Here is a 72,089-nt window from a genome sequence, read left to right on the forward strand (position 1 = left end):
CAGGCCAGACCGCATATCAAATATAAGGGTTGGGGGTCACTTGGGTAATAGTGATCACAAAATAATACGTTTTCATGTATCCTTTAATAAGATGTGTAGTAGAGGGGTTACAAGGACACTAAACTTCAGGAAAGCAAATTTCCAACGGATGCGAGATGATCTTGGTGCAATTAATTGGGACGATATCCTGAGACATAAAAATACACAAAGAAAATGGGAGACATTTATTAGCATCCTGAATAGGACCTGTACACAATATATACCGTATGGGAATAAACATGCTAGAAATAGGAGGAGACCACTATGGTTAAATAGAGCTGTAAGGGGAGCAATAAGTGACAAAAATAAAGCATTTAGAGAATTAAAGCAAGTAGGTAGTGATGAGGCATTAAATAAATATAGAAAATTAAATAAATTCTGTAAAAAGCAAATCAAAATAGCAAAGATTGAGACAGAGAGACTCATTGCCAGAGAAAGTAAAAATAATCCTAAAATATTTTTTAACTACATAAATAGTAAGAAGCTAAAAAAATGGTAGTGTTGGTCCCCTTAAAAATAGTCTGGGTGAAATGGTGGATGAGGATGAGGAAAAAGCCAATATGCTAAATGACTTTTTTTCAACAGTATTTACACGAGAAAATCCCATGACGGATAACATGATCAGGGATAAAAATTCTCCATCAAATGTCACCTGCTTAACCCAGCAGGAAGTACGGTGGCGTCTAAAAATCACTAAAATTGACAAATCCCCAGGCCCGGATGGGATACACCCCCGAGTACTGCAGGAATTAAGCACAGTCATAGATAGACCATTATTTTTAATCTTTAAAGATTCCATAATAACAGGGTCTGTACCACAGGACTGGCGTATGGGAAATGTGGCGCCAATATTCAAAAAGGGGACAAAAACTGAACTTGGAAATTATAGGCCAGTAAGTTTAACCTCAACTGTGGGTAAAATCCTGGAGAGTTTTCTAAGAGATACTATACTAGAGTATCTGGAGACGAATAACCTCATCACCCAATATCAACATGGGTTTACAAGGGACTGTTCCTGTCAGACTAATCTGATAAGCTTTTATGAAGAGGTAAGTTCCGGACTGGACCAAGGGAATGCAGTGGACGTGGTGTACATGGACTTTTCAAAAGCTTTTGATACGGTGCCACACAAAAGGTTGATACATAAAATGAGAACAATGGAGTGGAGGAACGCACATGGACCCGTTCCTCCCACGTCACCACCGTGACGTAACTACACAGGCACAGCTCTCCAGCACCCCCTTTGTCTCTCAGGTCAGTAAGGGAACTGCACCTAGAGCAAATGGTCGCCGGGGAGGAGGTCCTGTTACCCGCTGGGGGTTCTAAGATTCGTGATCAGAGTAAAAGCATCAGCCCAAGATTAAGTTTATAGTTTAATTGCCTTATGGGCGCACTAGATAATTACAGAAATATACAGTAAATTTGCAGTCAGAGAAAAGATATAACAATAAGGGTACAAGACTTAAGATATTAAGCTGGAGGTCAATTTACCAGATTGTAGGGTCATGTGGGTGCTGGGGAGCTCTGTAGTCCACAGGTACAAGAATCTTAGTTGCTGGGCAGACCCCCAAAGCATGGGCCGCTGCTCCCCTCAGCAGGTCTGTCCGTAGGTCCTTCTTAGATAGTCATCGTCTGGATCTTCTGTGTGAAGGATTGAATATCTGCCAGGGGCTGCTAGTCCTTAAACACGCTAGGTTCCTCCCCCTGTGTCAGAGGGTGGGCTAATAATCCAAGCCTCTACGATGGAGCCAAAGCGTCTGGGACACACAAAGGATGTATATTCCTGCGTCTGATAGCAGGTACATTCTAATTGAAGCCCTAGGCTTTTTTCCGGCCCCCTGCTGACACGGCTCCGTACCTGAGCTTTGAAGCTCTGTTTTGGGCCTATCCTCATTATCACACCAATGGCCCTGGCTATTTAGCATTGGAACACTACATCCTGCTTGTATTTACTAAGTACACAGCACCTGGGGGTATAGAAGCCGTTAAATGCCTGTAATTCCTGAACTTAGACCAAAATGGATGCCAAGCTCAGACATGTGGCCCCATATCTAAGATGGCGGCTGCTCCTTTATCACACCTCCCTGCTTTAGAGGGCGCTAGGGGGTATCACAATCCTGTGATCCCCCATGCGCCCTTCCGCACCCTCTCCTTGCCGGGACAGCCCATCAGCGTTACCATGGTCCCTGCCTCTTTTGTGGTGAATGGTGAAGTGATACTGTTGGAGAGAGAGAGGCTCCAGCGTAGCAACCTCCCATTCATCCCAGAGACCATGTGTAACCAGCTGAGGGGGTTGTGGTCTGTTTCCACGGTGAATTGGCGTCCGTACAAGTATGGCTGCAGACGCTGCAGGGCCCACACAATTGCCAGACATTCCTTCTCCATCGTGGAATAGGCCACTTCCCTCGGTAGGAGCTTCCGGCTCAGGTACAGAATGGTGTGATCATGGCCCATAGTGTCGACCTGGCTGAGCACAGCACCGAGGCCGAAGTCGCTGGCGTCGGTCTGCACTACGAATGGCCGCATGAAGTCGGCTGCCTGTAGTACAGGAGAACTAGAAAGGGCGGTCTTGAGTGCCTGGAAAGCTGTCTCGCAGGCGACTGTCCAGTCGACTGCGATGGGCAGCCTCTTCTTGGTGAGGTCCGTCAGGGGCTTGGCAAGGGCACTATAGTGTGGAACAAACCTCCTATAATACCTGGCTGTCCCCAAGAAGGACATCATCTGCTTCTTGGTCCTGGGGGTGGGCCAGGATGCGATGACATCCACCTTCCCGGGCTCTGGCTTCAGAGCTCCCTCACCTACCCGGTGCCCCAGGTAGTGGACCTCACTCATACTCAGCTGGCACTTTTCGGGCTTAATGGTCAAGCCTGCTCGCTGGATCCGCCCGAGCACCTGCGCCAGGTGCTCTAGGTGATCTTCCCAGGTGGAACTGAAGATGGCGATGTCATCTAGGTACGCGGTCGCATACCGTTCCAGTCCCTCGAGCAGCATGTTGACCATCCTCTGAAAAGTGGCAGGGGCATTCTTCATGCCGAATGGCATCACCGTGGACTCGTACAGTCCGAATGGGGTGATAAAGGCAGAGCGTTCCCGCGCCCCAGGTGTCAGGGGAATTTGCCAATACCCCCGGCTCAGATCCATGATGGTCAGGTACTTGGCCCCGGCCAGCCGATCGAGCAGGCCATCGATGCGCGGCATTGGGTACGCATCGGTGACCATCACAGCGTTGAGCCCCCGGTAGTCCAAGCAGAACAGCGTAGTTCGGTCCTTTTTAGGGACGAGGACTACAGGCGAAGCTCACGCACTATTGGACACTTGGATCACCCCCAGCTTCAGTATCTCGTCTATCTCTTGGCGCATGTGCTGCTGCACCTCATGAGAGACCCAATATGCTGAACGCCGGATCGGGGGGTGATTGCCAGTGTCCACACCATGGACGGCTGTCTCAGTCCTTCCGGGCAGGCTGCTAAACTGCTCCCTAAAGGGGTGTAGGGTGACCCTCTACTGGGAACGTTGTTCCTCCGAGAGCTGGTGGCCAACCCCCACATCCTCGATGGATCCACCCGCCTTGGCTTTGGTGAGCAGATCCAGGAGGGTTTCTACCTCTCCTTCCTCGGGAAGGTTGCATACTGGGTGGGTACAAGCCTCCCGCTCATGATGGACCTTCATCATGTTCACGTGGAATGCCTTCCTCCTTCCACGGGCGTGGTCCGGGGTGACCAGATAGGTGACAGCGTTGAGCCGCTGGTGCACGAGGTATGGACCCTCCCAGGCCGCCTGAAGCTTGTTTTGAGGTACGGGGACCAGTACCCACACCTTTTGACCCACCTCGTAGGTCCGCTCACAAGCATTCTGGTCGTACCACAGCTTCTGGTCAGCCTGGGCTTGGGCCATATTGTCATGCACCAGCCGTGTCAAGGCCGTCATTCTGTCCCGGAAGCGCACGACATACTCAATGACCGACACTCCAAGGGTAGCCAAATCCCCTTCCCATGCTTCCTTCACCAGAGCAAGGGGCCCCCGTACACATCGCCCGTACAGGAGCTCAAAGGGGGAGAACCCTGTTGAGGCCTGTGGGACCTCTCGGTAGGCAAACAGCAGGTGTGGGAGATACCGCTCCCAGTCTCTCCCGTGGGAGTCGACCAACATCTTCAGCATCTGCTTTAAGGTGCCATTGAACTGCTCACACAGGCCATTGGTCTGTGGGTGGTACGGGCTGACTACCAGATGTTGCACCTGTACCTGCTTACAGAGAGACTCCATCAGCTGCGACATGAACTGGGTCCCTCGGTCGGTGAGCATTTCCTGGGGAAACCCCACTCTGGAGAAAATCTCCAGTAAGGCAGTGGCCACTTTGTGGGCCCGAATGGACGACAAAGCTACCGCCTCCGGGTACCGGGTGGCATAGTCCACTACCGCTAGTATGAAGCATTTCCCGGAGTGGCTGGGAGTGGACAGAGGTCCAATGAGATCCACAGGCACCCTCGAGAAAGGCTCTTCGATGATGGGCAGAGTTACCAGTGGGGCTTTGAGGCGCCGCCCCGCCTTCCCCACCCTCTGACAGGTGTCACACGAACGGCAGTAGGCAATCATCTCGGTCCTCATTCCTGGCCAGTAGAAATGCTGAGCTAGCCTGGCCCTGGTTTTAGCGATCCCTAGGTGTCCGGCCATGGGAATCTCGTGTGCGATCCGCAACAATTCTGCCCTGAACGGATAGGGTACCACTAACTGTCGGTCCCTGGGCCACGCCTCCGGTGAACCCTGCTGGACCATTACCCGGTACAGCCGTCCCTGGTCCCAGACCACTCGCTCGCGGTCGGACTCCAGGGGAGGCTGTGCCGCCTGCTCCTTGAGAGCTTTCAGGCTAGCGTCAGCTTCCAGCGCTGCCTGAAATCCCTGACTCGATGTGGCAAGAATTGACGAAACTGCCACCTCCTCTGTCAGCTCCCCGAGATCTGTGTCCTGGCCGCTGTCTGACTCGGCAGCCACTTGGTCGGATAAAGGGGAACCGTCGGACCTCCGCGAGGCTCCTTGGGCTCTGGCGCTCCTACTCCTGGTAACAGCGGCCACGACCGCTGAGACCACAGGTAGCACCTGCTTCCCCTCGGCCCCCGACCAAGTCGCCGGGTCAGGCAGACTTCCCTGGCCTCCTGACATCCCGGATGTGGGGAACTCCTGCCCTGGGGTCTTACCTGGTGGCTCCTCTCCCGGGACGCCCCCTCCCCCCATGGCCTGTTCCTCTTTCTGCAGAGGCCCTCGACTCAGCAGGCTGGATTCACTTAGGGGCCCTACACTGCCCATAGCAGCCCCTCCCTCCACCTCTGAGCTCTCCCCTGCAGGCTTCTCACCTGTCCTCACTGTGAGCCCTGTGTGTGTAGTGTCAGTGCATGGCTTACCATCAGGTTTCACTCCCTCCTCGACTGTTGGAGGCACATTCAACACATTAAAATTAGCATTCACAGTAGAGTCATGACATTCTTGGGGAGCCGGACTCGGGGGTTCAGTGGTCACCCACTGAGTCACTAGCCGCCCCAAATCGGTCCCAAGCAACACATTGGCAGGAAAATTTGGAATTACTCCCACCTCCATTGTTGGAGGCATATTCAATACATTAGCATTAGCAGTCACAATAGGGTCATGACATTCTTGGGGACCCGGACTTGGGGGTTCAGTGGTCACCCACTGAGTCACTAGCCGCCCCAAATCGGTCCCAAGCAACACATTGGCAGGAATATTTGGCGTTACTCCCACCTCCCGCATTCCCCTCCTGGCGCCCCAGTCCAAAAACACCTTGGCGACGGGCAGCACCGGTTCAACACCTCCAATTCCGGAGATGGAAAGGGTTTTCCCAGGCACCAAGTCTTGAGGGGACACCACCTCAGGACGTACGAGGGTTCGTTCAGCGCCTGTGTCCCGCAGTCCCATGACCGCTGAGCGGCCGATGGTGACGGGTTGGTAATTGTCCAGGGACCTCTGGTTACTGACACAGCTGCAACCCTGGCCTCGCACACAACTTATTATATTTGCACTCTGACCGTCTAGTGCTGGGCTGACCTTAAGACCCCAGCAGTGAAAGTTACCGCTGGTAGTCTCTAGTGTCTGGGAGTAGGGGTCCCACGCACACTATTACTCTGATCCCACCGCTGCCACCAAGTGTGGGGGAATGCACATGGACCCGTTCCTCCCACGTCACCACCGTGACGTAACTACACAGGCACAGCTCCCCGGCTCCCCCTTTGTCTCTCAGGTCAGTAAGGGAGCTGCACCTAGAGCAAATGGTCGCCGGGGAGGAGGTCCTGTTACCCCCTGGGGGTTCTAAGATTCGTGATCAGAGTAAAAGCATCAGCCCAAGATTAAGTTTATAGTTTAATTGCCTTATGGGCGCACTAGATAATTACAGAAATATACAGTAAATTTGCAGTCAGAGAAAAGATATAACAATAAGGGTACAAGACTTAAGATATTAAGCTGGAGGTCAATTTACCAGATTGTAGGGTCATGTGGGTGCTGGGGAGCTCTGCAGTCCACAGGTACAAGAATCTTAGCTGCCGGACAGACCCCCAAAGCATGGGCCGCTACTCCCCTCGGCAGGTCTGTCCCCAGGTCCTTCTTAGATCGTCATCGTCTGGATCTTCTGTGTGAAGGAATGAATATCTGCCAGGGGCTGCTAGTCCTTAAACACGCTAGGTTCCTCCCCCTGTGTCAGAGGGTGGGCTAATAATCCAAGCTCCTACGATGGAGCCAAAGCGTCTGGGACACACAAAGGATGTATATTCCTGCATCTGCTAGCAGGTACATTCTAATTGAAGCCCTAGGCTTTTTTCCGGCCCCCTGCTGGCACGGCTCCATACCTGAGCTTTGAAGCTCTGTTTTGGGCCTATCCTCATTATCACACCAATGGCTCTGGCTATTTAGCATTGGAACACTAAATTCTGCTTGTATTTACTAAGTACACAGCACCTGGGGGTATAGAAGCTGTTAACTGCCTGTAATTCCTGAACTTAGACCAAAATTGATGTCAAGCTCAGACATGTGGCCCCATATCTAAGATGGCGGCTGCTCCTTCATCAGAAATGGGGATAGGGGAAAATATATGTAAGTGGGTTAAGAGCTGGCTCAGGGATAGGAAACAAAGGGTTGTTATTAATGGCGCACACTCGGACTGGGTCACGGTTAGCAGTGGGGTACCACAGGGGTCAGTTTTGGGCCCACTTCTTTTTAACATATTTATTAATGACCTTGTATTTGCAGATGACACTAAACTCTGCAGGGTAATCAATACAGAGGAGAACAATTTTATATTACAGGAGGATTTATGTAAACTAGAAGCTTGGGCTGATAAATGGCAAATGAGCTTTAATGGGGATAAATGTAAGGTCATGCACTTGGGTAGAACAAACAAGATGTATAATTATGTGCTTAATTGTAAAACACTGGGCAAAACTGTCACTGAAAAAGACCTGGGTGTATGGGTGGACGACAAACTCACATTTAGTGGCCAGTGTCAGGCAGCTGCTGCAAAGGCAAATAAAATAATGGGATGCATTAAAAGAGGCATAGATGCTCATGAGGAGAACATAATTTTACCTCTATATAAGTCCACACTTAGAATACTGTGTACAGTTCTGGTCGCCGGTGTATAAGAAAGACATAGCTGAACTGGAGCAGGTGCAGAGAAGAGCTACCAAGGTTATTAGGGAACTGGGGGGTTTGAAATACCAAGACAGGTTATTACACTTGGGGTTATTTAGTTTGGAAAATCGAAGGCTTAGGGGTGATCTTATTACAATGTATAAATATATGCGGGGACAATACAAAGACCTTTCTAATGATCTTTTTACTCTTAGACCTGAGACAGGGACAAGGGGACATTCTCTACGTCTGGAAGAAAGAAGGTTTAAGCATACTCACAGACGTGGATTCTTTACTGTAAGAGCAGTGAGACTATGGAACTCTCTGCCATATGATGTTGTAATGAGTAGTGTTGAGTGATACCATCCGATACCCTAAAATATCGGATCGGATGGTATCGGCCCGATACAAAAAAAGTATCGGGTATCGCCGATTCCGATACCGGAAGTCCCATTCAAGTCTATGGGACTTCCGGTATCGGAATAAGAAAAACCCTTTTCTGTCCTTATACAGCCTCTCGGGGGGGTGTACGGACCTTCCGGGGGTCTGTGCGTCCTGCCGGGGGTCTGTGCCGACTGCCCGGGGGTCTGTGCGGACTGCCGGGGGTCTGTACCGGCCTGCCGGGGGGCTGTGCCGGCCTGCCGGTGGTCTGTACCGACTGTCCGGGGGTCTGTGCAGGCTGCAGGGGTCTATGCAGGCATTGTCCGATGGGACTACAAGTCCCATCGGGAGATGCCTGCTACCATGACGGTGATTGACACATTAGCCAATCATGGGACAGTAGTAGTCCCATCATCTGGTTAATGTGTTGAATGTAAAAAAATAAATAAATACATACTACATACATACTACATGCTACATACATGCAACATATATACTACATACATACTACATGATACATACATACTACATACATGCTACATACATGCAACATACATACTACATACATGCTACATACATACTAAATATATACAACATGCATGCAACATGCATACTACATATGTACTACATACATGCAACATACATACTACATACATACTACATGCTACATACATACTACATACATGCTACATACATGCAACATACATACTACATACATGCTACATACATACTAAATATATACAACATGCATGCAACATACATACTACATACATAGTACATGCTACATACATACTACATACATGCTACATACATGCAACATACAAACTACATACATGCTACATACATGCTACACACATACTACATATATACTACATGCATGCAACATACATACATACATACAACATATATACTACATGCATGCAACATGCATACTACATATATACTACATGCATGCAACATACATACATACATACTACATATATACCACATGCAACATGCATACTAAATATATACTACATGCATGCAACATACATATTTACCACATGCATGCAACATGTATACTACATATATACTACATGCATGCAACATGCATACTACATATATACCACATATATACTACATGCATGCAACATACATACAACATATATATTACATGCATGCAACATACATATATACTACATGCAACATGCATACTACATATATACTACATGCATGCAACATACTACATATATACCACATGCATGCAACATGCATACTACATACATACCACATATATACTACATGCATACTACATATATACCACATATATACTACATGCATGCAACATACATACATACAACATATATATTACATGCATGCAACATGCATACCACATATGTACCACATATATACTACATGCATGCAACATACATACTACATATATACCACATATATACTACATGCATGCAACATATATATACTGCATATATACTACATGCAACATGCATACTACATATATACTACATGCATGCAACATACATATATACTACATATTTACCACATGCATGCAACATGCATACTACATATATACCACATATATACTACATATATACCACATGCATGCAACATACATATATACAACATATATACTACATGCATGCAACATACATATATACAACATATATACTACATGCAACATACATACTACATATATACTACATGCATGCAACATACATACATACTACATACATACTACATATATACTACATGCATACTACATATATACCACATATATACTACATGCATGCAACATACATATATACTACATATATACTACATGCAACATACATACTACATATATACTACATATATACTACACGCATGCAACATATATACTACATATATACTACATGCATGCAATATACATACTACATATATACTACATGCATACTACATATATACTACATGCATGCAACATACATATATACAACATATATACTACATGCATGCAACATGCATACTACATATATACCACATATATACTACATGCATGCAACAGACATATATACCACATGCATGCAACATGCATACTACATATATACTACATGCATGCAACATGCATACTACATATATACTACATATATACTACATGCATGCAACATACATACATACTACATATATACCACATGCATGCAACATGCATACTACATATATACTACATATATACTACATGCATGCAACATACATATATACTACATACAGTACATTCATACAATACATACATATAGACATACAGTACATATGACATAGAGTACATACTCACCATCACTTGTCACTTTGTTCCCCAAAGCCATTGTCATCTGTGGAATAAATATTAAAATAAGAAACCACCAATATACTTACCCCTGATCCGCAGAAGTCCACGAGTGTCCCACAACGATCTTGCATGGAGAACAGCAGCATCAGCTGATACTACCGCTCTCTACGGGCTCCAGGAATCCAATGACAGGAGGTAGGTATCCTTCCGCACTGTATTCCTCCACCACTGTAAAAAAGTCCCTAGTCTCACTTTATGGCATTGCTGTGTGAGAAATTTCCCACGCAGCTTTTGCCATAAAGTGAGACTAGGGACTTTTTTTTTACAGTGGCGGAGGAATACAGTGCGGAAGGATACCTACCTCCCGTCATTGGATTCCCGGAGCCCGTAGAGAATGGTAGCATCTGCTGTTGCTGCTGTTCTCCACGCAAGATCGTCGTGGGACACACGTGGACTTCTGCGGATCAGGGATAAGTATAGTGGTGGTTTGTTATTTTAATATTTACAGTATTCCACAGATGACAATGGCTTCGGGGAACAAAGTGACAAGTGATGGTGAGTATGTACTCTATGTTATATGTACTGTATGTCTATATGTATGTATTGTATGAATCTATTGTATGTAGTATATATGTATGTTGCATGCATGTAGTGTATATGTAGTATATATGTATGTTGCATGCATGTAGTATATATGTGGTATCTATGTAGTATGCATGTTGCATGCATGTAGTATATATGTTGTATATACAGTATGTATGTTGCATGCATGTGGTATATATGTAATATGCATGTAGTATATATGTAGTATGTATGTATGTTGCATGCATGTAGTATATATGTAGTATGTATGTTGCATGTAGTATATATGTATGTTGCATGCATGTAGTATATATGTTGTATATATGTATGTTGCATGCATGTGGTATATATATAGTATGTATGTATGTTGCATGCATGTAGTATATATGTAGTATGAATGTTGCATGTAGTATATATGTATGTTGCATGCATGTAGTATATATGTGGTATATATGTAGTATGCATGGTGCATGCATGTGGTATATATGTTGTATGTATGTATTTTGCATGCATGTAGTATATATGTTGCATGCATGTAGTATATGTGTAGTATGCATGTTGCATGTAGTATATATGTAGTATATATGTATGTTGCATGCATGTAGTATATATGTGGTATATATGTAGTATGCATGTTGCATGCATGTGGTATATATGTAGCATGTATGTTGCATGCATGTAGTATATACGTAGTATGCATGTTGCATGCATGTAGTATATATGTTGTATGTATGTATGTTGCATGCATGTAGTATATATGTAGTTTGTATGTAGCAGGTAGCATGTATGTAGTATGTATGTTGCATGTATGTAGTATGTATGTAGCATGTAGTATGTATGTAGCATGTAGCATGCATGTAGTATGTATGTTGCATGTATGTAGCATGTATGTAGTATGTATGAAGCATGTAGTATGTATTTTTTTTTTTTACATTCAACACATTAGCCGGTTGATGGTACTACTACTGTCCCATCATTGGCAAATGTGTCAATCACCGTCATGGTAGCAGGCATCGCCCGATGGGACTTGTAGTCCCATCAGACGATGCCTGCACAGACCCCCCGCAGCCTGCACAGACCCCCGGACAGTCGGCACAGACCACCGGCAGGCCGGCACAGCCCCCCGGCAGGCCGGTACAGACCCCCGGCAGTCGGCACAGACCCCCGGGCAGTCGGCACAGACCCCCGGCAGGCTGGTACAGACCCCCCAAGTAGGCCGGTACAGACCCCCGGGCAGTCGGCACAGACCCCCCGGAAGGCCCGAACTGACGGCGCATCATGATGCGCACAGACCGCGCATCATGATGACGTCATTTCGGCAGCCAATCAGAGCCACAATAGTGGCTCATTGCATTATGGGAACTTCCGATTCCGATATCCGATATTGAAAAAAATAGCAGTACTCGGTATCGGAATTCCGATACAGCGAATATCGGCCGATACCCGATATTTGCAGTATCGGAATGCTCAACACTAGTAATGAGTGATTCCCTACTAAAATTTAAGAAGAGACTGGATGCCTTTCTTGAAAAGTATAAAATTACAGGGTATATGCACTAGTTTCCTTAATATTGCGTTGATCCACGGAGCTCGTCTGATTGCCGTATGTGGAGTCGGGAAGGAATTTTTTTCCCCAATGTGAAGCTTACTGTTTGCCACATGGGTTTTTTTTGCCTTCCTCTGGATCAACATGTTAGGGCAAGTTAGGATAGGATATGGGTTGAACTAGATGGACTTAAAGTCTTCCTTCAACCTTAATAACTATGTTACTATGTTACTATGTTACTATACCGTTCAGGGGGTTTTCCTGCTGTAGACCGCTCAGAGCATCATAGTCGGTTGGTGTGGCGGATTCGTCTGGGGTGGTGGAAGGTGGTTGGATAGCCGTGGTCGTAGGGGAATTGGGCCTGGGTGTGTCGGCCCTTGCTGTCGTGTAGTCTTCATCATCTTCATCAACTGTTGGTGTAGGAACTGGGGCCTCAAAAGGGGCCTCGGACTATTCGGGATCCGCGGATATACAGGGCCGCAGCATGTTGCGATGTACTGTTCGGATGAGTTAGTCCCCTTCTTTTTCAGACTGTATCTCATAAACAGGCCTCTCCGAACTTATTAGACATAGTACTCGGTAAGGATCTTCCTCCCACCGATGCTCCAATTTGTTTTGGCGGCGCTGCTCTAGCACGAGAATGTGATCTCCCACTTGGAATTCTGTCTGTTGGGATGGGGCTTTTCCTGGGTGTTCCAGATCTCGGAGCTTTGTCTGTACCAGTCTGTGTAGGGTGTGCAGATGATACCGGTGATCTCGGACCCATGAGGAGACCCCTGCCCACGGTCGTTCCTCCTCTAGGTCCAACTCTACCTCGGTGATCCCCTTTCCTTCTTGGCTGAAGAGTAGTGAGTATGTTGTGTAGCCGGTGACTCGGTGAACCCCAGTTGTTGTATACCCAGACCAGCTCAGGGACGTATTCGGGCCATCGGGTCTTTTGGTCAACCTCCAGGGTACACAGCTTTTGGATTAGGGTCCGATTAAATCGTTCGCAGGCCTCGTTCCCCTGCTGTTGATATGGCGTGGTCCGAGATTTGTCAATGCTGTACAGACAATGCAGCTCTTCCATTAATTTTCCCAGGAAGCAGGTGCCCTGATCCGAGTGAATACATTGAGGGCAGCCATACACTTGAATAAGGTTCTTACAAATGACATAGGCCGCAGATTCCGCCGTTTGGTCTCTGGTGGGGGTTACTATGGCAAATTTGGTAAAATGGTCCACCATAACCAAGCAGTGCTCGTACCCCTGGTGGGCTGGACCGATGGTCAGTCTATCATTAATAGCTCGAGGGGTTCCATCGTTATTATGGTCTGTATAGACGCCCTTTGCTCTGGTGGTTTGGTCAGCTCACATTGGTGGCATTTCCTGCAGATCTCCTCCACTTCGGTTTGTAATCAGGGATGGTAGGCTATCTGCTGTAGCCACTGGAAAGACATTTGCACCCCGAAATGAGCCCCCTTTTCATGAGCTTCCCAGGCAATTTCAGCCAGTTGGGCCCCCGGCACTACCACTTGTCAAGTCGCTGTTGGCTCTACGAGTAGTTCAACTTTTCGTAACAACAGTCTGTCATTGATCACCAGTCTCTCCCACTAGCATAACATTAATAACTTGTCCCGAGATAGTGTCCTTCTTTAGGCATCACTGGGCAACTGTTTTGCAGTCACCCATTGGCGCAGGGGGCCGATTTCCTCATCTTCCTGTTGCTGATGTGTCCATTGTCCCGGGACTGTTCTAGGATGCTCCTGGCGGGTCCCGCACAGCATTGTTCCCTTGTATCCACCCTTGTTTTGGCGGTGCCTGTAGAAAATGGTGTTTCTTCACCTTCCAACTCTTCGTCCCGGCTCTGTTCTGGGGCTGTGTGTCGGATTCGGGACAAGGCGTCAGCGTGGACGTTCTCTGCCCCTTGTTTGTAAATGATCTTATACTTAAATTTGGCCATCCTGGCTACCCAACGTTGCTCCAGGGCACCTAATTTGGTATTTTCAAGGTGAGCTAGTGGGTTGTTATCTGTTTGCACCAACACTTCGGAACTGCTAGGTACTCCGCGAATCGCTCCGTCATGGCCCACACCAACGCGAGGAGCTCGAGCTTAAAGGAGCTTTGGTAAAGGGATTTTGTTCGGAGTCGTGAAGTGATCGGCTGCCATAGGCGATCAACTTCTCGCGACCATCCTGCATCTGGGACAACACAGCTCCCAACCCTTGCAAGCTCTCGTCGATGTGCAGATAAACGGTTGCGAGAAATCCACATAAGCCAATACCGGGGCCTCCGAGAGTGTGGCTTTGAGGTCTCGGAAAGCTTTCTCTTGCGGTTCGCGCCATTGTATCTTCCAGCCCTTGACACTGGCCAGGGTTCCTTTTAGTAGTTCCTGCAGGGCTCGGGGGGCAAAGGTCTTCACGAAGCGACGGTAACATCCAGCCAGCCCCAGAAAGGCCCGCACATCCTTCATCGTCCCAGAGGTAGGCCACTCTTGTATCACAGCGATCTTCTCCAGAGACGGTCTCACGCCCTCGGCGGAGACGACATGCCCTAGGTACTCAATCTGTGTGCAGAATAGATGACATTTCTGGGGTTTCACTTTCAACCCCTACTTTTGTAGCTGGCCGAGCACCTGGCCCAGACTATACAAGTTGTCCTCAAACGTGACGGCATAGATAATGATGTCGTCCATGTATATTAGGGTGGCCTCGAAGTTTAGGTCACCCAAACACCGCTCCGTTAATCGCAGGAGGGTTCCGAGGGCGTTGGCCAGTCTGAAAGGCATCCGGTTAAAGTCGAACAGCCCCATGGGCAAGATGAAGGCGGTTTTTGCATGATCTTGTTCCGACATCAGCACCTGCCAGTATCCACTGACCAGGTCCAAGGTAGAAAAATATTTCATCTTCCCCAGGGCAGACAGGGACTCCTTTATTCGGGGAAGCGGATATGAGTCCTTGATGGTGCAGGCGTTCAGTTTTTGATAGTCCATGCAGAAACGCAGCGTGCCATCCTTTTTCCATACCAGCACAATGGGGGCTGCCCAGGGGCTCTGGCTTTCCTGGATAACCCCCTTCCGTAGCATTTGGCCCAACAGGGTCTTTACCTCTTGGTACAACTGTGGAGGGATCTGCCGATAGTGTTCTCTGATGGGGGCCATCCCATCGGTGGGGATACCATGCGTAATGGCCATGGTGCAACTGAAATCGTCTTCGTGGCTAGCGAATACCTCCTTGTAATGGCCCAGGAGAGCTTCCACCTGTTGTATTTGGGCTTGCCCTAGCCGGGAGAGTTCTGTTCGCATTTGTTCCAGGATCGCTCGCCCCTCCTGCTCGGGCAGGGACCCCGCGGTCTGGTTGGAGTTCACCGTGATGGTCCAGGGATCCATTGAGCTCACCCCCAGTTGCAGCGCCGGGTGCAGAAGCACCTTTCCAGGGGTTTTACCAGTTTGGCCATTTCGCTGCTAGGTTTTATGACAATGTCTTGGTCCTCCAGATTGAAACAGCAGATGAGGGCTGTCCATTGAGCTCACCCCCACCTGCACTTCCACTCCTTCTAGAGGTACATGGGCCTGGATGGGCAGGGCAATTACCGTCTGTCCTAGCAGCAGCACGAGCTGGCGAGCCGCAGGTGCAATCACCCTTCCCAGCACTTCCCCCTCCTGGCATGCCTCTTGGACTCTCACCCCCCGCACCAACTGTTGGAAGACTTGCCCTTGCGGGGTTCGAGGGCTCCACTGTTTCAGAGTCTCTTGGGTTGACTGACCAAGGAGAAGGCTGCTGTATTCCTTTAGTATATTTATGCCCAAGGTGACAGCGTGTCTATCGCTGGCGTCCCCGAGTCAAGACCACGCCCCGTCGGCTAAATTCTTTGCCACACATCAGGATCTGCATCCAAGCTGCTCCGACGATGGGGATTGGTAGCTGGTTGGTGACCAGTAGCTTAATTACGGACTCACACTGGGGCCTTGTAGTTTTGGGGAAGTGCTGCCGGAAGTAGGTCTCTGGCATGGTTGTAACTTGTGACCCCGTATCCACCAGGCAGCACACCACGCGGCCCTCAAACTCTGCCCAAATCAGCGGATACTTTGCGACTAAATCTTCGGGACTTCCACCACCCCGCTTTGTGGGTTCTGGCTCTGAGCGGCGTCCTCCCAACTCAGAGCCCTATAGTTTAGTGGCCGGCAAGGCGGGTACCTCCCGCGCCAAGGGCACTCCCGGGCGAAGTGCCCCACTTTGCCACAATCAAAGCAGGTGAGAGATCGTGAAGGCTGGCCGATCCGGGGTCCACGGGGGCTCAGGGTGCTCGACCCCGGCCGATTACTTGTGGGCTTGGCCCTCCTTTTCACCTCAGCTAATTCACCTCTAATATTCTTCAGCTCTTGTTGCATTTCCTCCACCCACTGGGGTTCTCCAATGGCTTTCGCAGAGACTTCGGTGCTCTGGGCCTTCCCCACGGGGACTGTCACCCCTTGCTCCTGTTCTCATGTACGTGCCTCACTTCCTATCTCGGAGAAGGTCAGATGTGGGTTTACTTGTACGTGCTCCTGCAACACCTGGTTTGTCAGGGGATCCCGCAGTCCAGTCACCAAGAGGTTGCGTAGGGTTATATTATGCCTACCCCATCCTTTTGTTCAATGGCAGTATATAGCTCCTGCAAGACATTCATGTATTGTGTTACCATCTCCCCCTCCTGCTGAATGCGACTGAACAGTCGGGTCTTTAGTTCTTCCACATCAGTAGGGTCCCCATGGGTCTCTTCCAGGATCTGTAATACCCTGGCGAAAGTGTTTCTCTGTCCGGGGGGTCTTAACATTACTGAGTCCCGGGCTTCCAAGTCCAATGCCATCAGTGCCACCTCAGCCTCCAGGTCAGAGGTCATCGGGTGCATCCGCAACAACCCCCACATTCACTCCGTCCAGCTCCACAGCATTGTATCGCTGCCTGTGAACCTTGGCAGGTTATTCAGCATAGCCCCTAAAGATATGCTGGACCGGGGGTCACCCTCACCCCCTTGGTCTGCAGCTTTCCCGCTCGCACTCGGAGACGGCAGTGACGAGTCGAAGACGGAGTGAGAGCAAACTCAACCTTTATATGTAGATTATATGGATAAATGGTAAAGCTGACAGTAGTTTTCCATGCAGGGAAGCTAGACACAAATACACAAATAACACGATACTAGTACGGCAAGTGCCGGTAACTATATGGCCGTGATATGGCCGACTACGGATCCTTGAACTATGATTAACGAAGTGTCACTTATCAATCTCTGATGTCCTGCAGAGGTGCTGTCCGGGAGATGTCTGTTCAGCGTCTCAGCCGCTGGGCCCAGCCGAAGAAGAGTTGTCGTAGACTTCGGGCGGTCCTACGCCCAGGTTCTGAGGGAGCGACGTAGGCCCCAGGCTGGTTCCCCACCATTGGAGCTGTCCCTTTGGGAGGTGAGGCCGGTGTGGCCACAGGCCTCAGTGAAGAGGCCACAGCCGTGGTCTGGAGAGGGGCCGTGTTAGCCACGGGTCTCGGCGTGCAGGCCCCAGCCGCGGTATGGAGCGGGGCAGTGGTGGCCGCGGGTCTTGGCGTACAGGCCTCAGCCGGGATATGGAGCAGGGCAGTAGCGCCCTTTATTCCGGAGCTCTCTGTTCTACATGAACACTGTCATACAAACTTGTTTGCTGCGTGCATGGCCCATGTGTTTGTGTCTAATTGGTTTCTTGTTTTTGCAAGACTGGGGATGTTCCACCCCTCCCTTATGGGCCATGCACATAAAAAGCCGTCTTCCATAGCGTGTCCACATCAGACATTACCTGCCTGAATCCTGCTCATATAGGTACTATTCACATGGTCAGGTTTTTAAATACATCGGTTAGGGACTGCTCTGATGGGTATACCTTGACGTTTGGTAGAGCAGCTTAGTATACATTTTTTTGCAAAAAACGTATCAACCAAATACCCTGTTTTGTTATCATCTTTTTACTAGTACTTGCTGTTTACTGTTACTTTTTTACAACAGAGTATTTTTATGCGTTTGTTTTACTGTGTTTTTCTGTGCTTGGTCAAACAGCAGGACTTGGAAGGAAAGGTGCTATTTGACTTTTGGAGCCCAATTTTTACTGGAATAGATTGTTGATACCACGTTCATTTGCAAAATTACTCCCTCTCCAAGTGACCTTTTTGGACTCGCAGTCCCTCGGTCCTTGTTCAAATTTACGTCACTTTACAAGTGGAAAGGTTTTAAAGAGATAGAACTGTCCCACAAGGGTTACCTTGACGTGGCAGGATGGCTTGTACATTCTTTTGATCAAAATTATGTTTACTAAATACCTTTATTATTACTACCTTCATGCAATTTTTGCAATTTATTTTTTACTTTTTTTTTATTTTAGGATATTTGTTTTATGTTTTGGTAAACTTTTAATGAAGCACTTGTGAGACAAAGAAAGGCAGCATACCTCTAGATGAATTGTTTGTGGGGTGTAGTTTCCAAATTGTGTCCCTTGTGGAGGTAGCTTGCTGTTTTGGCTCCTTGGGGCTCTGCAAATGTGACATAGCACCCAGAATCAGTTGCAGTTGCATATTGCACTCCAAAAGTCCAATAGCACTCTTTACCTTTCTTTGCTTTGCCATGTCCAAACAATTGATTATGACACTAAATTGACTGGAAATATATCCAGGATCCATAAAGAATTTACAATTTTATATTATCATAAATCCTGTACCTCGGAAAAATATGCTCATAATGAACTAAATCTGAACATTTAGAATGAATAAGAGTCACTGAGAGCATTATTTAACAAAGCTCTTCGGGGATCTGGAATTTCACTTTAGAGGGACCGTCATTTCTACTCAGTTCTGCAGTTAAATCATTTGACTTTTTTCTATTTTGGTTATAGATAACTTACAGTCAAGAGTAATCGCACTTCTTTAACATTTTCCTAAACCCCAGTGAATCTGAATGAAATGAATAGTTATGTCTGTTGCATGCAAATTCAGTGCTTTAAGGTCTAAAATGAAGCTGCAACTGCACTTTTTTCTAGGTAAATTGGTTACCCCTGTTCCTTGCAGGATGGCTTTCTATTGGATGACATTTTATTTTAATTATGTAGTGGGAACAGCTTTTAGTTCTTTATTTAAGCAAATAGAACCAAGACTTTTTCAAATTAGACCTTAAGGTCATACTTTACAAGGAAAAATGTATTTCTGGCTGCCACTGAGAATGAGTTGCCTTTTACTATTTTACACTGTGTACCAAGACTATAAAATTTTAACTTGTAGATTGCACAAATTTTAATCAGGATTCCATCTAAAAAAAAACAAAACAAAACAATGCATAAATAAATTATTATAGTTATTCTTGGACTTCACTGGTTCAATAGCATGTGCAAATACAGAATGTTTAAGTGAAACTCTGACCAAGGCTAAAAGTTTTAACACTAATAGATTAAGTAGATAGGAATGATCCAATAGTTAGTTAAAAGAAAACTACCTTTTAAAAAAGCAATATTTTAATTAACATACATTAAACATCCCAAAACACTAAAGCCCCCGTTACACACTGCGATATCGCTAGCAATATCGCTGTAAAGTCACCGATTTTGTGACGTTGCAGCGATATTGCTAGCGATATCGCTGCATGTGATACTTACCTCCGACCGGCTCCCCCGCTGATTATCGCTGATCGCGCGAGAAGCTGCTGGATCATTTTGACGCGTGGAGCCGGGCGGGAGGACGCAGGATCGCCGCGTCTGACAGGTAAGTAGCGATCCCCGTCCCCAGCGATGTCGATGGTGGGATCTGCCTGAGTGGCAGCTCACTAGCGACCACCCAGGGATGCACCAGCGATCCTGACCGCATCATATCGCTAGTCGGGATCGCTGGTGCATCGCTAGGTGTAACGGTACCCTAAGTGTAATAAGTACACTATGTAAAAATTGAAAAAATAAGATATGATCAAAGGGTAATTGAACCCAACTAACATATTCCAATTATAGAGCTGGGACACTTGGACAAAAGAGGGGAAAAAGAGAAGGGGAGAAGGAATGGCCAATAAAGAACAAACCCTCTATAACAAGAACCCATTAGCCCTAAGGCTGTGTGCACACGCTGCGTATTCACCTGTAGATCTTTCCGCGCGGATTTTACAAAATCCGCAGGTCAAAAGACCTGTGGTTTATCTGCTGATTAGCCTGTGGTTTTCCCCTGCGGTTTCACACCTCTACAGTAGAGAAGGTGTGAAACAGCTGCAGATTCCGCACAAAGAAGTGACATGCTGCAGTTTTGAAATTGCAGCAAATCCGTGCGGAAAAATCAGCACCGTGTGCACTGCGGTTTTTGTTTTTCATAGGTTATAATGGTACTGTACACCGCAGCAAAAACTGCTGCGGATCCGCAGGGCCAAATCCGCTGCGGATCCGCAGCAGAATCCGCAGCGTGTGCACACACCCTAATCGTTTCCCTAAAGCTGTCCCCCACATTACCATGGAGGTTGGTCCCCTAGAATACAATGTGACGCCTCTAATCACAGAGGACTACCCTTTCGTTCCCTGTCCTAAAATTAGGCAAACATGAATGCCCTGGCATGCATGATATATGAATATTTTAAGTATCAATATTATACTCATGTAATGCTTCTGGGTTACCTCTTATGGACACATTGAAATCATACCCTCTTGTACCAGATCCTGCATCCAATCACCAATCATGGCTCTGACTTCCAGCTTTTCCTCTCTCGATGCATTTTCACCCTACTCAATTCCTATGAGGGGTTCATCAGAAGAACTGAAGAAAATCAGGCACAATAGCCTATTTTAGTGGCAGCATCTCAATACTCAATATATTGTACATCAATATAACATGTATATATATTGAATATTGAGATCCTGCTACAGAAATGGGATATTTGACCTGATTTTCTTCAATTCTCCTGATGAACCCCTTATAGGGATTGAGTGGGGGGAATGCATATAGAGAGGAAAAGCTTGATGTTGGGGAAAAGGGAGATGGATGACCCAGGTTTAAGTTGTGTTAAAGAATATGAACTCTTGTTTCTGTGTTCTAACCCAATAGGATCTGGTTCATGCTAACCAACAAGAGAAAATGACACCACTTGCTCGCTGGCAGAAAATCTGTTGTTATTAAAATCATATGTTGGTATTTTACATTGGTTTCTTTCAGGTTTTCCGATGGTTGAGGATGACCATCGTTAAAAGGGGAGGAATGTAAGGAGGTGGACTGCTGCTGTTGCATTTCTTTCTCTAAAGACACCAATTGCGTTATTGTGATGCAGTGTGAACTGAGTTGCATAATGGGAATAGCGTAATGCATTATTGACATGTTTAGTTTGAAAAAAGGAACAGTTAGAGCTAATATCTGGGACTAGCCCACAGTGGGTGGGGCTATGCTGCAGGAAAAGTGACAAGTTCTGGTTTGAGGATCAAATAGGACCCTGAGTCCATAGTGAATGGATTAAAAGGTTCAAGGTGAGCAGTGCCGCATTCTGGGTTGACCAAAAGTGAGAGGAGACTGAAGAGAAGAGATAGCGAGATCCGGATTGCAAGTGATAAAGAGACAAATTGGCCTTCCGGAAACAGGTTCTAGGAGAGGACGCCTAGCCACAAGACCCTGAACATATAATACTGGAAGGTAACGGGCCTAAACACAACTGAGTACATGGGACGAGTATAGTGTCCCCAGATGGCGTTCCAGAGCATCAGTTTTAACAGCAATGCTGGATAGTAGAGATGGTTAGCACTCGATTAAAAGATGTGGATATACGGTGCTAATGAACAGGGAACTGGTAGTTCCGTTAGCATAAATTTAATATAGAGTCACTGCACACGTGAATATTTGCTCAAGTGGAATATTTTTATTTGACGGTGAAGAAGCGACAGCTTGACGTTTTGGCCTCACAACGGCCTTTATCATATAGTCGCCCTTTAGAGAAGAGAGGTTGTAGTCACCAGGTAAATAGTTTCACTGTTAGGCAATATTTCTAAAGTCAGTAGATTATCCTTTATGGCAAGTGATCACTGCACAGGCACGGCGGTGCCTGCATCTCCCACTGCCACCAATGTTTGCAATTTTCTTTGGGCATATTTGCATAGTTGTGGATCCTCAGGAATCAGGACCACTTGCCATAAAGGATAATCTACTGACTTTAGAAATATTGCCTAACAGTGAAACTATTTACCTGGTGACTAGGGATGAGCTTTCCGATATTGAAATATTGGAAATCGGCCCGATATTTGCGATATCAGAATTTTGATTTCCGATTCCGATATTTTTTTCACATCGGAAATCGGAAATCCCATAATCCATCAGCCTCTGAGCCTCTAGCCCTAACTGTAACTATCCCTTACCCCTAACCCTTAACACTAACCTTAACCCTAACTAACCCTAACCACTTACCCTAACCCTTACCCTAACCCTACTAACCCTAAACCCTAACCCTAACCCTGCTAACCATAAGCATAACCGTAACCCTAACCCTACTAACCCTAACCCTACTAACCATAAGCATAACCCTAAACCCTAACCCTACTATCCCTAACCCTACTAACTATAAGCATAACCCTAACCGTAAACCCTGACTCTACTAACCCTAATCCCTTACCCTAACCCTAACTATCCCTAACCCTTAACCCTTACCACTAACCCTAACTAACCCTAACCACTAACCCTAACCCCTTACCCTAAACCTAAACCCTAACCCTGCTAACCATAAGCATAACCGTAACCCTAACCCTACTAACCCTAACCCTACTAACTATAAGCATAACCCTAACCGTAAACCCTGACTCTACTAACCCTAACTAACCCTAACCCCTAACCCTACTAACCCTAACCCCTAACCGCTAACCATAACCCTACTAATCCTAACCCCTAACCCTACTAACCATAACCATAACCCCTAACCCTACTAACCCTAACCCCTAACCCTACTAACCATAAGCATAACCCTAAACCCTAACCCTACTAACTATAAGCATAACCCTAACCATAAACCCTGACTCTACTAACCCTAACTAACCCTAACTAACCCTACTAACCCTAACCCCTTACCCTAACCCTTACCCTACTAACCATAAACCCTAACCCTACCCCTACTAATCCTAACCCAAAGAAAAAACACCGCTGTTAAGAAGAAGGCGACCAGTTTTCCTGCTACAGCTTTCGCTCTGTGCATTTTTCTAGCGATTTTTTTGCTCCTCTGCCTCTGCAAACTCCTTCCCAATTATCCTGAGGTGTTTCCCCTCCATTTTATCCATTATATAGCACTGTAGTGGTCATTTTGTAATTCCGATTTTTTTCTCCCATTGACTTGCATAGATATCGGAAATCGGAAATTCCGATATCCGATATTTTCCAATATCGGAAATCGGAATTCCGATACGATATTGGGCAGTATCGCTCATCCCTACTGGTGACTACAACCTCTCTTCTCTAAAGGGCGACTATATGATAAAGGCCGTTGTGAAGCCGAAACGTCAAGCTGTCGCTTCTTCACCGTCAAATAAAAATATTCCACTTGAGCAAAAATTCATGTGTGCAGTGACTCTATATTAAATTAACAGCAATGCTGGCAAGCTGAGGGGGGAAGAGGACATGGAACCGCAGAACAAGTTGATGACACTTGTTAGTCAGGAATGTTATGTTAAAGATGGGTTTTGGCAAAGTAAGGAGAAACAGAAACAGTGGAGCCCTGAAGTAAACTACTGAGGAAGGAAACTATGTGGAAAATGCTTCAAGTTGTAAAGGAAACATTCATAAGAATGTGTACCCGCTATCATTTTAACCCTTATCAAGTTACCACTTAGTAAAGAGATTATTTTTGAATGATTGTCTCTTTTATTGAACTTTGAAACATCTAGTCCTGACAAACCCGCAACAACAGTTACATGCGGCCAGCACGCATATAATGCCCTCACAGCACAAGTCCACAGACCCAACCAGGACCTTAACTTTTATGTAATGTGCCAGGGAACCACAGACAAGTGCCTTTCCCATGGCTACTGCTCCATACCACACTACATAGACACCACATATGCCTCACAGAATTTTATACCATAGGGCGATGAAGAAAAACAATTACATTTTTACCACAAAAATTTTAGCCCCAGAATTTATATTTTCACACAGGTATATGGGTAAAAATGGCAGCAAAATTTGTCACAAAATTTCTGCTGAATTAATGTGGCAATACCCCAAAAGTGGCTGTACAGTTCTGCTTAGCCACATGACAAAACTTTGGGGGTGAAGGAGCCCTATTTCACTCTTGGAGAGCAAATATTTGTACAGTAGACTAGATTGCAGATTCCAAATATAGAGCCCTTAAGTGCCAGAACAGCAGAAAATAATCACAAGTGACCCCATTTTGGAAATTACACCCTTCTGCAAATTTATCTACAGGTGTAGTGATGATTTTGACTCCATGGGAGTTTTACAAAAACAAGCAGCAATGGATGTCGCTGAGTGAAAATTGCAAATTGGTCCTTGTATTGACCATTGCCCATACATTATAGTGCTTGGTACATTGTAGTAACCAGTATGTTCTAGTGCCCATACATTATGCCCAGTCTGTGCTCCTGGAGACGCGCACCCCAAAACTTAAGTGGGCTCTCATCACTACAGACATGTAAAATATGTGGATGCTAAATGTGGTTTAGACACACTGTGGTCATCAGAAAGGAGGGGGTATTTGAATTTGGAAGTGCAGATTTTGGTGGCTTTATTATTTTGCGAGTAGGAGGGAGCCATAGCGCATTTCTAGAACCTTTCTTCTACCAGTAATGTGGAAGCCCCTTATATTTCCAATGATAAGTGGGAAGAGTGAGGCTAAGAGCCAGAATTGGCACATCTTATGGATGAGCCATGTTAAGGGCAGCTGAGAGCTGATGGTTTTAGTCTGGGAGGCAGCCTATATTCATGGCCCCTTCCTTCTTAGCCTAACAATATCAACTTGCAGCTAGAGATGAGTGACTTTGCCTTTTTTTGGGTCGAGTCGGGTTCTCAAAAGTCGGGTCGAACGAAATCGGCCGATTATCGTGAAAAGTCGAAGGCCGACTGAAACACGAAACCCAATGCAAGTCAATGGGGAACCAAGGTCGGCAGGGAGTGGGGCACAGGAAACACACCTACAGTGCCCATTTTAATGCCCAAAACATCAATTCTTATTACTTAAGCTTGTCAACCTTAATTTGTGGGGGGGGTAGGGCTGGCTCCAGATTTTCGTGGGCCCTGGGCCAAAGAATGTCACTGGGCTCCTTTAACACATGCCACAATTCATGATCCTCTGATATGGCAGAGAAATAGCAGTATAGGACAATGAAAAATACTTCACTTCTTAGATCTCATGACTGATATCCATCTTAAATTCTCCAATAACCCCAAAAACGGACAGTATATTACTCCATACAGTATTATGGCCACCGCATAGTGCGCAATACAGAGTAATGAGGCCCATATATTTCTCCATACAGAATCATTGGTCCCATATAATGTTTGAAACAGTATATGATGAGCTCCACATAACGCTACAATATGTGTTGGTCCCCATGGATGAAGCTCCACAGTGTTATGGGCCCAAATAATGCTCCATATATAATGGGCCCCATTTCTAATGCTCCAGTGCATAATGGGCCCTGTAAATGCTGCTCCAGTGTCTGATGTCCACCTTTGGATTGCTCCAGTGTATGGTGGGCCTCATATATCATTCTCCAGAGTATAGTGCTCCCCAAAAATAGCTGTCCCAACATTGAAAACAATTAAATAAGTCTCCTCATTAGGGAAACCCTGTACTAGTCTGGACTCCTCGTCGTCCCCATCTTCCATCTCACTGCACTTGGACTCTTTAGGCAGAGGGCGTACAGACGTGATGTCATCGCGCTCTCTGACAAGAATGTCACGGTGGTGGAGCAGGGAGAGGTAAGTATTTCAACTTTGTAAGTGCTGTGATCCTGAGCAAGCAGGGGGAGCCCACTTGTTGGTGACGGCACTGGCACAGGGCCCCTCATAGTACGGCGGTGTGTCTGACGGCACCGGCAGAGACACTTTTGCGTACTATGAGGGGCCCTGTGCCAGTGCATCACCCATGAGTATGCCCCCCCACCTGCTCAAGGAACCTGCACTTTCATCTGCACCTTCCTCTTTGTCACCGTGTAAGGTGGTATAGTATGCGGGAAGGGGAACCTGAGTTTCATCAGGGTCAGATTCTGGCTGTGTAGAGTGTGAGGGGAAAGTAGTGGTCTGGGTCAATGTACCAGCAGAATCATCTAGCAGTGGCTGGGCATCAGTGCACTTGTGGCGCCCCCATGAGTACGGTCGCCACAGTGGTATTACCTTCCTCCTAGGGAGTGTGATGTCATGCTTGGGAGCAACGAAGGATCTCTCTAGCAGTTAAACCAACACACAACACAGTTCCCACTCCAGGCCAGCAGGGAGACCTCTGAACCTGACTGCTGAGGAGCTGCTCTCTGTGGTCAGGAGGAGGTAAGTTAGGGCAGTCTGTGAAGGGAAGGGGAAGTGTGTGGATGTGAGAAGGGGAGCTGGAGGATGAGCAGAGTTAAGGTTCACTCCTAGCTGGAGCACATCGTCGGTATTCCGGTCTCTGAGTTTGTAGGGACACTGACGGTCCTGCAGCAGAAACCGGAGGAAGTAGCAGCTGTAACTGCTCTGTTCCCAAATAAGGCTCGGAGACCCCAGCAGCGACTTGTGTGAGCCAGAAGGAAAAGGCTATGGCTCCCTGCCATACGAGAAAGTTCCAAAAGAGAGTCAACAGGGGGAACTTCAGTGAACTCAGTACTGCGAGTACCTCAGATAAGCGCTAGAACGGAGGCCACAATACCTATCTGCAGAGAGAGAATTCCAAATTTGCTTCCAGGCTGACCAACTCCTTCCCCATCTGTACTCTGGGTCCTGGACGGCACTTACCAAGTACAGGTAAAGAAACTGCATGACTGTGTCTGTCATCTTTCTCCTGCGCCTGGCGCACGGCTCTGCTACATCCTACACTGCACACCATCTACCAACTCTTTCTTCTGCCCTGCGATTACGGCCCTACCTGTGCAGGGCTTCTACATCTTAGATGCACCACAACATCTGTCCCAGAGAAGCGACACTGCAACGCGGGTCAATCTGATCAGAAACCACAGGTGGCATCACGTATCATTCACCTATAAATGTTATTCACCCCTTTGCATGGACGCCCTGGGCCACGGAATGGGTCATCACACCAACGTGACACATCCCTCTGAGACACCGGCCCGGTACCGATTAACCCCACTGCCCTGGCTGGCCACCCACACTCCATGTCAGATTCATCTTGGACTGGGGAATTCACGATTTGACTTGATAACCCAGGCATGGTATGATAGAAAGAGCTACATGGACTAATGTGAAGTGTGGCCTGCTGCATCATTCATTTTTGGTGGGGGTGAAGGACACAAGGAAAGGGGTTCTTCCTGACCAGGAGCCAGCACTTGACGACTCAGTGCTTGCATTTTTTGAAACTTCAGAAGAGGAGGGTATATTAGCTGGAGTCTGTTTCGGCAATGTAAGCCAAAACCAGTTCCTGATGCTCTGACTTTAAAAGCGGTTAACCTACTCCCAGAAAAGGTAGCTTTCCAGGCGTTCCGGAGCCAGACCATGACGCAGGCTCAACACCTCCTGCCTTAGCTGCTATTGTGCTTTTGCCACTACCAGCAGATGCACCACCACCATCAGCACCAGCTGGCCCCCCCACGCCCACGTCCGTGGCCTCTTCCACCATACTTCAAAATGTTGCAGAACATGAACCCAAAATAACATCAGATATATGGTACTGTATCAGAAGCGTACAGCTCTATACAGTCAAAGGATGATTGTCAATCTCCCTATATATACCATCAGTCACACAGAGACGCTCACAGGCTCAGTATGGATTAGACAAGAATATAAAAAGTAGAAAAAGTGTACAGTATCATCAGATAGCAGGTATATATAGTATAGTTTAAGCATTCTAAATCTCCGTAGATATTTCAGGAGGCAGACTCAGACGTTCTCAGGCCCAGTATGGATTCGACAAGATTGTAGAAAGTTGAGAAAGGGTACAGTATCACTGGATAGCAGGTATATATAGCATAGTTTAAACATTAAAAATATGCATGTATATTTCCGAAGTCCGACAAAGACACTCACAGCCTCTGTATGGATTAGACAAGAATCTAAAAAGTAGAAAAAGGTTAATGTATTTGAAGCGTACACCAGTATACACTGTTGGGGTATTTTTCAATCTTCATATATATTTCAGTCTCAGTAAGACAGTAAGGACTCTCCGCAAGAGGAAACGAGATGGATACAAGTACAGACGGAAAGTCGAGTGATTGCAGAAATTTTGGAATTATTAATCAGTATTACCAGTCGTGTGAGCGGTACTTGAAAAATCAGTCCACAACACGGTCATGAAACCCCTGTGTCCAATGCCACTTCGGCTATGTGTACCACACACACCTCTTCCATGTTGCCCCCTACGGCTCGTTGGAAAAACCTCACCGCCGCTGTGTACAGGGAATGCCTCAAACCAACGGTTTACCAGAGTTGCTTGATTGTTAGCCAATATTAGCTCTAGGTTCTCCTGTGGCATGATGTTTTGGAATTTGCCTTTATAGCATGGATCCAGGATGCTGGCCAACCAGTAGTCGTCATCGTTCATCATTTTGGCAATGCGGGGGTCGCATTTTAGGATCTGCAAGGCATAATCAGACATGTGGGCCAATGTTCCAGGTGTCAATGATGCACTGCGAGTGCTGGGTGGAGGAGCACTTTCTGGCAAATCCACATCCCTCCAGTCACGCACAAACCCTGTACCTGACCTTGCCATGCCAACATTTTTTCTTGCCCCCTGAGAAGCATCCTCCTCCCCAAAATAATCATCCCCATCATCCTCCTCCTCTTCTTCTTCTTCCTCCACCTCATCCACGAGACTTCCCTGAGCAGACAATGGCTGACTGTCATCAAGGCTTCCCTCCTCCTCTTCCTCCTTGGCTGCAGACGCCTGCTCCTTAATGTGCATCAAAGTTTGCATGAGCAGACACATAAGTGGGATGCTCATGCTTATGATGGCGTCGTCTGCGCTTACCAGCCGTGTGCATTCCTCAAAACACTGAAGGACTTTACAGAGGTCTTTCAGCTTCGACCACTGCACACCATACAACTCCATGTCTGCCTGCAAACTGCCTGCCCGTGTATCCTCCCAAAAATGAATTACAGCCTGCCTCTGTTCGCACAGCCACTGAACCATGTGCAGGGTAGAGTTTCACCTTGTTGCAACGTCGATAATTAGGCGGTGCTTGAGAAGGTGGAGCAATCACTGCAGCTTCTGCATACGACTGGAGTGTACGGGCGACCGGCGGATGTGCAAGCACAGTCTTCGCACCTTATGGAGCAGGGGTATTTACTCCGGATAATTATTGAGGAAGCACTGCACCACTAGGTTCAAGGTGTGAGCCAGGCATGGTATGTGTCTGAGTTTTGAAAGGGCTATGGCTGCCACAAAATTCCCACAGTTATCACTAACTACCTTGCCTGCCTCAAGATGTAGACTGCCCAGCCATGACTCAGTTTGTCGCTGCAAGTAGTCGGCCAGTACCTCCGTGGTGTGTCTGTTGTCGCCCAAACACATCATCTTTAACACAGCCTGCTGATGCTTACCACTAGCTGTTTATTAGTGGGACACCTCGTGTGCAACACTGACAGCTGCGGATGGAGTGCTCATGCGACTGCGCTCTGTGGACGAGCATTCGCTTCTTGAGGAGGAGGAGGAGGGTCGAACGCCTACAGCCAACTGTTTCCTATACCGTGGGCTAGGCAGCACTGTCCCACTGCCGCTGTCCCCTGTGGACCCTGCATCCACCACATTAACTCAGTGCGCAGTGATGGACATGTAACGGCCCTGGCCATGCCTACTGGACCATGCATCTGTTGTGAGGTGCACCTTTCCACTCACTGATTGCTTGAGTGCATGGACAATGCGGTCTTTTACATGCACGTGGAGGGATGGGATGGCTTTTCGCAAAAAGAAGTGCCAACTAGGTAGGTCATAGTGTGGTACTGCATAGGCCATGAGCTCGTGGAAAGCTTTGCTTTCAACCAACCGGTAGGGCATCATCTCTAATGAGATTAGTTTGGCAATGTGGGCGTTCAAAGCCAGTGTACGCGGATGAGAGGATGAGTACTTTCTTGTCCTACTCAGAGTCTCTGGTAGGGTGAGCTGGACTTGAGAGCTGCATATGGTGGAAGTAGCGGTGGATATGACGGGCTGAGATAGGGTTGGTGATGGTGATGGTGTTGGTGGTGTTGCTGATGGCCTAGATTCAGTCTTTCGTAGCAATAACATTGTGATTCCATGACTGCTTTGCCCTTACGACGACACCTCGACATTTGCAGCTGGTGGTGTGCTAACCGGTGGGCTTACAGTGGGGGAAGCGATATAGCATTGCTGACTACCTTCATTCGGAGCTGGTGCAAATGTGGTACGTGAGGTTTGGTAGTCCATCCATGCTTGCAAGTGCATGGTGGTTATATGTCTAAGCATGCAACTGGTATTCAAATTTCTCAGATTTTTCCCTCGGCTAAAGGTCTTTGCGCACTTCTTACAGATAACTTTTGCCTGATCATTAGGATTTTGTTCAAAAAAGTGCCACACTGCACTCTTCCTACTATGGAAAACATTTTGAGACCTTGCACGCTGTGCTAATTTGACCGTCTGGCCAAGCTGTCTTGCAACTCTTTTGGTTTTTGTAACACGTTTTTGGACTGCTACGGTCATGCCAGATGACAGCTGTTGCGATGTCGTTGCCTGCTGCGGATCCTCCTCCTCCTCTTCTGAGCTATTGGCAGTGGCACCCTCTTCCCCCAATGGATGCCAATCTGAGTCAACAACTGGGTCATCCATCACCTCCTCTTCACTTTCATGTGCACCTTCCTCTGTGTCACCATGTAAGGTGGTATATTATGAGGGAAGGGGCACCTGAGTTTCATCAGGGTCTGATTCTGCCTCCGTACACTGCGAGGACAATGTAGTGCTCTGAGTGAATGTACCAGCAGAAAAATCTAGCAGTAGCTGTGCATCAATGCACTCCATGTTAGATTCATCTTGGACTGTGGAATTCACGATTTGACTTGATAACCCAGGCATAGTATGTGAAAAGAGCTCCATGGAGTAATCGGTAGTGTGGCCTGCCACATCCTTCACTTTTGGTAGGGGTGAAGGACACAAGGAAAGGTGTTGTTCCTGACCAGGAGCCTCCAATGATGACTCAGTGCTTTTATTTTTTGAAGCTTCAGAAGAGGAGGTGAGAGAGCTGGAGGCTGTGTCAGCAATGTAAGCCAAAACTTGTTCCTGAAGCTCCGGCTTTAAAAGTGGTTTACCTACTCCCAGAAAAGAGAGCCGTCAAGGCCTTGTGGAGCCAGATGATGATGCAGGCTCAACGCCTCCTGCCTTAGGTGCTATTGTGCTTTTGCCACTACCAACAGATGCAACACCACCATCACCACCACCATAGGGAACAGCTGGCAACCCCGGCCCACTTCCATGGCGTCTTCCCCCATACTTGCTCATTTTTGTGAAAATGTACTCAAAATACCACCAGCTATATGGTACTGTAAAACAAGGTAGAAGGTGTATCTACTATTGGTGAGATTTTGAATCTCACTATAGATTTGAGGACGCTGAACTATTGTCTCAGGCCCAGTAGAGATTACACCTCAATGTAACAGACTGAAATTGGATGGTGTATGACAAGGTGTAGGGTGTCTATAGGATTGGTGAGAATTTGAATCTCACTATAAATTTGAGGACGCTGGAACTATTGTCTCAGGCCCAGTAGAGATTACACCTCAATGTAACAGGCTGAAATTGGATGGTGAATGACAAGGCGGAGGGTGTCTATAGGATTGGTGAGAATTTGAATCTCACTATAGATTTGAGGACGCTGAACTATTGTCTCAGGCCCAGTAGAGATTATGTGTCGCCCCTGAGGATCAGTCACCACAGAGGTACTGCACCTTCTCCTAAGGTGTAGTGCCCCACCACCTAGGTAAGTTGGGGGCTCCTTTCCACACTCCAACACTCGCATCCCACACAACAGGGTAGTTCTGCACAACCACATTGCGGCTCAGTGCTTAGAGAGTAGCAGAGCACCTCTGGTGGTTCCCTGCTTGGAACACTGGATGTGCTGGGAGGTGGGTGGAGTTGAGATCCATATACAAGATTGGGAAGGTTTAGAATTACAGATCAGTCTGGGAGATCAGTCTGAGGTGAGTCTGACGTGAGGTCAGGCGAGAGAAGGACAGTCAGTCAGGAGAGTCAGAGGACGGGTCCGAGAGAGAGAAGGAGTGCTGCAGCTGCCTCGGTGATCTGAGCCAGCTGGCATGTGAAAGGAGCAAGAAGGAGAAAGACGTAGAACTGCAACCTAAGCTTCCATAAGAGAGAGAAAGAACAGTACGGAACGAAGGAGTAGGAGAACAGAGAGGAGTTGTGGGTTGGAAGAGGAACCCTGCCTATAGGTTCTCAGCGCAAGGTCGGGGCCTGGTCCCCGAGGTTGTATGGACACATATTTCTGCAGCAGACTCCGGTGGAGTAGTTGGCTGTAACTGCACTACTCCCATGTAAGACTTGGGGCACAACAGCAACTGAATACAGAGCCAGGACTCCGGAGAAGGGAGTCCCCGAGAGAGGCTACAGCTGTCTGCCATACGAGTAGAGTTGTTAGGAACATCTGACAGGAGCAACTCCAGAGTACCACGGTACTGGAGCTCTTCACACCTTAAGGCGCAATAGAGGAGTCATTCAGGAAAGGTGCATGTTGGCGGAGTGTTGGAGAGGAGAATCCTGACTTGCCCGGGAGGTTGATTGAGTCTCTGCCCCGGAGGACACGGCACGGAGGCAGGCACCAGTGTTTACCACGGACTGTGAGTAAAGCTTTGGAACTGCAAGCCCTAGTGTCTGCCATTCATTTGTGCGCCAACACCGTCAGCACCGCTATATCTGGGTACCAGCATTCTCACACTGCCTGCGCCTATTCTCATCTATTGCAATTACACTGCCCTGGGGTTACAGCTTCACCTGTGGGGAGCTACACCATCTATGCTGCATCACACCATCAGCCCCAGAGGATCTTCACACAGCATTGGCTTAACATCTTGCTTGTCAAACACCACATGTGGCATCACAAACTATTAACTACATATACAAACCACCATTGATTTGGGCGCCCAGAGCCACGGACCGGGTCACAGCTGCCGTGACACATCCCACTGACACCGGCCCGGTACCGAGTACCCCACAGCCCTGGGAGGGCGACCCAATTACACCTCAATGTAACAGGCTGAAATTGGATGGTGAATGACAAGGTGGAAGGTGTCTATAGGATTGGTGAGATTTTGAATCTCACTATAGATTTGAGCACGCTGAACTATTGTCTCAGGCCCAGTAGAGATTACACCTCAATGTAGCAGGCTGAAATTGGATGGTGTATGACAAGGTGTAGGGTGTCTATAGGATTGGTGAGAATTTGAATCTCTCTATAGATTTGAGGACGCTGAACTATTGTCTCAAGCCCAGTAGAGATTACACTTCAATGTAACAGGCTGAAATTGGATGGTGTATGACAAGGTGTAGGGTGTCTATAGGTTTGGTGTGAATTTTAATCTCACTACAGATTTGAGGATGCTAAACTATTGTCTCAGGCCCAGTAGAGATTACACCTCAATGTAACAGGCTGAAATTGGATGGTGTATGACAAGGTGTAGGGTGTCTATAGGATTGGTGAGAATTTGAATCTCACTATAGATTTGAGGACGCTGAACTATTGTCTCAGGCCCAGTAGAGATTACACCTCAATGTAACAGGCTGAAATTGGATGGTGTATGACAAGGTGGAGGGTGTATATAGTATTGGTGAGAATTTCAATCTCACTAGAGATTTGAGGATGCTGACAATGATGCTCTCAGTCCAAGTATGGACGCAGGCAGCCTAATAAGCAGGACTGCTGCACAGTGCACACACAAAAGGGTGGAAAAATGAACGCTTAGTAACTGTGCAGAAAAGAGGAAGAAAAGTATTTTTGCTTTTAAAAAAGCAGTTTGCACAGCAGTGTGCAAACAGCAATGCAGCTATCAGGGAGCCTTATGAGGCAGCCTAATAACCAACAGAGCTGATGCACAAAAATAGAGCCTCCCCTGTCACTGCACATAAAGTATTGTGTTGTAAGTGGAAATCGCTAACAGCAGAAGCAGTTTTTTGGTTCTTCTTCCCTGCCTAACGCTCTCCCTAAAGAATCATCATCATCAGCAGCTCTTCCTATGCTAAGATCGGCATAAGTAAGATGGTGGTCGGCGTTCACGCCCTTTTATAGCCCCTGTGACGCCACACAAAGCCAGCCAATCACTTGCATGCCTTTCTCAAAGATGGTGGTGACCGATGCCTATGTCATCGCGTTGTCCACAGTGTGCGTCCTGAATATGACCGACCCGTTTCGCTCAACTCTACTTGCAGCTGTCTGCATAGGCTTTGCTGTTTATTAATTATAAGGGGGCCCTACATAATTTTTTTTGGGGGTGCCCCATTTTAATAGCCAGCATACAACTATGAGCTGATATTAATAGCTCGGGAAGCTCCATGTGTGTTACCCCGTTCCAAGGCTAGAAACAAATGCCACCAGCTGTCCGCTTTCCCTCTGCTGCAGTCATGTCGGACACGGTTCGCATCAGGTTGTCCGGCAGACAGCGGTAATACCCCATCCTACCACTTTGCTCTCAGTGGCGCCGGTTGGTCTTCTGATCCGGCTTGGATTGGGTTAACCAGGTTGTTAGTCTGGGTGAGGGCTTAGCCATGCCTCCTGCCGACTATAGCTCTTGCCTTGTGCTAGCATTACCGGTCTGAAGGGGGCATCTTAGGAGCATACAATATCTGGTGTAGTATATTCCGTTGTTGCCATTATTTCCTCCCTGCGTGGTATTATTTGGTTGCCCTTGCACCTTATTGTTTTCTCTTGTGTGTACGTGGTGTGGTGCATTTCCCTTACCCTTGTCCATACTTATTTATGGAGTCTGGTGTTTGGTCTCTTCACTGGGTGGAGGGTGGTGGGTTCAGCTTAGGGCTGGACAGGAGACAAGGACAGGGTGGAGGCCCAGGCAGGCACACCTTCAGTGTAAACCCTGGGTTGAGGGAAAGTCAGGGTTTCCTTTAGTCTGAGGGACACCGCATGGGCCCCGGGGTTCAGCCTAGAGTCACCTAAGCTTCCCGTGACAGTTGGTTACTAAAATTTTGGGTGACCCTACGCCAATTTTTTTCTTTAATGTATTGATTTATTAATTAAATGCATGTATAGTAAACTGCACACGCACTGTAACAGTTCTATATATATATATATATATATATCACTCACATATGTTTATATATATATATGTATTGAAGAATATTTACTTTGAAAACTATCTTTGACTGAGAATTACTGTATGAAAAAGCTAATGTTAAAATCGTATTGCACGCAGATCACATACGCATATCATTCATATGTCATATGGATGCTAGATGAGAAAAATGTATTGTACTCGCTTGAAAATTGCATGCCATTTGCATGACACTAGTCCTTCTTTTCTAGATCAACATCAAACTGATTTTTTAAAAGCTACTGTGACTCCAGACAACATCTCCAAATGATATGATTCAGATGAAATCGCTGAGTGATCCATAAACTATAATGAGACAGCAGCATAACTCTGGACTCAGTCTGACTTCTGTTCAGAGGTGTCCTTTTCAGGTGTACACAAAACTGTGGCTGACGGCGTTTTGGTGTATGCATAAAAAAAGACGCTTAAAAAGACAGACTCTGTCGGATCATAGGCAAGAGAGTCAAAAATTACTTCATCTGCCTCATTATAGGGAATATTCTGTTGGGGGTTGCATCAGAATCATGTATTTCAGATAATTACATGGAAACTCCGGTGTAAGTGCTGAGTGTAAAGAACAGTATGAATGTGAGCTGAACCTTACTGCAATCTTTGAGAGGCCGAATAAACAAACTGCAGGTCAATTGTATAATTTTTTTTTTATGTTGTTCACATTGAGGTACAAGTGATTAGACAGCTTTATTCTTCCGGCCAGTACAATTACAGCAGTACTAGATTTATATCGTTTGTTTATGTTTTTCTACTATCACACACTAAAAACCTTTCTTTTTTTTACACAAAAAAAGTTTTTGCATTGCCATATTTTGAGTTTTGAATGGTATAATTTTCCGACACAGCATTGTTTGATTGTTTTCTATTCCTATTTTTGGGTGGTAGAATGAGAAAAAAAAGCAGCAATTCAGTAATTGTTTTCTGTTTTTTTTTTCATGCCATGCACAGTGATACAACATTTATATACTTTTTTATGTTTTGCCACTTTTACAGAGTAAACAATTATAGAAGAAAAAATGTTTTTGCATCTCTATATTCTGAGGCTATAGGTTTTTTATTTATCTGCTGATGGAGAATGCGATGGTGGCTTATTTTTTGCAGACCAAGATGATGTTACCTTTTTTGTTTAACTTTGAATTTTTGGTTGCATTTTATTCTACATTTTGTTTGGTGGTACAATTAAAAAGCATCGTTTTTCCCACATTTTTATTTACTTTACTTGATGCAATGCATTATACCTGCCAGGGTATAAACCTCCTTTAGAACATGTTCCTGACATGGTCTAACAGTCCAATGTAGATTGCAGATCTAGAGGTCATCATTTGACCTCTGGTGCAATGAAAACAATGGGAAGCCCAAAATTACATCATGGTGGTGCCGATCACATGGGAGGGGTAGCCCCTTCCCTCTTCAAACCTTCTATATGTTGTGATTGCTACTGCTCATGGTATTTAGGTGTTTAAGGGACAGTGACAGTTCAACTATCTCTTAAGTAGAGCTTCCGGCAGTGATTGTGCAAGCACAGCTTATGTTGCCCGCATGATTGCCATGATGTAACCGTATGTCATTTTGTGGGAAACCCTTACCAACCATGACATACAATTTTGTCAAATATCATGAAGTGGATTACCACCTGCAACTGTCTGTTATATTTCTCTAGTGTCAGTGAACAGACAGGAAACGCAGCAATTGCTCTGAGCCTTTGAGACATTTCAATCAATATGAGTAACAGTCTTTATTATGCAAATTGGATGGTGTGACAGAGCACTAAAGCATGGCCTATGTCTTCATTTGCATGTTAAATAAAAGTTGAGTTTTAAGTAACTATAAAATTAAGCAATATTTGACAAATATGATTTAAAAAGGGCCTAGATCCCCTATATAAATATTTAGTCAGTTTAAATAGCATTTTTGGGGTGATAGACTCCTTTTAAGTTTCATAATGATGCACCCTTTTTCTTTAAAATAAATACATTTTAAAATAAGCCACATGCCTTTACAAAATAGGCTGGGATCAGAAAATATAGGTACAAACAAAGATCACACTTTTAAGTTACAAGTAGAAACAAGCTTTGATTTCAGAATTTGGATTTAGTCGCAAAGTCTGCAATGAGTAGTTTAGTACTAGCCTTTCTTGCTGGCACTGTGTGAAAAAAATAATAGTATTATAAAAAGAGCTGTTAAGTTGCTGTTGCTGCTGTATATCACAAATATGTTAATTCTCAGGCTCACACTGTGAGAGTGGTGATAATGAGTTTCCTGCAAGAGTCCATTATATATCGCTTGAATCTTGGATTTCTATTCAGACTAAAGGGGGCTTTACACATAGCGATATCGCAAGCAATATCGCTAAAGCGTCATCGATTTAGTGACGCAGCAGCGATATTGCTAGCCATATCGCTATGTGTGATACTTACCTCCGACCGGCTCCCCCGCTGTCTGTTGCTGATAGTGCGAGATCGGCCGGGTCCATTTCTCATCGGGCGCTTCCTACTGGGCTTCTGTTAAATATTAATAATTGGATATGTATTTATATTACACTCAGTTCTGTACTGAATGCATTGCTGACACTACATAGGTTATTTCTGTAAGTTTAGCTCATGGTAAATGTCAACTCCATATAGTATATATAGAGATCATGTGCTTTAAGAAACGTATATAATCATGGCTCACTCTAGGGGTCGCTCGCTATCTCCGTCCCCACCATGAAACACACATTCGAGGAGTCATCTGTGCTGGGCCATGACACTACGGACAGCTGGTATGTAATCAAACTACCATCCAGTGAAGCTGCACACTACAAGACACATGTCTTTTTCAGAGTTCCAGGAAAGAAGGGTACAAGCTTAGCTATGAACAAATGGACAATCTCTGTTTCACCTATTTTTCTGTTTTTCTGTAATAATCTTTTCTTTGATGGAAGAATCCAAATAAACCACTACATTTTTTTATAAGAACATTGTCATCTGGTAACTAGTCCTGAATATTATATACAAGAATATGTATTTTTAACATTGGAGAGCCAGCCAGATCTGAATTTTTGCACTTTTTTGCAGATTTCCCTCAACTTGCCCAAAAGGGGGTAAGAACTTTGCTAGATGTGCAAATTATCAGGAACTCCACTACTATGTACAAGTCACAAGAATCAGACAGAACCTAGAAGTGAGGACTAAGAATTGCCAGATGGATTGAGAAGTACTACAAGTGCCAGACGTGCTGAAGGTAGACGTGTTAAGGCAAGAGCCCAGCATTGTCAATCAAAGGAACTACAAGCTGAGATATTTCAAGGTAAGAAAAATGGATGTCATTACTTCTTTTTCTAAGCAAAGTAAATTGAAATTTAAGTCTGTACATGAGACTAATTTAGACGTTTTATGGCTCAGCTTATATGCAGAATGTGAAATGGAAAATCTAAATTAGATTCTAAGCTGTTGACCTTTAGTAGGGAAAGAGAGAAATTAAATATATTTTACAAATAGTAGATGTATTTCACAAACTTGTATCAGAGAAATCCAAAAATGATTGTTGTGTAAAGGAAAATAGTGATGTTCCCGAGATTTATTGTAATGTAGAAAAGCAGTTACAAGATGAAAGGCAAATAGCAGCAGCCATTGAAGGTGACCTTGCAGACATGGAACAAGATGGAGAAGTAGGAGGAGACTTCAGAACTGACGTAGATGTCGTACAAGGGACAGACGTACCACTAAAAATAGACGAATGACCAGGCCATTTTTTGCAATTCTGACCAGTGTCCCTTTATGAGGTAATAACTCAGGAACGCTTCAACGGATCCTAGCGATTCTGAGACTGTTTTTTTGTGACATATTGGGCTTCATGTTAGTGGTAAATTTAGGTCGATAATGTTTGCATTTATTTGTGAAAAAATAAGAAATTTGGCGAAAATGTAGAAAATTTTGCAATTTTCAAATTTTGAATTTTTATTCTGTTAAACCAGAGAGTTATGTGACACAAAATAGTTACTTAATAACATTTCCGACATGTCTACTTTACATCAGCACAATTTTGGAAACAAAATATTTTTTTGTTTGGAAGTTATAAGGGTTAAAAGTTGACCAGCGATTTCTGATTTTTACAATAAAATTTACAAAACCATTTTTTTTAGGAACCACCTCACATTTGAAGTCACTTTGAGGGGTCTATATGGCAGAAAATATCCAAAAGTGACACCATTCTAAAAACTGCACCCCTCAAGCTACTCAGAACTACATTCAAGAAGATTATTAACCCTTCAGGTGTTTCACAGGAACTAAAGCAACGTGGAAAGAAAAAATGGACATTTTAATATTTCCTACAAAAATTTTCTTTTAGCATCAATTTTTTCATTTTCACATGGGCAACAGGATAAAATGGATCCTAAAATTTGTTGGGCAATTTCTCCTGAGTACACGATGCCTCATATGTGGTCATAAACCACTGTTTGGGCGCACGGCAGGGCTCAGAAGGGAAGGTGCACCATTTGACTTTTTGAATGGAAAATATGCTGGAATATTTAGCGGTTGCAATGTCACGTTTGGAGAGCCCCTGTGTGCATAAACATTGGAGCTCCTCCATAAGTGACCCCATTTTGGAAACTAGACCCCCCAAGGAACTTATCTAGATGCATAGTGATCACTTTGAACCCCCAGGTACTTCACAAATTGATCTGTAAAAAAAAAAAGTACTTTTTTTTCACAAAAATTTTCTTTTAGCCTCAGTTTTTTCATTTTCACATGGGTAACAGGATAAAATGGATCCTAATATTTGTTGAGCAATTTCTCCTGAGTACACCGATACCTCATATGTGGTCATAAACCACTGTGTGAGCGCACGGCAGGGTCCGGAATGGAAGGAGCACCATTTGACTTTTTGAATGGAAAATTAGCTCCAATCGTTAGCGGACACCATGTCGCGTTAGGAGAGCCCCTGTACACCTAAACATTGGAGCTCCCCCACAAGTGACCCCATTTTGGAAACTAGACCCCCTAAGGAACTTATATAGATGTGTAGTGAGCACTTTGAACCCCCAAGTGCTTCACAAAAGTTTATAACACAGAGCAGTGAAAATAAAAAATATTTTTTTTTCCTCAAAAATGATTTTTAGCACACTATTTTTAATTTTCACAAGGCTAACAGGAGAAATTGGACCAGTTAAAGTTGTTGTCCAGTTTGTCCTGAGTACGCTGGTACCCCGTATTTGGGGGGAACCACTGTTTGGACACACGGCAGGGCTCAGAAGGGAAGGAGCACCATTTGACTTTTTGAAATGCACATTACTTTTAATCGTTAGCGGACACCATGTCGTGTTTGGAGAGCCCCTGTGTGCCTAAACATTGGAGCTCCCCCACAAATGACCCCATTTTGGAAACTAGACCCCCTAAGGAACTTATCTCGATGCATAGTGAGCACTTTGAACCCCCAAGTGCTTCACAAAAGTTTATAACGCAGAGCCGTGAAAATAAAAAATATTTTTTTTTCTTCAAAAAATTATTTTTTAGTGAGCAATTTTTTATTTTCACAAGGGTACCAGGATAAATTAGACCCCAAAAGTTGTTGTCCAGTTTGTCCTGAGTATGCTGGTACCCCATATGTGGGGGGGGGACCACTGTTTGGGCACACGTCGGGGCTCGCAAGGGAAGTAGTGACATTTTGAAATGCTGACTTTGATGGAATGGTCTGCGGGCATCATGTTACATTTGCAGAGCCCCTGATGTACCTAAACTGTGGAACCCCCCACAAGTGACCCCATTTTGGAGACTAATACAAAAAATGTTTGGGGGAACAAGAGGCGCTATAGTGCCCTATCACTAGTGACACTTGAAGTATGAGCGGTATAATACAGTTCCACTCACCTATTCCAGTTGTGTAACCCACAACTGGCTTGAGAGCATATCACAGGATCAGCTGCTGCAGGACCTCCACCAACCACTCGCACGGGGAAAAACCTTCAGAAAGTTGTGGGAAGCAGGGTGTGTTGCAGTCCGCGCTGCCGAGATTAACAAATCACCTGGGATGCAAGATGTTGTAGCAGTGTACTCCTTTATTTCCTCCTACACGTTTCGGCGCCCTTCCTGGCACCTTCCTCAAGAATATGAATATGGATATGAATATCCCTGAGGAAGGTGCCAGGAAGGGCGCCGAAACGCGTAGGAGGAAATAAAGGAGTACACTGCTACAACATCTTGCATCCCAGGTGATTTGTTAATCTCGGCAGCGCGGACTGCAACACACCCTGCTTCCCACAACTTTCTGAACATTTTGGAGACTAGACCCCCCAAGGAACTTATCTAGATGTGTGGTGAGCACCTTGAACCCCCAAGCGCTTCACAGAAGTTTATAATGCAGAGCCGTGAAAATAAAAAAATATTTTTTTCCTCAAAAAAATGATTTTTAGCCAGCAATTTTTTTTCACAAGGGCACCAGGAGAAATTAGACCCCCAAATTTGTTGTGCAATTTTTCCTGAGTATGCTGACACAACATATGGTGGGGTAAACCACTGTTTGGGCACATGTCGGGGCTTGCAAGGGAGGAAGCACCATTTAACTTTTTGAACGCAAAATTGGCTGGAATCAATGCTTGCACCATGTCGCGTTTGGAGACTCCCTGATGTGCCTAAACAGTGGGAACCCCACAATTCTAACTTCAACCCTAACCCCAACACACCCCTAACCACAGCACTAATCCCAACACATACCTAACCCTAATCCCAACCCTAACCATAACCCTAACCCCAACACACCCCTAACCCTAATCCCAACCCTAACCATAACCCTAACAACAAGCCTAACCCTAATTCCAACCCTTACCCTAACCCTAATTCTAACCCTAATTCCAACCCTAACCCTAATTCCAACCCTAACCTTAACCCTCTTTCCAACCCTAACCCTCTTTCCAACCCTAACCCTAACCTTCTTTCCAACCCTAACCCTAATGGAAAAATAAAAATACAAATAATTTCTTTATTTTATTAGTTGATCCTGCCTATGGGGGTGATAAATGGAGGGTTTATTTACTTTTCATTCTATTTTGATCACTGTGAGAGTTTATCACAGTGATCAAAATGAATGAATGGAAATTGCAGCTGCGCATGCACCCGCCATTTTCCAATATGGCAGCGTCCATGGTCCGGGACTGCGGGACACTGGGAGCCATAACAGCACTCGGTGAGTATCGGAAGCCGGGGGGAGCGGAGGGAAGGCGGGGGGGAGATGATGACAGCGGCGGCACATCGCCACTGTCATTCAGTAGTGGGGGGCAGATCACCCCCGTTAACAGGTGGGGGGTCAGATCGCTGTCACCAGCCATGTCCGATGCTACAGCAGCGTCGGACATGGCTGGATTGTAATATTTCATCAATTTTCATTGATGAAATATTACTATCGCTCTGATTGGCTGTTTCACTTTTAACAGCCAATCAGAGAGATCATAGTCACGTGGGGGCGAAGCCACACCCCCTATGGTGAAGAACAAAGCCCCCTGTATCTGCAGGTCAGGTGACCTTTCAGTGAACTAGGTCACCCGACCCGCAGGGGGGCTTTAAAGTCATGACGCCACATAGGCGTCACTGGTCAGATTGGCACCAATTTTCATGACGCCTATGTGGCGTCATTAGTCGTGAAGGGGTTACAGTCAGGAAAAAATTGATAAAATTATGCAAAATCATTCCTGCATATGATAACAAAATCCATGTTTGTAGAAACTCTGAGGTTTTTGAAAGCTGTGTTGACAAATTTGATTTGACTAACGAGGAAAAGAACCAGTTGTTTAAAATGTGGATCCCTGTTACCCTTTCCAGGCGGTTATCATTAAGGATATCTGATGAAACACATGCGAACTTAAATGATAAAGACAGATTAAAAATTCTGATTTTTTTGTGCATCAAATGAAAATTATCCTGATATTGATATTCTTCAAAAATTAAGGATTTGTCGGAAAGAATGTACGTTTACATTCATGTCCATATTTGATCGCTTGCACAGAATGCTCGTTGAAAATGTCAAAAACAGTCCCTGATAAAGACTTTTGTAAACAAATTTTGGTTTCTAAATCCTGCATCTCGTGTTATTGCGTCACAAAAAGATTCTTTATTTGAATGTGCGCAATCCCTTGATTTTGCTAGAATACATGAGAATCGTGCTAATTTTGTAAAGACAGGCAGAGTAAACCTTTATCAGAAGCCTGTATCAAAGTCTTCTAAATTGAGTTTTCCCCGAAATCAAATCTATGAAGAATGAAGAAAATCACATGTTTGCTTTATGCCGTATGAAATGATGCAGACCACCGAAAAAACTTTGCAGATTGAGTTAAGAAGAATTCAAAGTTCTGATCTTCTTTCTGTAAAAAAAGATGGCGGAATTTGACAGACAGAAGCAGGTGGTGAGTGAGATCATTGGTTGTGAACTGAACAGTCCATTATCTGAGCTGCTCAGAGAATCCGTTAATTTCAAAATAGCAAGAATTTTTCAGGACACTTTTTACACAGAAATAAGATTGGGTTTAGGAATTGGCTAAAAATGTAATTAAATGTTGTGTAAAAGTGTTATACAATGTATTAGTCAGTTATATGTAATTATTTTATAGAGCATAATTCTGTAGTTCTATAATTTTGTAGATATACATATTCATACAGTATATATAGAGTGTTTGTAGAAGTAGTAGAGATTGTAGAACTATATTTTTTTGTAAAAATTAAAATCTACTCCAGTAATAATATTTAGAATTATGAATATGATATTAACCTTCTCTTTTATTTTTCCTTTAGAATTTTCATTTCAAAGCAGGACTTAATCGGGAAAAATTCTCTTACAAGGATTTATGCCTTTATTTACACAGGAAGTTGTAATAATTGCATGATTTTATGTATTTAACACTTAAATAATATTCATATAACTAACTGCATCTTAAATGTTAATATGATGTTTTTACTGCATGGCTTGACATGACAACCATAGCATGTGAAATTTGAACCTTGTTCTAATAATAGGTATACCATGTCCCTGTAGCCTTAAGGTACTGTCACACTTAGCGATGTACCAGCGATCCCGACCAGCAATATGACGCGGTCAGGATCGCTGGTACATCGCTAAGTGGTCGCTAGTGAGCTGCCACACAGGCAGATCTCACCAGCGACATCGCTGGGGACGGGGGTTGCTACTTACCTGTCACACTAAGCGATCCTGCGTCCTCCCGCCCGGCTCCACGCTCGTCGCTCGTCTCTCCACAGGAAGCGCCGCAGGAAGCTGATGACGAGAAACAGTCCTGGACGTTCTCACGTGATCAGCGATAACCAGCGGGGGAGCGGATCGTAGGTAAGTAATTAACAGTATGCATTAGACAAATGTTAGTAAATCATAATCGCGGTTTAATTTGCGTGGTGTTAAGGTACCCAACGTGTGAATCCAATATGCTTCACGCATTTTGAGGGTGGTGCTACCTGTTCAATTACCTGGAAACGAAGCTGGGAAATTTTGTGATTATGGGTAATGAAGTGATAAGGAATGGCTAACAACAAGTTTCTGCATCTGACTGTGGACTTGTGCTTAGAAATTTCACAGGTTGGGTGGTTTCACCTACATAAGCAAGTCCACATGGACATTTGATCAAATAAACAACATGTGAGGTATCGCAGGTTGAGAAATCCCTGATTTTGAAGGTTTTGCCTGAGTGCAAGTTGTGAATTACGTCACCCTTAACCCTCCGTCAGGCGCAATAGATCTGACAGGCACACAGTAATTAGTTTCACTTCTCTCTCCTTGCCCACTTATCAGAAAACCCCACCCCTCCTAGTTATCTCCTGACTCTACAGGCTCTGTGAAACCTGATATCACAGTGACTCAGCAGACCTTCTAGTGAGCAGATATCAACACTTTGGCTTCTCAGGCACATTGCGCCTGATTTCAACACAAATTGAAAGGTTAGTATTTTCTTTTTTTATTCATCACGATTGTGTATTTAGCTTGCTTTATGAAGGATTAATGCTAAGTTAGTGTACATAAGTACTGTTTTCTTAGACAAGAGGAGGGTGGCTTCTAAGGCACATTGCGCCCTAACACATACTCTTTCTCTCTTGCTTCAGATTTTCTGCTGCAATGGCCAGAAAACAGTATGATTCATCTAAACCCCTTCATTTAGAAGAAATGAAGATTTTTTTGTTAGAAGATGATGAGGAAGAACCAGCAGTAACTGAGGATTTAGAGGAATCTATTGACATTTCATCTGAAGATGAGGTAGCAGAATGTAACACTGATTCTGGAACAGAGCAGGATGGTGATGACACTGATACAGAGGAAACAGACACAGATCTAGCTTATTATTTGGGCAAAGATAAAAATACAAAGGACGTCCCAAGGACGTTCCAGAACAAACACCGACTCTACCACCTTCTAAAAGACGCAGTTGTACTACCTGCTCATTTGTATCTGGTTTCAGAAGGCTTTCTAAATATGACTGCAAAATATGTAAAGAATCAATCTGCCTTTCCCATGCAACTTTCGTCTGCCAGCCTTGCTTTTCTAAGTGTACCTGTGCTGCTTCTGCTGCAATTGAAACCACTGAAGATGAGTAGAAAATAATTAAGTAACATCTAAGTGCAATATCCTTTATGTTTTTTTCCATAATTTTATATTTAAGCAATAGTTAAGTAAAGATAACTGGAGCCTATTTGGCGGTACTACCGAAAAGTGGTACTTTTAGTTTTAATAAGTTTATGGTTAATAAATGTTTTTTGTGGCATCTGATTTGGTGTAATCTCTTTTAATACATTCCTATGAAGGTCACTGACTACTTCTATAGTCCTGAAATTGAAATATGTAGCTACTATAGGTGGTTTTCTGACCTGTGCTTGTCAGGCACATTGCGCATGAACTGAGGAGAATCTATATTGCGCCTGACGGAGGGTTAATAACACTACTACATTGTTTGCAGTTGAGGCATGGCAAGGTACCAGACTTTGGTTTATGTAAGAACCGTTGGGTAGATGGAGTCAAATTCCTGTGTATGTCCGCTTTAACCAATTTATCCCGTAAGTTGGCCGCCCTTTTAAAACAAGAGAGAAAAGTTTGGTTAAATTCGGCAATATCTGGGTGCGCCTCTTTGAGTAAATGCCAATGTTGACGGATGGAACAGTGTAGTTTGTATGCAATGGGGTGATATGTATGCACAAATGGTATACGTTTACTGGACGTAATATGAGTTCTGGGGGTTTCTTGGTTGGATTTGGTCAATACATGCTCAGGATAGCCCCTCTCGCTGAATTTGATACGCATTTCACTGAGACGTGTTGATTGTAAAGTTTCATCTGTTACAATCCTTTTGATCCTCTGGAATTGTGATCTAGGGATGGAATTTTTACAAGAATACTCTTTTTCTAGAGAATGTTCTTATCTGGAAACGTTATATTGATGATATTTTTTGCATATGGGGGGGCTCAGCTGATTCCTTGAGCGATTTTCTCACCCTACTTAATTCCTCATGGTCCGGTCTTAGTTTTACAGTCACATATGACCTCAATCAGATCATTTTTTTGGATACATTGGTCATTAAGTATGACAATGTCATCTTAGCACGGATATATACACTAAAAAAACCCGACCGCAACAGTCTGCTCCACTACAATAGTCTACATCCACCTGCTATGAAAAATTCAATCCCTAGATCACAATTCCAAAGGATCATAACAGAACTCAGTCCAACCTCACTGAGAGGGAGACAGGGTCGGATTCTGAGGCCATTATAGATCCGGTCTGGGGAGGTGAAGAGGTGGCTGGCCCATCTTCTGAGCCTTCCAGCTGCATCCCCCAAGCTCCACCTGCACCAGCACCCAGTAGCCTTGAGGACCAGGGAAACAGCAGCAGCCCTACTGTGCATTTTGAGGTCTCACCCCAGCCTGATGTCATATCCCACCATGGCCGACGAAGGCGAGACATCCCTGCCTCTGATACCAGGAGGCATGTTGACATGGGGGTGCTGAATTACCTGTCCAGGGCTGCCCAAGATGAGGGTGAGCAGGCATATTCCCGCAGCCTGGCCAGGTACCTCCGCCCCCTACCCCGTGAGGTGAGGCTACATGTGTGAGGATCTATTCTGATCCTCATTGATGCATGCATACCCCCCAATACCCCATATGAGGTATTTGAGTTTTTCGAGTGGTGACAGCTGTCACCCCGTAACCTGGTCCGAGTTTCACCAAACCCAGAAGTGCAGGCTCAATATGGATCTGATGCACCTCCTACACGGGTGCCTACACCTCACCTCATTCACCCCCCAACCCAACCTTGGCCACCACAGGCCCAAATTGCAGCCTATAAGCCACCTGCCCAATATGGCCACTTGTTCAGACCCAGTGTTGGAGGATAGTCCAAACCTGGCTTTGGACGACATGGCCATATTGGGGTGTATGACTCACGTGGTTACCATAATCCCCAGGAGTATCATCTCCACTATCCATCTGGCCACTTCTCGACTCAGCACCATGATCCTGGCCACATCACACATCATGGCCAAGATTGTGCTCCCACACAGGGTGAAGGCCAAGTTGGCCACCAAACCCAGCACCAAAGTGAGGCTGGACTCCCGCCATCACCACCCCCAACCTACTACAATTTGTAAAATAAAAAATTTGTGATTTTACTTTCGCAAATTTCTTGTTATTTACAAATATTTGGTTTCACAAATATGCCAAAAAATGTATGGCCAAATTTGTATGGGCACAAAAGCCATATGAGTGTAATATGGTTTTCGGTATCCAAAGTTTTATTTTGGCTGGATAAAAAGTACAAAAATGCCGAGTTAGGTCTCTTATTGAATTCATAACTTGAACCTCAAAAATAGAAAATATTTAAGATAATGTTAATGAAAACACACACCAACTTAAACAACAAAATGGTATTTATATCCACAAAAAAATTTAATGTTACAACATACATACAGCATGCTCTTACCAGGGAATAGCACCCTGAGGTGTTACAAAATAATTTGTGAAAACATCACGAACTCAGTCCAGAGAGTGGACGATGGGGAGGGATCACATGTGGCCTAGGCCTACCCACATTGACCAACACACCTTCAGCACCATCAGATGAGGAGCAATCATGAATTCGGGTGAAGTTATGTAGGACCACACATGCTTTTATGACTTCATTAATTTCTTCACTCAGCTGAATGGCTGACTGGAGGACCCGTCATTTGGCACAAAGAATGCCAAAGGCGCACTCCACCAGTCGTCATGCGTGTGATATGCTCAAGTTAAAGATTCTGCGCCGGTGGTCCAGGTTTCGATGGGGATATGGCCTCATTACAGGATGAGTTAATTGAAAGGCCTCATCTACAACAAGGACATAATGTCACGTCGCCATTGGACTCGGGGGCTGGTGTTCCGGCCTCGGCCACTGGGAGGCACCGGACTGTCATGTCGCTGTCAGACTCGGGGGCTGCTGTTCCTGCCTAGGCCACTGGGAGGCGCCAGACTCCTTCGACTGGTGGTGCCGGCGACAGGAGGGCTATGTCCTCATGTGGGTCCTCTCCTTTGATGCATGTCTCTGTCGTTGGGCATCGCCGTGGTTCTCCCGTGGGTGATGGTGGTGACAGAGAAGGGGCTCCTGCACAGGCATCTGGTGGGTGCAGGCTTCGCTCCTCTGTCAGAGGTGAAGGGGTTGGTGCATCGACATCTGGCCTGGTTCTGGGGGTGGTCCATATGAGGTCATCAAACTGTGAGCCTGTGAGGGATAGCCTTATCCTTCAAATACTTTGGGGCCTGTCCTGCAGGCTGCCAGATATCGTCTTGGTTTCCCCAGTGTGCTAGTGTTTAATTTGCTATTCTTGACTCCGACCTTTGCCTGGTTTTTGACACCTCTTCAGCCTGCTGATTTTGTACCTCTGCTGCTCTTTTGGTGACTCTGACCTTGGCCTTGATTTTGACTCTGCTTCAGCCTGCCGGTTTTGTACCTCTGCTGCTCTTCCGGGGACTCTGATCTTGGCCTGGATTTTGACTCTGCTTCAGCCTGCTGATTTTGTACCTCTGCTGCTCTTCCGGTGACTCTGATCTGGGCCTGGATTTTGATTCTGCTTCAGCCTGCTGATTTTGTGCCTCTGCTGCCTGCCTGGTTTTTACTTGGACTCCTGACTACTTATTTTGGTCCTGTTTATTAATCCCTTTCTGGCAACCGTCCTGCTCTGGTCCGCTGCTCTTATAGGCACCTACCTCTTGGGCTCTGCTGTAATTCCAGATCCCTGTATAGGGGTAAAGGGTCTCGGGGTTTCTCGGGGTGCTGTCTTACTTGCAGCTCAGACTCGCACCAGACGGACATCACAATTAAGGCACAGACTATTGATTGGAGCATGGAAGCTGACGTGGTGGTGGTAAATCAAACTGGTTATTGCGCAGCTGCCGACCCATAATGGAAGAATTGAAGACTCTAGAGTCTCCAGTTCTTCCAAAGGCCCCAATATCTACAATTATAAACCTGTAGTGACTGTCGACCAGAGCCAACAAAACTACAGAAAAATAATGTTTATAATTATAGAATTGGGACCCTGAGTTTGGCTGCTTACGCACATGGATGTGCTTCCCATCCAGAGCTCAAATACAATTGGGAAAGTGGCAGTGCTCCTGAAATCCCCAGGCAATCCACAAGCAGTCTTCCATCTTGGGCTCAGGCATGACCACTTGATGAAGTCGTGACCAGATTTCGGAACAGGTAGACCGGACTATGCCTGATATTGTAGATTTCCCAATCAAAAATTCATGATGGAGTGCTGCATATGACAGACCAGTAGTGAAGAAGGTAAAAGAAAACAAATTTGTAAAAAAACAAACAAAATTAATACATGTTCAAGGTTTAAAATAAATCCTATTGATCACAATAACAGTGTGTAACTAACAAGCCAGGCAATCACGACATCAAAATAGTTGCAATGGCTATGTGATTTTTACATAAATAACATATTATTATTACTAAGAGTATAGATTTGGGATATATTGACCCCTTAACGACCGCCAATACGCCGCTAAGGGTATTTAAACCACAGCGCCGTTAATTAACGGTGCTGTGGAGAAAGTGAATAGCGCCCCCAAGTGTCGGATTTTCTCTGGGGACTCCGCTGCAGGGGGTAGCCGAAACCCCAGAGAACATGAATCGGGTTGGTTTTTATCAACCCCGCTTTTGCAATCACCGTTATTAACCGTATAATAGTGACTGCAAAAAAAGCCGTGATTTTGCATGTAATTTAAATCTCTCTCCTGATCGCACATCAGAGGAGAGAGAAATAGGGTCCCTGATCCCCCCCGGTACCTCCTAGTGGTCCTCGTGGTCCCTGATCCCTCCTGCCTCCTCCAGTGGGTCCCGCCATCTTGGTCTGGGAGGAAAATGTCGGGCGCATGCACCCACCGAATCTGCCAGCTGGCAGATTCGATTCATTCATTACAGGTACATTTTGATCACTGTGATAAACTCTATCACAGTGATCAAAATAAAAAAACAGTAAATACCCCTCCCCCATTTATCACCCCCTTAGGTAAATATAATGAAATAAAGAAAATTTTTATTTTCATGTTTCTGTTAGGGTTAGAATTAGGGCTAGGGTTAGAATTAGGGTTAGGGATTAGCATTAGTGTTAGGGTTGGGATTAGGGTTAGGGGTGTGTTGGGGTTAGGGTTGGAGCTAGAATTGAGGGGTTTCCACTATTTACCAACTTTAGGGGTCAAATTCCTCCTGTTACATTGGGAAAATAAAAAAATTGGGGGCAAAAAAAATCACTTTTGTGGAAAAAAATTATTTTTTATTTTCACGGCTCTGTGTTATAAATTTCTGTGAAGCACTTGGGAGTTCAAAGTGCTCATCACACATCTAGATAAGCTCCTTTGGGTGTCTAGTTTCCAAAATGGGGTAACTTGTGGGGAGTTTCCACTGTTTAGGCACATCAGGGGCTTTGCAAATGCACCATGATGCCCGCAGAACATTCCATCAAAGTCTGCATTCCAAAATGGCACTCATTCCCTCTCGAGCTCTCCCATTATGCCCAAACAGTGGTTCCCCCCCACATATGGGGTATCAGGGTACTCAGGACAAATTGCACAACAACGTTTGTGGTCCAATTTCTCCTGTTACCCTTGGGAAAATAAAAAACAGCTGGCAAAAAAATCATTTTTGAGGAAAAAAAATGATTTTTTATTTTCACGGCTTTGCATTATAAACTTCTGTGAAGCACTTGGGGGTTCAAAGTGCTCACCACACATCTAGATAAGTTCCTTAAGTGGTCTAGTTTCTAAAACGGGGTCACTTGTTGGGGGGTCCACTGTTTAGGCACATCAGGAGCTCTCCAAACGCAACATGGCATCCGATCTCAATTCCAGCCAATTCCGCAGTGAAAAAGTGAAATGGTGCTCCTTCCCTTGCGAGGTCTGCCGGTCACACGAAAAGTGGTTTATCCCCACATATGGGGTATCGGCGTATTCAGGAGAAATTGCACAACAAATTTTGTGGTTCATTTTCTCTTTTAACACTTGTGAAAATAAAAAAAATTGGTTCTGAAATAAATTTTTTGCAAAAAAAAGTTAAATGTTAATTTTTCCTTCCACATTGCTTCAGTTCCTGTGAAGCACGTAAAGGGTTAATAAACTTCTTGAATGTCGTTTTCAGCACCTTTAGGGGTCTAGTTTTTAGAATGATGTCACGTTTGGGTATTTTCTGTCATGCACAACCCTAAAAATGACTTTAAATATGGTGTGGTCCCTAAAAAATGGTTTTGTAAATTTTGTTGTAAAAATGAGAAATCACTGGTCAACTTTTAACCCTTACAACTTCCCAACAAAAAAAAATTGTTTCCAAATTTGCGCTGATGTAAGGTAGACATGTGGGAAATGTTATTTAATAAGAAATTTGTGTGACATATCTCTCTGATTTGAGGGCATAAAAATTTAAAGTTTGAAAATTGCAAAATTTTCAAAATTTTTGCCATATTTCCGTTTTTTCATAAATAAACGCAAGTCATATCGAAGAAATTTTACCACAAACATGAAGTACAATATATTAAAAACACACATGAGCCATGCACAAAAATTGAACAAGTCAGTAGGACAGTGTTCACTCCACCCAAAAGACTGAAACACAGAAAAAACGCAGTATAACAAACGTGTAAAAATAATGTTTTAAAAAATATGTAACAGTAAATAGCAAGTGGCAGTAAAATATGACAATAAAAACAGGGTATTTAGTTGATACGTTTTTTGCAAAAAATGTATATTAAGCCACTCCACCAACGTCAAGGTATACCCATCTTAGAGCAGTCCCTAACCAGTGTATTTAAAACCTGATCATGTGAATAGTACCTACATAAGCAGGATTCAGAAAAGCAATGCTTAATGTGGATATTCTGTTAAAGACGGCTTTTTATGTGCATGGCTCACAAGAGAGGGGCGGGGATCTCCCAAAACTTGCAACAAGTACAATATGTCACGAAAAAACAATTTCAGAATCACCGTGATCCGTTACAGCGCTCCAGAGTTATAACCTCATAAAGTGACATTGGTCAGAATTGTAAAAATTGGCCTGGTCATTAAGCTGCAAAATGGCTCTGTCACTAAGGGGTTAAGAAGAAAACAAAAAAATTTTTTTAACCAGAACTAGATACTACATTTATAGAAACATCATCAACATAGAGTATGGGGAGGAGGAACACATACCGTAAAGTAAGGAGAAGGCGCTCCTCAGCAGTACTACATTTGCGCATTCTGGTGTCCTGAAAGGTGATACCAGGGCGCACTGTCTCCAACAAAAGATCAAAGGTGGGAAGGCTCATGTGACAATATTAGTAAAACTTGTTGGGATGTGTCCGTAGAGATGCATAAAGACGGTGGAAATGTCCTTTAGTGAGGCGTTGCCTCAAAAGCCGATGGTCCCACATTCGTCTCCTCCTCGGATCCACAATCACTGGGTATGGCTGGCCAAAGTGGTGTGACAAAACCCAGTTGTATAGCACCCGCTCAGTTGGGGTGAACCTAAGTCTGTCTGACATGTTGCTAACAAACCACCAATACACCAACACAAGCACAGCACCAAAATGGGCAAAAATGGGGTTGTTGATGATGATTTAAATTATTTTCAGGCCTCAAAACCGTTAAATGTCCATTTTGCAAGGTTGTGATTAAAAAAACGCTATACGGATGCCATATGGACGACATACGGATACTTATATGCGCAAAAAATGCAGCCACACCTTGACAACGGATGACATATGGATCACTGTTCAGGGAACATTTTGGCTTATTACGACCATAAAATACGTTCCGAATTTTTATACGTTGTGTCTGACTCCAGCCTAAGAGAACACCTCTATGATATTGAAGAATCCACAGATAGAAACATATTACACTTCTCCAGACATTTTGTGGAAAGTCACAATTATGGTATAGTAGGTTTTCGTGCATATGCCATTGAACATATACCTAGACATATAAGAGCTGGTAATCACACGGGTGCGGTCTGCAGTAAAGGAGCGTATTGGATGTTTTCTTTGAATACTTACATTCCATTAGGACTGAACCTCAGACATGAACTGATGCTGCATTATTAGTTTTTTGGGTCGGTTTTTTATTTTTGCATTGCCATATTTGCCCTTCTTGTGATTTGTACATTTTTTTCTTTCTTTATCAATGTTCTGCAATGTTTTTTTCTCATTTTATTTCTTATTGTTTTTAATCATATATTCCTTATACACAGAGGTGTATCCAGGAGGAGGGGCAGCCAGGGCTTTTGCCCTGGGTGCATCCGACAGGGAGGCGCAGTCAGGCCGCCTAATGCAGCGGTCCGCAGTGTCTCCCCTGGCGGCTGCGTTCTGCCGCCCCCCTTGCCTGAGAGTCGGCGGTTCTCTGTGCCAGCTGTCAAGCTGACAGCCAGCGCAGAGAAGGTGCACGCGCCGGCTCCCAGGGAACAATGGAACTGGCGTCTATACAGATGCCAGTACAATTGAAGCTCTGTCCGCCGGCTCAGAGCGACGTCAGCAGCGTGATTAGGTCATGTGATCACGCTGCTCACGTCACTCCCCGGCACCCAGAGCGAACGCTGGTGGTAAGTGTGCTCCACTGTGTAGCTGAAGAACCACCGAAGATGGGAGATGGGGGTGTTAATGAGTGGGGAAGGGGGTTAATGTGGGGAAGGGGGGTTAATGAGTGGGGATGGGGTTTAATGTGTGGGGGTCAATGAGTGGAGATGGGGTTAATGTGGGGATGGGGGTTAATGAGTGGGGGGTTAATGTGTGGGGGGATTTGGAGTGGAGATGGGGGTTAATGAGTGGGGATGGGGGTTAATGTGTGGGGGTTATTGAGTGGGGAAGGGGGTTAATGTGTGGAGGGGTTAATGAGTGGGGATGGGGGTTAATGAGTGGGGGGGTTAATGATTGGGGATGGGGGTTAGTGTGTGGGGGCATTTGGATTGGGGTGTATTTGGGGGGGATTTGGAGTGGGGGGTACATAATGTGGGGGGGATTTGGGAGTAGAGACAGGGGTTATTGAGTGGGGATGGGGGATACTTAATGTGTTGGGGTATTTGGAGTTGGGATGGGGGGTTATTTAATGTGTGAGGGATTTGGAGTGTGGATTTAATGTGTGTGGGGGGATTTGGAGTGGTGATGGGGGTACATAATGTGTGTGGGATTGGGGATGGGGGGATTTAATGTGTGTGGGGAGATTTCAGGACACAAAATGAAGAGTATGTATGTATGAGGGCATGTATGAGGAAACAGTATGGGGATAGGTGCAGACAGTATGGGGAGCGAACAGGTGAATGAATGTGGACACAGTATGGGGAGTGAGCGTGATGGGATGTGTGCAGACACAGTATGGGGGAGTCAGGGGTATGGGTGAGCAGACAGCATAGAGGATGAGGGGGTAAATATATGAGGAGTGTGAATAGTGTGAGGCGACAGTATATTGCAGAAATTTTTATTTAGGGGCATTATATTGACACTTCTATCTTTAAGGGGATCGTGTAGAGATTTGCTGCAGAAGACCGAAGAAGATGGAAGTCTACAGAGACGAAATGTGGATGAGAAAACTCATCATGGGGTCTGGACAAGAAGAAGAAAAGGAGAACGACTGCAGATACGACGTCATCTATAAGGTCCTGGATGTAAATGTCATTTGTGATACTGACTAATTCTCTTGTTTTTATTTATGTTAGGAACATTAAAGGGATTGTCCAGGTTTGTGTTGAGTCTGCCATCATTCTATGCGACTGCAGACTTCTGAATTCTCACAGTGCTCACTGAACGCTGTTAGGATTCTCTCGTGCTGGTAATTTACATACTGTAAGGTAGCGCTGTCATTCAAGGTTGGGGACACTCGCTTGGCAGCCAATAAATCACATCCGGCACGGGTTTTACATAAAACAGTAACAATCCATGCGGTTTATTCAGGCATCATAAACCCACAGCAGCAACATAAAGTTCATGTATATCACAGGTCTGCAAAAAAAAAATTTTCAAGAGCTGTTTTGGTTATTCCACGTAATCTTTATGTTTTTGAGTGCGCGGAATCCGAAAATGACCTCCGTTTTGTCATAGGACATCACGTTTTCTGACAATTTAAGTAACTATGTTAAATAAGACAATACCTCAAAATAAATGAAAATAAACTCATAAAATTAATTTTTTATTACAAATGTTTCATGAAAATCATTTTTTTAACTGCAATGAGCTCACTAACACACTAAAATCGATTCTTCTTCTTCCCTGTGAGGCTTCTCTTGGTACATTTACGCTTCTGAGTAGCATCTGTAATGTCTCTCTGAAGCGTCCAACAGTAGTCTGCCATCATTGTAATGCTCCATCTTCCCTGGTATCTTCTTTCCATCTCTTTAATGTCCTGGTGGAATCGTTCACCTTGCTCTTCACTCACAGCTCCCAAATTTTCAGGAAAGTTGTCAAGGTGGGAATGGAGGAAATGCACTTTCAAACTTATCAGGCAACCTAAAGCTTGAAATGCTTTCAGCATTCGTCCGATGATTATTTTGTAGTCAGGGTCTTTGTTAATGCCTAAAAATTTCTCTACGACCTCTTTAAATGCAATCCACCCTTCTTTTTGAGGATGCATCATGGTATTGAAAAACTCTTGATCAGCTGTAAGCCTTCTAATGTCTGGTCCGACGAACACACCTTCCTTCAATTTTGCCTCCGAGAGGCCTGGATACTTGGTGACCAAGTATTTGAAGCATTCTCCATCTTTTGGAAGTGATTTTATGAATTGCTTCATCAATCCCAATTTGATGTGGAGAAGTGGTAGAAGAACTTTATGGGGAGGAACCAAAGTTTCTCGGAGGACATTTTTTTCACCAACTGTGAGCACCCTCGGCTGCCAATTCTTCTTGGTCCAGTGATTTTGTCGGTCTCGACTGTCCCATAGACACAGAAAACAAGGGTATTTGGTATACCCAGCTTGTTGCCCGAGCAGCATGCACAAGACTTTCAAATCCTCGCACACTTGCCAACCGTGGTCTTCATATTTAAGTTTATGAAGAATCAATTCCAAGTTCTCGTAGGTTTCCTTGAGGTGTACGGAATGTCCTACAGGAATGGAAGCATAAAAACCGCCGTTGTGGAGTAAAACTGCTTTGAGACTTCTTTTTGAAGAATCTATAAAAAGACGCTATTGCGCTGAATCATATTGGATTTTGAATTGACCCATCAAACCTTCGACATTGATGCAATAAACCAACTTATCTTCCTGGGCAAAGTACGGAACGAACTCATCTTCACGATGTCTGAACCATGAAAAAGACACTCCTGGCAACAATAAATTCTTGCTTTTGAGCCTTGATCCGAGTAACTCAGCGGCATCTTTGGGAAGATTCAAGTCTCTTACCTAATCATTCATCTCCTCGTGGGATAACAATTTTGGTCTTGTATCATCTTCAAAGTCAGAACTTGATTCATCATCTGGTTCAGGTATGACTCCACCTTCATCGGAGCTAGTGATCTCTTCCAAGGTAGCAGGGGCCTTGGGTACTGGTATATCTGTGCCATGGGGGAAGGGACGAATTGCTGAATGAATATTGGGGTATGAAATGGAATGCTTCCATTTTGATTTATACCCTTTCACATCGCATGAACAAAAGTAACAATCGTCACTATTGTTCTTTTGCTCTCGCCATACCATAGGAATCCCATAACGGAAAGCTTTTTTCTTACCCTTGAACCAATTTCGGAGGTCCTCAACACACCGTTTGCACACTTTATGAGGCGCCCAAGCTTTATCTTGATCTCCAAGCTTTAGTCCGAAATATGCGAAGTATACTTTTTTCACAAAGTCTGTAATATTCAGCTGTTGCTTCAACACTGTATATTCACCACAAATGTAACAGAAACTGTCAGGCAAATTAATACACTTCCGCTGAGCCATAATGCTAATTTTGGGAAACACGGTTGAATATGACGAGCTAACACGAACTGAGATTAAAAAGTGTGAACAGGCGAGAACCAAGATAAAACAATTGAAACAAGCCCGGGCATGTCAGAGCCCGCTCGTTCAGCTTGCAACATGCTGATGCTGGTTTCATTAGCTCACTCTGCAAGTTCTTTTCTTTGAAAGTTATATTTTTTTGGCATTGTATATCTTCAATGCATTGATGTGAATTAATTAATAGTAATTTTCACTTTCAAAACCCTAAGATAAAAAAAAAACAAAAATTGAGAAAAATTTACTAAATTTGAAGAGAATTTTGCATTTTGTGGCAAATCCTGACGTCCAGGATTTTTTTCAATATTTTTTTCGTTTTCAGCACACCAAAATACATGGAAATTAGATGAAAATAATCAAACAGCTTTTTAGTCGCAGACCTCTGAATCAGCATAGCGTTCATGACCGAGCTTCCCTCTGTTAAGACTGTGGTCACACAGGTTATGCAATGTCCAGTACTCAGGCTCTTCAGCCTCACAGATAACTCACCCCATCAGGGTTACCTCATGGCTGCTTCAGCTCACTGCAGACGTTCATTCCCTCTCCCCTGGGAACTGTCAGATGCTTGCAACCATTACTCACAGCATTCATGTGCTGTCAGGAAGGAAGCCTCATCTCCCAGCGGGATCTTCCACAATGGACCAACCGGGTCCAAGCATTCTCTCATGTGACCTACCCTGGCCACCTCATATGGTCCGTAGCCACGCCCACCGGGCCACATGGCTATGACCTCATCACAGGTCCTACAAGCATTCTTTACTATGGCGTTCTAGACACACCCCTGGGTGGATTTGTAGGTAGCTCTCCCTAACCCATTGGCACAAAACCTCAGCAGTATCACTGCTGATCAACACATACACAAGTCTTCATCTCAAGGCCACCCACCTTGAGATATATTGCCATCATTCAGCATCCTACACCTATCAGGACACTGGAAATGCTTACACTCCTGTCCTGGGACACCCACACAGCACCCACTAGTGGACACAGTGGTCACTACACCACAATACATATGGTCACATGCTGACTAAACATGTGTGGCCTCACTCAATGAAAATGAACAGAGCGAGGCCGGGCACGTCTAGTCAGAACGTGGCCAGAAAAAGATACAAATTACATACTTGTGCTGACATGACTGTACATCGGCAAGGGAGAATCCTAAATGTGTGCAGTGCATTCGTTGTGAGAATTCAGAAGCCTGCAATGTCAGGATTCAGCTCTGCATGTTCCAGTAGCTTTCAGTTTTTTCCTGAACATTGAGAGCATTAAGGAGATTAACTCGTGTGTACATGGCTAAGTGTGCAAGTCGCATATGTACTTGAGGGGGGGGCGAACCAAATTCTTGCCCCGGATGGCAGAAAGCCTAGATACGCCTCTGCATATACACGTTCATGTAAACCTCTTTTTTTTTCTCTGTGCAGTGTCACATATGTGCCATGTGTTTTTGTTTTTTTCTTGATTATGTGGGAGTGTTTAGACCCGTCTGTCACAGGTGAAAGGTGAACAGAAATAAGCATAATAAGAAAGGATTCAATTCCAATCTAATAATAGTTTATTAAATACTCAAATTACAAAACAAAACAGTATTTTAAAAACCAAGTGACCTCAGATGTGAGGGACACATATGGCTATGGTCTCGCTTACTTAAATTCAAGATTATCGCATCGGGAGGGCGGTAATGTGACAATGTGGGCAGGCTTTGCAGCATTGAGAATCTCTCCCCCCATGTGCTCACCCACCTCTCCACTCTCTCTTTCCCCATGTGCTGACTTCTCCCATCTGTGCTCTCTTCTTTGACCTGTCTATCTCATGTGCTATACCCCTTGTCTGCTGTCTCTCCTTCCTGTGCTGTGTTCTACCCTCATGTGCTGTCCCATTTGAGCTGTCTACCCCTGTGCTCTGTGTCTCTCTCACCCCTGTGTCTGACCGTGTTCAGAACATACCACAGCTCATGGCCAGGGGAGGAAGCAAAAGACAATACTGACATTACAGCAGGAGATCGCAGAGGATACATTTTGTGAGGTAAAATATTGCTTAACATCAGTCAGTGAAATATTTTACTTCACAAAATGAATCCTCTGTGATCCCCTGCTGTAATGTCAGTACTGTCTTTTGCTTCCTCCCCTGCCCAGGGGATGTGGTATGCTGCGCACACGGTCAGACACAGACAATTTTTAAAATGAACTTTCGTTCATTGGAAAACCCCTTTAATGTGACCAACTTCCTCTGCCTGTATACACATCACGCATCAGCCATCGGGATCATGTGAATGATTCACTGTGCCTGTGCGGAATTCGCGCAAGTGCAGTGCAACGGTGTTCCGCTGGTGGTACTGTGCAAGAGGCTGTGTGAGTGTGTGAGAGTGAGTGTGAGAGTGAGTGTGAGAGTGAGAGTGAGTTTGAGAGTGAGTGCGAATGTGTGTGTGTTTGTGAGTGTGTGAGTGTGAGTGTGTGTTTGTGTGTGAGTTTGTGTGTGGTGCGTATGGTGTATAGAGTGTGTGTGGTGCGACAGTGTTCCGCTGGTGGTACCACGCAGTAGGTTGGTACCAGTAGCAGTTTCCATATTGAGACACCCATAAAGTGCCTGTGCTGAGGTAAAGTTCTATAAATGATATGACTAATATCTGAAAGATATATGATGCACCATAGACATGTCCCTCATTACAACTGAAACAATTAAAAGATGTATGCACACGCTGCAGATTTTGCTGCAGATCCACAGTGTTTCAGGCCCTGCGGGTCCGCAGCAGAATCTGCTGCACTGCACAGTACCATTTTACTCTATGTAAAATGGAAAACGCAGTGCACATGCTGCGGAATTTTCCGCGCGTTTCGCTGCGGTTTCAAATTCGCAGAAAGAAATGACATGTCACTTCTTTTCTGCGGATTCCACTGCGGTTTACCATCTCCTCCATTGTAGAGGTGATAAACCGCAGGGCAAAACCGCAGCCTAATCGGCAGGTAAACCGCAGGTCTTTTGACCTGAAATTTACCTGTGGATTTTACAAAATCCGCGGGGAGAAATCTGCAGCACCTAAAAACTATGTGTGCACATACCCAAATTGGGCAAAACCTGTAAATGTGATACCACATAATCTAGGATACTAGATTCAAGGTTGTACTCACTGAATGTTAGGAGAACGTGCTGTGTCCCTCCACCCTGATGCGTGTTTCATCCACATTTCTTCAGGTGACGTCTAGGAGACATAATCTAGTCTCCTAGACTAGATTATGCATGATTTACTGGCACATGATTATTTTTTGGATCTTGTTGAGATTTAATTATGTGGGAGTACATTTAAATCCAAGTTTGTATACCACTCTATATACAGTGTTCAAGAGCCATATAGCTCGAAACACGTATGGATTGATTCCTGTTATACACACCACCCCTCTTTATTGCTTTGTTGTCTGAGATGACCATTTTTTCATCACTTTTATTTTTAAAGGATTTTCAATAAAGATTGTGAATTTTCAATTTTTCCAGTGTGTCGAGCTGGTTCCACCCCTATTTTCCTCATTCAACTTCAGCGCTGTGCAGCAGGGGGGGGGCGCCGTACTCCTCCCAGATTACAAGCAGTGAATTGTTACTTGTGTATAGAAATGTATCGACTAAATACCCTGTATTTGTTATCCAGCACTTGCTGATTACTGTCATATATTTTACTGCAGAGTATTTTTGCAAATCTGTTTTCTTGTTGTGTCTCAGTTAGTGGGTGGTGTGAACGTTGTCTTACCGACTTGTTCACACTTGTGCATGTCACATGTGTTTTTTTATCCATTTTTTCCTTGCCTAGCATGGTTTGAGAGACCCCACCTCTCTCTTGTGTGGCATGCACAAAAGAGCTGTCTTGCACCACAAGCCCATACTAAGAAGTGCCTGTCCGAATCCTGTTCATTTTAGACACTGTTCAGATGTTCAGGTTTTAAATACATTAGATAGGGACTGCTTCAATACGGGTTACCTTGACGCGGTGAAGCAGCTTGGTGTACATTTTTTTGCAAAAAAACGTATCGGCTAAATACCCTGTATTTGTTATCCAGCACTTGCTGATTACTGTCATATATTTTACTGCAGAGTATTTTTGCAAATCTGTTTTCTTGTTGTGTCTCAGTTAATGGGTGGTGTGAACGTTGTCTTACCGACTTGTTCACACTTGTGCATGTCACATGTGTTTTTAATACATACCCAAATTGGGCAAAACCTGTAAATGTGATGCCACATAATCTAGGAGACTAGATTCAAGGTTGTACTCACTGAATGTTAGGAGAACGTGCTGTGTCCCTCCACCCCGATGCGTGTTTTATCCACATTTCTTCAGGTGACGTCTAGGAGACATAATCTAGTCTCCTAGACTAGATTATGCATGATTTATTGGCACATGATTATTTTTTGGATCTTGTTGAGATTTAATTATGTGAGAGTACATTTAAATCCAAGTTTGTATACCACTCTATATACAGTATTCAAGAGCCATGTAGCTTGAAACACGTATGGAGTGATTCCTGTTATACACACCACCCCTCTTTATTGCTTTGCTGTCTGAGATTCCCATTTTTTCATCACTTTTATTTTTAAAGGATTTTCAATAAAGATTTTGTGAATTTTCAATTTTTCCAGTGTGTCGAGCTGGTTCCACCCCTATTTTCCTCATTCAACTTTAACGCTGTGCAGCAGGGGGGGTGCCGTACTCCTCCCAGATTGGAATAGCATCTCAGGGGTGAGCTGAATTTTTTTCTTATTATTCAGAATCTTGATAGAGCATAGTGTGCAAGCTATGAGGATTCAGAAGTCTGTAGTCACAGAGTGACTGCAGACTTTCATTATTTACCTGAACATTATCTATCTGAATTTAATGCTCGTAACATAAATACAAACATAGCAACTCTTAACTTGAAGGAACAATACTTTATTAACATGGCGATGTAATATTACAAGCAGTGAATTGTTACATGTGTATAGAATTGGAACCAATAATAGCACAAGAATGCATCTCCAGAATCACCACAATACAGAAATATATCAATAGTACCACCATTAGTACAGAAATAAATTACCAGCACCACCATCAGTCCATGAGCATATTGTAATAACCTCCGATAATAAAGAAATGTATCACAAGAATTATCAGTACAGAAATACATCTCTAGAACCCCCATTAGTATAGAAACACCAGAGCCACCAATAGTACAGGAAGAGGAAACCAGAATCTGCATCAGTACATGAATACATCACCAAAACCACCACAAGTTCAGAAATACATCACCAGAGCCACCATCAGTACATGAGCACATCACCAGAACCACAATCAGTACAGTTTCGCATCACCAGAACAATCATCAGTACACAAATACATAATCAGAACCACTATTAGTACAAGAATACATTTATAGATTCACCTTCACAGCAAAAGTACAGCATCAGAACCACCATCAGTACAGAAGTTCGCTTTTGAGCAAAAGGGTAACAATGTATTGAACTTTCTTACTTTCAGGCTCCATTTCTCCCAATTCACTACTGCTTTGAACGTGAGACTAACATCATTTTATAGACAATCTTGGCCGTCTAATACATAAATGTGACTTGCAACTATTTAGTGTATGATTAGTTATGCAGATACTACAAATTACAATCTGTTCTCGCATTCCCTAATAGCTCAGTGTATTGCTAGGTATATTCCCAAGCGAAAGGTCATTGATTTGAGTAGAGGAGCAGCCATGAAGATTTCCCAAGAAAAGCGAAACAGCATCTTCCATCTCATCGATAGGGGTCTCTTGGACAAGAAAATTGCCAAACTGTATCAAACGAGTGACATGACAGTAGAAGGAATACGAAGTGAAGTCTGTCCATTCAAAAGCAGAGAGGTAGATGTCCAGATAAACTATCGGAGTCAATAAATCAGCTCATCACAAGGGCTATCAGCTCTGTATCGATATGCACAACAGTGGAAGTGGCTTGCATGCTTCGTAATAGTAAGATCAGAAATGTCCATGCAAGCATTGTGCAACGCACATTACACAAGTCTGGAATAGTGACTTGAAAAAAGGTGAAGAAGCCTCAATTTCAATATCATCATGAGAAATGTAGGTTCGAGTTTGCGAAAAAGAACAAAAAGTGGACAGTAGAAGATTGGAAACAGGTGATTTGAGCAATAAGACAAAAGTCCATAGACTAGGCTCTGGTAGGTGCAAATGGGTCTGGAAGAAACAAGGGAAAAAGGGGCTAACGGATTGAGAAATTGAAGGTACTGTCAAGTTTGGTGGAGGAAGCCTAACGATATGGTGTTGTTTCACAGCCAAAGGCATTGGATACTTGACAAGGATCAATGAGGGTCTCAATGCTGAGCTATGTGTGAGTATACTACAAGATGAGATACTTTATACACTTGAGTACTATGAGTATGAAAAGGGCGACATAGTGTTCCAGCAGGTGACTTGAATCATATGTCGAGATTGGCAAACAAATAGTTGACTGACAATGAAGTAGAGATGTGGTTTGGCCCCCACGGTCCCCTGACCACAACTCAATCAAACCCATGTGAGTAGAGTTGAAGAAAAAGCTGCGTACGTATCCAAGTGAGTTGACCAGTACGCATCAACTTTGGGAACGTGTAGAAGAGACCTGTTATCAGTTTTCACTTGAGACATTAATCTGATAGAGAATATGCCCAGAAAGAATCAGGCAGTGTTGAAAGCCAATGGTGGATTTACAAAATACTAACAAAATAATACAAATTTAAATTTAGGTTTTTAGGAGCAAAACAGTAACAATGCTGTGACATGATAAGAATCTGAACAGTTAATCATATAAAGCCTACAAAAGACTAAAAGAGAAAAACCCTGCTGTAATTAAATAAATAAAAAGCAAACGTGCATTTAAGTAATACAGAGTTATTAGTATTACTATATTTGATCAAATATAGCATAAAAGTCGTCCCACCATCGACAAGGTGACTCTGTGGTCGGGGCGGTCCTTCACTGTCTAATATTAAAAACCTTATAATGTGTCAAAGTTGACATCAGTGTGTGAATAAGGGCAGACAAAAGGAGAGGGTCCCAACCAGTGGACACCAGTCAGGGGAAGCCTTTAAATACAATTTTCAGCTCAGGAGAGGGAGGCCACACCCTAGCTTGCATAGAATGCAAAAATACAAAGGAAAAAAAACACAAAAATTGAGCTTGGTTTGAGTTAGTATACATGCAGCATATAAATGCATGTTACATTGGCCATAAAGCATAAAAAACCTACAAAAGACAAAATGAGAAAAACCCTGCTGTAATTAAATAAATAAAAAGCAAAAGTGCATTTAAGTAATACAGAGTTCTTCGTAATACTGTATTTGATCAAATATAGCATAAAAGCCGTCCCGCCATCGACAAAGTGACCCTGTGGTCGGGGCTAATCATATGTAAAATAGTTGCAAGTCAAATTTATGTATGACCTACTCAAGATGATTGTCTAGAAAATAATGGTAGTCTCCCATTCGAAGCAGTAATGGATGATAATATATGGAGCTTTAACCCCTTTACACCCAAGAGTGGTTTGCACGTTAAGGTACTGTCACACTTAGCGATGCACCAGCGATTCCGACCAGCGATATGACGCGGTCAGGATCGCTGGTGCATCGCTAAGTGGTCGCTAGTGAGCTGCCAAACAGGCAGATCTCACCAGTGACATCGCTGGGGACGGGGGTCGCTACTTACCTGTCACACTAGGCGATCCTGACATCCTCCCGCCCGGCTCCACGCTCGTCACTCGTCACTCGTCTCTCCACAGGAAGTGCCGCAGGAAGCTGACCACGAGAAACAGTCCTGGACGTTCTCACGCGATCAGCGATAACCAGCGGGGGAGCAGGTCAGAGGTAAGTATCACACACAGCGATATCGCTAGCAATATCGCTATAATGTCACAAGTTATAGCGATATTGCTAGCGATATCGCTTAGTGTGACAGTACCTTTAATGACCTGGCCAATTTTTACAATTCTGACCACTGTGCCTTTATGAGGTAATAACTCTGGAATGCTTCCATGGATCCTGGTGATTCTGATACTGTTTTTTAGTGACATATTGTACTTCATGATAGTGGTAACATTTATTTGCTATTACTTGCGTTTATTTGTGAAAAAATGGAAATTTGGCGAAAATTTTGAAAATTTCACAATTTTCCAACTTTGAATTTTTATGCCCTTAAATCACAGAGATATGGCACACAAAAAAACTTAATAAATAACATTTACCACATATTTAGTTTACATCAGTAAAATTTTGGAACCAAAATTTTTTTCTTAGGGAAGTTATAAGGGTTAAAAGTTAAACAGCGATTTCTCTTTTTACAACACCATTTTCTTTTTAGGGACCACATCACATTTGAAATCACTTTGAGGGGTCTATATGATAGAAAATACTCAAAAGTGACACCATTTTAAAAAAAACTTCACACCTGAAGGTGCTCAAAATCACATTCAGGCCAGTTTCACAAGTCAGTGGCTCCGGTACGTGTAGTGACAGTTTTCCCACGTACCGGAGACACTGACACACATAGACACATTCTAATGAATGTGTCTATATAGATGTCAGCGTGTTTTCATGGACCGTGTGTCCGTGTGCAAAATACTCTGACATGTCCGTTTTTGTGCAACAGCATGGATCACACGGACCCATACAAGTCAATGGGTCCATGTAAACACGTACCGCACACGGATGGCGTCCGTGTGCCATCCGTGTGCATTTTTAGGAGTCATAGGATTAACATTGAAACCAATTTTTTCACTACATGGACACGGACACATGGACAGCACACGGATAGCATACAGATCACACACGGATGGTACACACGGACATACGGATAGCACACGGATCACACACGGATGGCCTACGTATCCACACGGACACGGATAGCTCCAGTACCAGTTTTTCCGGTACTGAAATTATCTGGACGTGTGAAACCGCCCTCAAGAAGTTTATTAACCCTTCAGGTGCTTCACAGGAATTTTTGGAATGCTTAAAAATGAACATTTAACTTTTTTCACAAAAAATTTACTTCAGATCCAATTTTTTTATTTGACCAAGGGAAACAGGATAAATTGGACCCTAAAAGTTGCAGTGCAATTTGTCCTGAGTACACTGATACCCCATATATGCAGGTAAACCTCTGTTTGGGCGCATGACAGACCTCGGAAGGGAAGGAGCACCGTTTTACTTTTTCAATGCAAAATTGGCTGGAATTAAGATCAGACGTTGTGTCGCGTTTGGAGAGATCCTGATATGCCTAAACAGTGGAAACCCCCCCACAAGTGAAACCATTTTAGAGACTAAACCCCCTAAGGAACGTATCTAGATGTGTGGTGAGCACTTTGAACCCCCAAGTGCTTCACAGAAGTTTATAACGTAGAGCCGTAAAAATTAAAAATCATATTTTTTCCACAAAAATATTTTCACCCCAATTTTTATTTTCCCAAGAGTAACAGAAGAAATTGAACCCCAAGAGTTATTGTGCAATTTGTCCTGAGTACGCTGATACACCATATGTGGGGGTAAACTACTGTTTGGGCACATGGCAGAGCTCAGTAAGGGAAGGAGCACCAGATTTTACTGTTATGGTTTACAGGTGCCATGACCCACTGGGAGAGCCCATGAGGTGCAAAACAGCAGAACCCCCCAAAAGTGACCTCTTTTTACGAACTACACCTCTCAATGAATTCATTTAGGGGTGAAGTGATCACATTGACACCATGGGTGTGTCACAGAATTTTATACCATTGGGCAGTGAGGACAAAATAACTACATTTTTACCACCAAAATTTTGTTTTAGTCAAAGATTTTACATTTTCACACAAGAAGAATGTAAAAATGGCAACAAAATTTTTCCCACAATTTCTATTGATCGTGGCAATACCCCATATGTGGCTGTACAGTGTTACTTAGCCAGAGATACTCGGGAGGAACGGTTCGCTATTCGCCTATTCAAGTGAATTCGTCACTGCACAAGTCAGTGTGTTTCCACGAACCGTGTGTCCGTGGGCAAAACACGCTGACATGTCCATTTTTTAATGTTAGCATGGGCCACAAAGCATCCAGTACACGTGCATACACATAACACACATGGATGTCATCCATGTGACACGCAATGGCGCCGAGGAAGAAGTGTTACAGTAAGCTTTGTTCCCCTGCGCTGGTGCTGAACATGGCTCTCATCATTCTCCCCTGTTTGTGCCGATTGCCGGCAGAGCAGGGGAGAATGATGAGAGCTGTTTTCAGCATCCGGCACCGGGGAACAGTGCTTTCTATAACGCTTCTTCCCTGGCGCCCGTCCTTGTGGTACAGATGCAGCACACGCATGCCACACGTGTACCGCAAGTATTATACACATGGACACTGATATCCCCTCTACCAGAAATATCAGGATGTGTGAAACAGGCGTTATAGTGGGTTTTTATGTTTGGCAGCTGTCACACACTAAAAGATGCTTTTTATTGCAAAAAATAGTTTTTGCATCACCATATTTTGAGAGCTATAATTTTTTCCATATTTTGGCCTACAGATTCATGTCAGGTCTTGTTTTTTGCGGGGCGAGTTGACATTTTTACTGGTATCGTTTTCGGGCACATTACATTTTTTGATCGCTTTTTATTCCGATTTTTGTGAGACAGAATGAACAAAATCCAACAATTCATGAATTTCTTTTGGGGGGGGTGATTATATCGTTCTGTGTGTGGTAAAATTGATAAAGCATTTTTATCCTTCGGGTCAGTATGATTACAGCAATACCTCATTTATATTTTTTTATGTTTTGGCGCTTTTATACAATAAAAACTATTTTATATAAAAAATAATTATTTTTGCATTGCTTTATTCTGAGAGCTATAACTTTTTTATTTTTCCAGTGAGGGTGATGTATTGGAGCTTTTTTTGCGAGACAAGATGATGTTTTCAGTGGTACCATGTTTATTTATATCCATCTTTTTGATCATGTGTTATTCCACTTTTAGTTTGGCAGTATGATGATAAAGCATTGATTTTAGCCTTGTTTTTTTTATGGTGCTCACTAAAGGGGTTAACTAATGGGACAGTTTTATAGGTCAGGTCATTACTGACGTGGCAATACCAAATATGTGTACTTTTATTGTTTTGATTTTTTTCACTCAAATATTTATTTAGTGATAGAATAAATATTGATTTATTATTATTTTTTATTTTTTTAAATATTTTTACAATTATTTTAATTTTTTTTTTTACTTTTACTTTCATTCACACTTTGTCCCACTATGGGACAATTATTTTTTGCAGGCTGATCTCTTCTATAGCATGCAGATGAAGCAGCATCTGCGTGCTTTAGAAGCTGTCAGCGATGCACTTACTGCACACTGACCTGAGAGACTTACTGATCATGCACTGCGCATGACAGGAAGTTTCTTAGCACCGGTAACCCGGATGTCATCATGATGACATAAGGTTACCATTGCAGCGATCGGGACCCCGTGTCATGCCGCGGGGTCTCCAATCCCAAAGCGCAGGGGGTGTCAGCCCTGTGCCCGCTCACGAAATGCTGCGATCGTGTTCGATCGCAGAATTTCGGGGGTTAAAGTGTCGGGAGTGGTCACCAGAAACACCATCAGTACAAAAATACATTAAAAGACCCATCATCAGTAGAGGGATTCATCAACAGAACCACCATCAGAACAGAAATACATCATCAGGGGGTGTATGGTGTGTCAAAATGGAAGCAACACTTGTAGTGGAGGGCTTACCATGTACTTTTAGGACAGCTCACCCATCTTGGGTCCTCATCTAGAGGAAAACTCTCACATGCTCCCACAAGTGAGTGCTAGCCTGTGGCAGTGAGTACACCCTGAAACACAATCAAGAAAAAACGCGGATGGAACCGCTGTTACCGTAAATTCCCAGAAGGTGTGCGGTATGCAGGAAGCAGACAGCTGGTGAACTCGGGTGCTTGACCTGAAAATAGATGATCCTCAGAATCCACATGAAGAATGGTCGCACTCATCGAGTTGGAAGAAATTCACGGGTTTATTGACACATACATCACATGTCGGGCCGGGGGAGTGACAAAAGGAGTGCAAAAAGGCTGACCGGTCAGCCTTTTTGCACTCCTTATGTCACTCCCCCGGCCCGACATGTGATGTATGTGTCAATAAACCCGTGAATTTCTTCCAACTCGATGAGTGCGACCATTTCTTCATGTGGACACCCTGAAACACAGCCTTGACAGGTGGGCAAAACCAAGTGAGGGTAGTCATCAGTTTTGAGTCCCTTGGTGACCTTAAGAGTTTGCCTACCTGTGCATATGAGGGTTTGATTCAGTGGACTGTGCAGAAGAAACCGTCTAAGATTCATTGGACAGAAAAGCGATTCTCAGCAAAGCATGGAGCATTGAGTGGGGACAGGGAACATATAGGACACTGCTGGCCATCCATTGCATGATGAACTGCCTCCAGTCATCTCGACTAGCTCTTGCCACTGGAACTCGATAGACATGGAAAAAAGAGTTTGGCTGATGACCTGTGCAACTCTTCCTCAAATAATCCAAGTCAAGTTCAAGTCATGACTTCAATCACCGCTCTCCAAAGTCCTGTAGTAATAAGGGAACAGCAACCAGCAGTTGTGGCATCACTGGAAGCTGTAGTCACGAACCTGCACTTAGGCGGCCCAGGGCATAGAGTCGCTCCCCACTGGACTGAAGCAGCAGTGGAGTTTGGTGAATCGGCAGCCTCCTTGGTATTTGAGCAGCCCTCTTTAGGATCACTCTGCTCACATCCATTGAGGAAGGGACTAGAAAAAGTGACCCAAACATAGGTCTGCTTCACCTTCATCCGGCCAGCCTACCACAGCTGGCGGGTAATCCTCATAGTGGTCGACACACAAAGAAGAAAATTATGTTACTCAACCTTGTCACATACAATATGAGAACTCTGCTAAACAGCATCAAAGCAGACATAATGGAGAGAATGACTCTTGTTGCTAATTAGCTAGTTCACAACTGCGTGGACATAGCAGCTCTCAGCAAAATGCTCTTAGCAGATAAGGGTCAACTGACAGAGAGTAGTAGTGGGTGCATGCTTTTCTAGAGTGGTTGAGGCAGCACACTTATCTCAGTAATCCCACAGTCAGACAAGCTTTTAATACTTGGAGACTTTAAAGGGAATCTGTCACCCCATTTTTCGAGTATCAGCTGCCGGCACCGCCATCAGGGGCTTATCTACAGCATTGTGTAATGTTATAATAATACTAATAAATTTTATTTCTATAGCGCCGACATATTCCGCAGCACTTTACATTTCAGAGGGGACTTGTACAGACGATAGACATTACAGCATAACAATAATCACATAGATCATAACAGATACCAAGAGGAATGAGGGCCTTGCTCGCAAGCTTACAATCTATGAGGGAAAAAGGGAGACACGAAAGGTGGGTGGTAACAATTGCCCTGATTGTTTGGACCAGCCATAATGTTAAGTGTGTAACAGAACGGACACAGAGGGCTAATAGATGCATAAAGCATTTGGGAGCATGATACGGGGAACCTGGTTATGGTAACTTTTGACTGTGCCACACAGGGATAGTTAGGTTTATGTGGTGAGGCGGTAGGCCAGTCTGAATAAATGAGTTTTCAGGGCACACTTAAAATTGTAGGGATTGGGGACTACTCGTATTGACCTGGGAAGTGCATTCCAAAGAATTGGCGCAGCATGTGTATAGTCTTGGAGACGGGAGTGGGAGGTTCTGATTATCGAGGATGCT

Source organism: Dendrobates tinctorius, unplaced genomic scaffold (genome assembly GCF_039654945.1).
Source record: "Dendrobates tinctorius isolate UK_male_01 unplaced genomic scaffold, ASM3965494v1 ptg000250l, whole genome shotgun sequence".
NCBI lineage: Eukaryota > Metazoa > Chordata > Amphibia > Anura > Dendrobatidae > Dendrobates > Dendrobates tinctorius.